The sequence below is a fragment of the Schistocerca nitens genome, chromosome 7 (genome assembly GCF_023898315.1).
Source record: "Schistocerca nitens isolate TAMUIC-IGC-003100 chromosome 7, iqSchNite1.1, whole genome shotgun sequence".
Taxonomy (NCBI): domain Eukaryota; kingdom Metazoa; phylum Arthropoda; class Insecta; order Orthoptera; family Acrididae; genus Schistocerca; species Schistocerca nitens.
Genome location: NC_064620.1, coordinates 625,956,805 through 626,028,893, shown reverse-complemented (window position 1 = coordinate 626,028,893; position 72,089 = coordinate 625,956,805).

The window sequence follows — 72,089 nt, the reverse complement described above, 5'->3', positions numbered from 1 at the left end:
TGTCCGCGGAAGGGCGTGCGCGGTGGCCTGTAGACTGACAAGTGGCCCCCCCCCCCCCTCCCCCTCCCCCTCCGCACAACGACAGCACAGCAAGGCTGCCCATTAGACTGGCGGCCACACGAGCCGAATGTTCCCGCAACGGACGTAGTACGCAAGAGAGGAGGGCCGAAGTGTCCTCTAACCTTGCCGCCAGCTGACGAACACGTTGAGCACAGCCAAGTATCAATCGGTCACATGCGCCTCCAAATATTGTTGAGAATCTTGGAACATATTCTGAGCTCAAGCGTAATGATATGTGTCGAATAGGAAGACCACCTCCATACCAGCCGAAGTGGATTTAGAAAACATCGATCATTTGAAACACAAATCGCAATTTTCTCACATGACATACTGGAAGCTTTCGTTGAAGGCAGGTAGGTAGATACAGTATTTATTGATTTCCGTAGAGAGGACGCAGCGTGTGCCGGCTGTTGTGGCCGAGCTGTTCTAGGCGCTTCAATGTGGAACCGCGCGACCGCTACGGTCGCACGTTCGAATCCTGACTCGGGCATGGATGTGTGTAATGTCCTTAGGTTAGTTAGGTTTAAGTAGTTCTAAATTCTAGGGGACTGATGACCTCAGAAATTAAGTCCCATAGTACTCAGAGCCATTTGAACCATTTTCGAACACCTCAAGTTGTTTCTACACCACATGGTGACTCTCCGTTCAAGATGACAAGCTTCGTCCAAATGGTTCAAATGGCTCTGAGCACTATGGGACTGAACATCTGAGGTCATCAGTCCCCTTGAACTTAGGTTAGTTAGGTTAAGGAGTTCTAAGGACATCGCATACATCCATGCACGGATTCGAACATGCTACCGTAGCGGTCGCGCGGTTCCGAACTGGGCGCCTAGAACCGCTGGGCCACCGCGTCCGGCTAACTTCACGTGTGCTCCATGGAAGTGTGTTGCGATCCTTGGTGTTCCAGATATACATTTATGACTTTACGGACGATATTAATAGTAACCTCGGATTTTTTGCATATCATACAGTCGACTGTAATGAAGATCATACAGTCGGCTGTAATGAAGTACTGTCTGAAAGAAGCAGCACAAATATTCAGTCAGATTATGATAATATTTCAGAGTGGAGCAAAGATCGGTAACTTGTTTGGAAAGTTCAAAAATTTAAAATTCTGCACTTCACAAAACGAAAAAAAAACCATAATATCCTATGATTATAATATCAATGAGTTAATCGGCCAACTGATACAAATGCCTGGGTATAACGCTTCGTAGGGATATCAAATGGAATGATCATATAGGCTCAGTCGTGTGTTTTTTTGGTAGAATACTAGGGAAGTGCGATCTGTCTACAAAGGAGATTGCTTACAAATCATTCGTGCGACCGGTTTTAGAATATTGCTCTACCGTCTCGGTCCCGTACCAAATAGGAGAAACAGGAGATATTGAATGAGTACAGAGAAGGGCAGCACGAATGGTCGCAGGTTCTTTGATCCGTGGGAAATGATGCTGGTGATTGTACGGTCGCTGATGACCGCGCAGTTGAGCGCTCCACAAACCAAAGTCCCAGTTTTTACACAGTTCAATTGTTACACAATCAAATCTAGCCACCGTCACGAATGATGATGATCATGATAATGAAATGATGAGGACAACAGAAACACCCAGTCTCCGGGCAGAGAAATCCCCAATGCGGCCGCGAACCGAACCCGGAACCCCGTGATCCAAAGATCCGTGGGAGAGTGTCACAGAGATACAGAACAAACTCAACTCGCACGCTCTTGAAGATAGATGTAAACTATCCACAGAAAGTCTATTAACAAAGTTCTAAGAACCGGCTTGAATGATGACTAGCAAATACTACAGCCCCCTGCGTATCGGTCACATAGGGATCGTGAAGATAAGATTAGAACAATTACTACAAGCACAGAGGCAATCACACCATCCTCTTCCCGCGCTCCACACGTGAATGGAACGGCGGAATCCCTAATAACTGGCACAACGGGGCGTACACTCTGCGATGCCTTCACGGTGGTTTGCTGAGTACAGATGTAGATGTAGATTGTTTTATGTAAAGGAAGCAAAGCTACAGCCTACTCTGCACTAAGTTTCTCAGTAAAACTTTTACAAGAAAAAATTTACCACTACTGTTACATAATTCGCGTGTTTTCTCCACTACGCAATCTTTCTCATCTGATTTTGAGAAAACAATTAGATATTAAGTTTTTATTCTCTCGTACTTTATACTCTCACACTGCAGCTTGATAATGGTCTGGCTCCCAGTGGTCAAAATAAATGTTACATATTGATTTATTGTCAATACGGGACATAATGGGTAACAAAACTGATTTCGATCTATCAGGTTCTGTCACAAGAAAACAAAAATAAAGAAGATAAACACATATACACATGATGAACACAAACAAAAGACAAAAGACAAAAACAAAACCTTGCAAGAACCTCCAGTGCAAACATCACAGTTTCTTCTCAGTGTCATCTTACATAACACATTCTTTATGACAACATAAAACAGGTGCGAAACAGCGGCTGTGTAAATCTGAAGAGGTTGAAAAACCAGCCAAACGGTTGCAAACAAAGGTTTATTAGACCTTGACCTAGGTTTCCGTATTTCTAAAAATAACTTCTTCAGAAGGAGCCGGCCTTGTTACATTACATGTTGATTAGATTAGATGAAGCCGAGCCGCTCTTGTCATGCATAAAATGGACAAAATAAGAATTGTCCCAAGCCGTGGCTTTAGATAGCAGCCAGATTACTTATATCGTGCTTCAGAATGAATGCTCACTAGTAAATGCCCACATGTAGAGGCTCTTCTCAACATAAGATTGTTGCAGGAGTCACAGGGTGAAACATTTGCGTAAGTTACGTGTACGTGATGCCGAAGTCGGAGACTGAGGCCAACTCGAGTCTGAATGTTGTCAGGAATACCCCTCACCAAACTGTCCAGCTGGCACTGTGCCTCGAATAGAGATGGGCAAACTCGTTCATCCTTGGAAACTAGTTCACTGGTGATCGCTCTTTTTTGGGAACCGTTCATTTTTATTCGTTCACCGTTCATTTGTGCATGGTATATAGTTCATACGAAAAACTGAAAATTAGCAGCATATATGACTGAAGATGGGAGGCGCCAAGAGGGAGCACTTGTCTCCCCTCTGGAGTAGACAGTTTTTATTCATTACAGAATTCTCACACGCTTGTAGAAGCAGTTTTCGTGATTCTGCAAAACCTCTGGTTTAGCCAGCTGTAGCGTTATGTGGCTGATCGCAGCGAAATAATATAAGGTGGCGCACGAAAAACCGGCCCCGAGTACAGACTGCTCGCCAATTACGCACGATTTGGTGACCGCTACGAGCAGAATAGATAAACATGTAATAATTAGGCAGTAAATAAATAACAACTAAGCTAATGCAAAGAACAACCTCGAAACAATAGATGACGATTAGTGGGCGACAATGAGCAGTCTAGTACTCGGGGCCGATTTTTCGTGCGCCACCCTGTAATACTGAAATAGTATTATAGAAGTTATCGAATTCTCTTTACAGAATGTGACACCATACACTCGATTATGGAGCGCGGGCTTGATTCGGTTGTAAGTCGGTCTGCCTTCCGTAACAATGAACAGACTGTTTTACCTCGGATCAAAAAAAGACAAAAAATGGTCACTCGTGTGTGCCGTGGCGACTTCCTTTGCATGTGTAATAACAAAAAAATCTTGCCTTCTTATAAGTATGTCTTCTGCTGTTTATCAAAATAGTGAAGTAAGTTGAAATGCCCTTTTGTTACCTGAAAAGTTATATGTCCTAGACACCACCTAATTTTTATGTGATTTATGTAATTATAGTACAAATTTTAATTACTGGTCGTGGACGCTGAATAGAATACGAAAAGAACCAAAGTCCAGAGTTCAAGAAAGGTTTGAAACAAATCTAGAATGGGCGTGCGCAGCGAACGAAACGAACAACTCGGTACTAAACTATGAGCAGTCGGCATTCGAACTGCGACGAGTGGCCACGCGAAGAAGGACGAGTCCGGCCGAGCGAGACCGAGACCGAGAACGAGACAGAGACAGAGGGGAACGGGACCGAGGCTGGAACGAGACCGGCCGACGTGCCGTTGCGGGAACGAGACCGACCGTTTCCCGTTCCCGGGAACTATAGGTAGGAAGCGGTGACCGAAGTGGAGTATAAAAGATCGTTTCTTAGAATTCGTTCCTTCCGTTCATCTCGGTGAACCGTTCCTTTAGACCCGACAGTTCGCGAACGACCCAACTTTAGCCCCGATGATGCCCCCCAAAGTCCCTGGTGGGACGGGACGATTGGAAACTGTTCGTTTTAGCGCGGCTCACGCTTTCTGACTGCAGTTCAGATCTGCACACTCCGTCCTACTCATTCTACGCTCCGTTAGGAACGTGTTCAACAGAATTGTGACAGTGAGAACGCGCTTTGTTGTCCATCAGGGTGCATCCCACTCCAACCGGTTCACCAAGTAGAGCCATGTATTGCCACAGAGGGAATCCTGCGGCCATCCCAAAGGATGACCAACTGCCTGAATAAGGCAGTTAGGGTGTAAACATTGTCCTCGTTGCCTCCACACACGAACAGTAGTAGTTTCAGGGTCTCATCAGAAAAGAGTGTTCTGTCTCACTGCTGCTTAGAACACAATTAGTGGCTTCGTGCCCATGTGACACAAGTTGTGCTTTCATGCGCATGTGACATGAGGCCCTCTCCCAACCCGATGCAGAGGAAGATCCCTGAGAGGTCTTTCCTCGTCGTCTGTGTTGACACCTGCACTCCTGCAGCGTTTTGCAGTTGCCCCCGTAGACGCGTAGCATTGTGTTGAGGGAGTCTGCTTGCTTTTATATGCCGACATCAGTCCCGTGCCGGCCGAGGTGGCCGAGCGGTTTTAGGCACTCCCGTCTGGAACCACGCGACCGCTACGGTCGCAGGTTCGAGTCCTGCCTCGGGCATGGATGTGTGTGATGTCCTTAGGTTAGTTAGGTTTAAAAAAAATGGTTGAAATGGCTCTGAGCTCTATGGGACTTAACATCTGAGGTCATCAGTTCCCTAGAACTTAGAACTACTTAAACCTAACTAACCTAAGGACATCACACACATCCATGCCCGAGGCAGGATTCGAACCTGCGATCGTAGCGGTCGCGCGGTTCCAGACTGAAGCGCCTTTAACCGCGTGGCCACACTGGCCGGCAGTTAGGTTTAAGTAGTTCTAAGTTCTAGGGGACTATTGACCTCAGAAGTTAAGTTCCATAGTGCTCAGAGCCATTTGAACCATTTGAACCATCAGTCCCGTACACCTGTTGTTTTTCTTCCGTGGCCACTTCTGGTAACATCCTCAACTGATCCTGCCCAAATTCTGGAAACATTACTTTGACTCACAGCGACTTATTCTGTATTCTCGGTACACTCTTGAAACTACGGATCGCGGAATATTGAACTTTGTAACTATTTCTGAAACGGAAAGTCCAATGCATCTAGCTCCAACAACCATTCCATGTTCAAAGTTTGTGAACTCCCGTCGATCGGTCGCCATTATGACGTCGGTAACCTGTTCACGCACTGCCCTTTTACACCTCGTGTAAGCGATACTGCCGCCGTCTGTACACAGGGTGTTCGTAAATTCCCGTTATAAACGTCTAGCACTTGTAGATGGCAGTGAGTACACAATATTTTGGGCGGGAACCCATGTCCGGAACCGTTCTACGACTGTTTCAATTCAGATGTTTAGCTCATCCACTTCTGCTTCATGAATTGATTTAGCTCTGACGCAGTACAATTATTAGGTAATAATTACAAAGGAAACATAACGAAACGTCCATTTATCGCCTAAGCACATTCGTTTGTATTAAAACTTAAACATTACCTGTTTCCATTATTCCGAAAGAGAACAGAACACAGCGTATTGTACGTAGAGAACAGTACTGGTGCGTTACATCGGGGGGCTCGATGTGGCGACTGCACCTACGAAGCATGTCCTGGTACACACTCGCCATCCCAGCTGGTGTCTCTTCACTTCCTTGTGCACCGACCAGATCTCGTGCCAGCTAATTACCTCCACCTCTGCAGGAGTATTGTAAATTAAACGTTGCATACGATCCCACAAGAAGTAGTCCACGTCACCTTGTCTACTCTATTGCTTAGCAGGACAAGCAACTCTGAAACTTTTGTATTTCCGTCAGGAAACGCGGACGCATTACATATCTGAACCGAAACGGTACGTTCCCGGTCATGGGTTCCTATTCAAAATACTACGTACTCACTCGCTTCTACATGTCCTAGACGTCTGTCCCATGGCTTCTGCCACCTGTGTGTTGTGACAGCCGGCCACAACAGGCCACACAGAGCGACAAACTCGCGGCTACGGCCAGACGTTATACACAGTTTTGCGTTTTCTCTCTTTTTCTATGTGGTTTATCGGGTGATCTGTAGTCTCATTGTAAATTAATGTTGCCCTAAGGTTTATTTTGCTTTCATAACTAGAGAAGGATAATTGCAGATCGAGTGGAAGAATTAGATATATATTTAAAACACATGTACACATATATTGCGTAATTTTGTACATGAGAGAAATGCTCGCCAACCTGAAGAGACATTTACTGTCAAAGATCTGAATCTGCTACAAACTTTGATGAAAGAAGAAGAAATGTTTCAACAATAAGAAACACAGATACAGTCGCTAATTAGTTTGTAAGTGAACCTGGGAAACTGTATTCTGTATTGGATTTTGCTGTCTTGCCGAGGCAAACCGTCTTCAACATTTTTATTTTTATGTGCACTTTCGTTATTTTGATTGTTCTACCTTGGCTCTTACTTTCGACGGTTGTACCTTTAAAAAACAACGTTCCGTTTTCATTGCTCTAAACCGGATTTATGGAAAGAATGTGAAATTTCCAACAGTAAGAGACTAGCTTCTTTGATTATAATGCAGACGAATTTAATGTTCTGTTTCTATTCTGCGAGAGCTGCATCAGACCAGTCTCAGAACTGAAGACAACAACAACAATTTCTATTTGTTATATCCTAGCCAGTAATGCCAACCGAGCCCGCTGCCAAAAAGGTTGGCAGCATCAAAGTCCGGACGCCGTCCGCATAAGCAGCGCCAGCGATACAGGAAATCGCCGCAAGTCTGCGCGCGCCACCGCTGGCTTCTGGCTTCTTAAGCGCTGGAGTCGCGAGCGCTAGGACAGTTCTGGATTCGCCGCTCAGTTGTATACTCGCCACCGAATTGTGTACCTGCTAGTCAGTTGTGTGTTCATCGCAGCAGAGTTGTTGTTTGTCGTCAGCCGACGCTGACCTAGCCGCACTGACTCGAACTAGACAGTTTTCTGTAGACCATGTTCACCACTGTGTTCTGTATCGTCGTTAATAAAGATAAGTACCGACTTTCATTTAATCCGAGTGTTTGGGTTTTCATCTTTCTGTTCACTGTTCCAGCGGACCGGTCGGCCCGCTATTAAAAGTGTGGCGGTGACTTCGTAGGCCGTTTCTACAGCAAAGTGTTGTCGCTACGAAGGCCGTCACAAAACTATTCATGTAAGTGTCTTAATTTCCAATAACTTCCAAAGTGATTGTGAGGCTTAATAAATACAACAATACTTTTGCGTCCCATGAATTCCCAGTTCTTCATGAAATGAGCGTGGAACAATAGGCTCTCTCTGTTTCCGCGTTTTAGGCAATTACAGAGTACTGCACGCTGCCACCTTTACTCTATTCTTGTTGGTCATTCACTGCGGTTGCTGAGCACGTTTACATTAAAATAATTAACAAATTTCGTATTCTTCTTTACCCTAACAATGAGTGTATTAGATATGTTTCCAGGTACCCAGCAATCGATCCAGGAATGCTTCAAAAATCCCATCATAGCGAATATTCCTAAATATTTCATCTTCAGAATAAATTTCTTTTATCTCCGTTTATGATCACCACCTGCTTTGGTCCTTACCTTACCGGTACTGTTTAGTGATAGCTATCTTGAGATATGCAGGAAAACACGTGAAAACTAAATACAACTAGTAAACAGTGTACAGCTTAAAAGAATAAAATATGCCACGACAAAAAGTATTACCTTCATACATTACGTTGATGCATCTAAAATATGACTAGGCGTACCGGTTCTAACATAAGTCCTAATAGAGTAAAGCCAAAATGAGCTTAGCACCGTGGCACATGTTTGAAATATGGTGTAAACAAGGCCACACTGACGGTGGGAGACTCATGCTGTTAGTAGCGCTCCTGTTGATAACACAAACTAAGCTACAGCAGCCACAAAACATGTTTGTGTCGTAGTTATCGCTACTGTAGCCCTACACATATTCGTCAGTTATAGAAGCGTGCAAAATGCAATAAAACGAAAAACTGCCATGTGAATAAGTACACTGGGCTTATATGGTGTACAGCTTATAACAGTAATAAAAGGTAATATATTAAAACGCCGAATAAAGTAACATTATAAAATTATTGAAAAGGCAATTGCTAAGTGGCAATATGCGATTCTGATGCACTCCTGTGGTGATATTAAGTAAAAAAATACAGGATTTTCAGGAATAGTCTGAAAAACTTTTAATGATGTTGCAGGATAGACTGCCCTGAGAAACAACTGTTAAGAAAAAAATTCTATACGTTGCGCCGTTTCCTAGTTACAAGCGGCCGTAAATAAGTAATGGAACACATTTGTTTATCAGCCAGTTCCAGTTGAAAAATATGCGCAATTTGTTGTTGGACGTCGTGGAATATTCCCGGTTCAGCCCCTATGGTACCATGAAGATCTGGTAGATGGCGGTCCAACGCCTTCAAAAAGGCCTCTGTAATGGAGGTCCGTCCCAAGCAGAGAGCTTTCGTTGAATTTATTTTCGCGAAAAATCAGAGCATCGTAGATGTCCATAGACGTTTGCAGATTGTGTAAGGAGACGTAGCAGTGAACAAAAGCGCGGTGAGTCGTTGGGACGTGCGGACACTCCCGTCCGAGGTGGTCCACGGACCACACCCACACATATGGCTGCTCAGTTGGTGTCCGCTGGGTTCCTCGCAGCCTAAAGCCGTCGGCACACGGACCGTGCTGTCGAACGTTAACGTCGAGGTGCCAAGTTCAGTGTTCTGCCGAACGATCAGCGACGATGCGACTTATGCATACGGTACGTGGGCCCTAACGTGGTATACGCGATCGCAACGCACTCCAGCGGCAGTTGAGGAATGTTTCTAGTTCGTAAATCACACTGTTTACTCAACGGGCGCGCGTAAAATTCCCACGTTATCTCTCTTAAAACGCACATTCCCTACATCGTCCACGAAAAGGAAAGTACCGTGTCCAGTCAATAAGGACACAGGCTTATAAAAGTTCCATTACAAACAGTGAGGTACAAATCTGGAATACTTCTGCGCATAGGAAAAACAGTATTTCATCATTCCCATATTTTAGTAAAGCCCCAAGGTCAATCTCACTTGATCGCTGTTCCTACCCAGTAGCAGAATCTTTGCAACATATGAATTACGAAGCATAAAAGAGAAAGGAGCAAAATATCTTTATACAAACAGCGCAAGCTGTCCTGTAGATTAAGCCAATCGAACAGTCATCCCTCAAAAAAGGTGAACTTATATTTACATTACGTCACATATTATATTAAACTAATAATAAAGTATGAGAATCTAATAAAAACGCGAACGTTGGTGAAAAAAAACTTGGCTGTGTCAAGTTGCGAACCACTGCCCTAACAAACAATCCAATACTGGACAGTGACGCTACTCATTACGTAAACCAACAACACGAGCCTTGTATCTCATTATGTTACCCTTGCCGGAAACCTTAATCGATAGATATGTTACTAATTGAAATTTAATTATAAAAAATTGAACCAAGAACAATGCGTTTTGGGTGGATCTTCAGTGTGTGGCTGTCTTCAAATACCCTACTCTCATACGCGAGTTACAATAATTCTTTTGCCACGAATATGATGTTTCCCATTATTTTATTGGAACGAATCACACAACTAACAACGGGTTTTGCAGTGATTCTCAATTTGCTGGTGCTCAGAAACGGTATATATACATATAAGCTTGAAATGATTGCCAATATGGTGCCTCACAACTCTCTACTGAAGGGAGACGGCGTGCGTGTGACGTAGGTGGCGTTGTGCCATCTCATTGGTCAACGCTCAGACGCACGCTCAGAGTATCTGACATGCCAGATATTCCTCTGCACGTACGGAAAGACTCCCGAACGTGCTATTCCACGCTATGACGTCAGAAACTGGGCACGCTCAACGTTCAACGTTCGGATGCACGGTCCGTGTGCCGACGGCTTAACACAAGACCATAAAGAGCGACGAAGGGCGATCTGTGCGCAATGGCTTACTCGTTACGAGGCTGATCGTGACAAATTTTTGTCGAACGTCGTCACAGCCGATGAAACATGGGTTCGTCATTTCGATCCGGAAACGGCAATCCACCGAGGGACGCCACACCATCTCTCCTCCGAAGAAAATGTTCAGAGCCGCACCCACAGCCGGTAAGTCATGGCGACGGCCTTCTGGGTTATTCTGTTTGGTGTCCTACCTTACGGTGCGACGATGAACTGTGAAGCATATTGTGCTCCCCTCACGAAATTGGAGAAACGACTTCAGCATATTCGTCCCCACAAAACGCAAGCGAACTTCTCCTTCTGTACGACAACGCAAGGCCTCACACAAGTCGGAGCACCCGAGAGCAGCCACAGAACTCCACTGGACTGTTCCTCGTGACTCGTCATCCAGCTCGGATCCCGCACTGTCCGACTTTTGACTCAATGGAGGATGACCTCCGCGGGGAGCAGTACGTGGATGGTGGGGAGGTTGTTGACGTGGCAAGACTTTGGCTCAGACGTCGACCAGTGCGGGCCCTACATCTACATCTACATCTACACTCCGTAAGCCACCGTACAGTGTGTGGCGGAGGGTACCTCGAGTACCTCTATCGGTTCTCCCTCCCACGAAGGCGGCGTAAGGCCGGTGCATTGAATGGATATTACGTTCAAAAATAGCCAAAGGAGTGGGGAATCATATGGTGTATTGCAATCCTGAATAAAAGCGACCTAGTTTCAGAAGAAAGGGGTTTTATTACTTACTCAAAACTCCTCGTAATTGTCACTAAATTTAGCCAATCGGGCCGTTGCGCGCTCAAATTCAAGCGGCCCGCCAGAGACGTTGAGGCGAAACGTGTTCTTCGTTTGGCTTCTTAAATCCGAACATGCGATTTGCTGTGTCTCAGATACAAACTGCCAAATGGAAAGTCCGAATTAATTACAACTTGTAATATTTACTCTGAAAACAAGGTGAAACATGAGTCGACGTAATCATTCGTGTCCAGGTCCGTAGTCAAAGTTCGTCTCCCGTAAACACTATGAAGTCAGCGTCGCGACTGAGAGGAGTCCTGTTCGGCACTCCAGGAGGCCCACCAGACGACTCGTCAGCGACTCAACCACGTGGGCCGGTGTCCTGACTGGCTCCGTCGACTCCAGAGCCATCAGTGCTGGCACCCCAACTGCCAGCACTGTGAAGCGAGCGGTGCTCGAGAAGGTGGTGGCCGGCGACCGCGCTGTGTGGACGCACGACACAACAGGAGTGATACAAAAGTTGGACACGGGACGGTAGTACGAATCGAAGCCGAGCCAAAGGGTGTGTAGTCCCGTGCGCTGTCACCTACGCTATGAGAACAGCCGACACTGTGTCTGTAGACCTTTTTGAATTTGCGGATCAGCGCAACGATCGAATTTTTTGATTAACAATTATTCTTCAGCGCAACCTACCTTGCAACACTCTCACAAGCTTTTCAGACTATTTCTGAGCATCCTCTACAGTAACGTACACAAGAACAAGCTTAAGGAGGAAACACAATAATATAATAACGGTAAAATGACTAGGGAAAGTGTCCCAGTGGATGAAAGAAAAGGCTGTAGCAAGTAGCCAGCATTCTCTATTGGCGTAGCCGCCGGAACGCACCACAAGCTAGAAGTGGTCAGACGCACTTAACCGCCGGAGACTCTCTCCGACCCCGAGACACGCAAAGATCAGGAACACAAAACACTGTACTATCAGTTAATAATGTCATGTAGTGAGTGTAATGCATTATATAAACAAAGAATAAATAATCATACACGAGAGCAATACGATGAGCGTAAAGCACACTACACTAGATAACAATACGACAAGGTATGCGTGAGAGAACTATTCAGTAATCAAATCAAAACATTTGCAAACGAAGCAAAGTAGGCCCTAGACACAAAATGGCTGTGCTCATACAGCGATCTTGTTGGCTCCTGTCTTTTGTGTTTATAAAGTTAAAGGTCCTCCAACAGATCGAGGAGACAACTTTTTGCGCCCTGTGCAGAGTATGCATACTACTCGTATTAGGAATGCTCCCTATGGCCAGTTTCTCCTAAATGCAACACCAGGGCAGTTCCGTTACGTAAATGATCCTTAAATCTCACATTAATAGAGCCGTCGATTTGGCCGATATAATATCTGTCAAAGTTATTACAGACAATCCTGTGTACCACAGAGCCATCTAATTTTTCCTATTAGCTTCTCGAGTTACGCTTTCCACGAACTTTTAGCGCGCTGTTAACTTGAAAGCCACGTCTGTGAGGGGCAGTCAAACAAAAACCGAACACTCGCCATAACGCCACCATGTAACAGTTCCATTCAAAAGTAAACACCACACGCGTTAAGAGAGTTATCTCGCTGGGAGACTAGACGGCCGGCTGCTGTTTCATAGAACGCTGTCGGCCGCTGACGAATCCACAGCCGCACCCACTGTTGCAGTTCCTCGTTCGACGGTAGTCTGCGACCACACTTTTCTTTCTTCGGGTCGCCAAAGACGTGAAAGTGACACTGTGACAGATCCGCGCTGTACAGACGATGATGATGGTGCAGTGTTTCCCAGCCAAATTGCTGAAGCGTAGCCTTTGTCCGATTGGCAGTGCTGGGACGGTATAATCGTGTGTGTAACGGTATCATTTGTTCGACTACATTCCTGGCCGTTTTGGCTTAATGGCATGTCGCAGTTCCTGCAAAGTGTTTTCACAGCACTGGTCATTGATTGTGGTTCTATGCACGAGGAAGTCGACGAACAGAGGGAAACATCCTGTTGTCGTATTGCACGACAACGTCCGCCTCCACACTGCCCACTGGACGGAGGCTGTGTTTCTGTGATTTGGTCGGGAACAATGCAACATAGCCCGGGTCTCCCGCACTGTGTTTTTCACATCTTTGGCGACCTGAAGAAAGGCATGCGTGGACACCGCCTACTGCGTTCAAGGGAATGGAAATTTGTCGTCTCATGTGCCAGTGGGATAAATGTGTCGTGATTACTTTTGAATGGAACCACACCATGGTTCCGTTGTGCCGAGTGTTGGATTTTCATTTGACTGCCCCATATAATGTTAGAATTTTTGAAACTTTTCTCTATTCACTGGGACATACTGCTGTGAAGTTCTACCGCAATGGTTTTCATTCTTCCTTAATTAATTCTGTTTTCTGGGTAAGTGAGCATTTGCCTACAACTTATTTTTTGTTTCATTAGACAATTGTATCGGTACAAAACATCATTTGTAAATAAAAACACATTGGCTATCACAATTTGGAGTACAAAACGTGACTACCTTATGCATTTCACTGTCAGCCACAGACAAACTAAAGATCTGGTGAAACACTTATGTGAATCGGCTTTTTTATATCGTGGTGTGTGGGAAGAACTGTTGTTAATGTTGTTGTTGTTGTTATTTCATATTTCTAAATTGTTGTTGTTGTGGTCTTCAGTCCTGAGAGTGGTTTGATGCAGCTCCCCATGCTACTCTATCCTGTGCAAGTTGCTTCATCTCTCAGTACGTACTGCAGCCTACATCCTTCTGAATCTGCTTAGTGTATTCATCTCTTGGTCTCCCTCTACGATTTTTACCCTCCACGCTGCTCTCCAATACTAAATTGGTGATCCCTTGATGGCTCAGAACATGTCCTACCAACCGATCCCTTCTTCTGGTCAAGTTGTGCCACAAACTCCTCTTCTCCCTAATTCTATTCAATACCTCCTCATTAATTATTTGATCTACCCATCTAATCTTCAGCATTCTTCTCTAGCACCACATTTCAAAAGCTTCTATTCTCTTCTTGTCCAAACTATTTATCGTCCATGTTTCACTTCCGTGGCTACACTCCATACAAATACTTTCAGAAACCACTTCCTGACACTTAAATCGATACTCGATGTCAACAAATTCCTCTTCTTCAGAAACGCTTTCCTTGCCATCGCCAGTCTACATTTTATATCCTCTCTACTTCGACCATCATCAATTATTTTGCTCCCTAAATAGCGAAACTCCTTTACTACTTTCAGTGTCTCATTTCCTAATCTAATTCCCTCAGCATTACCCGAGTCAACACGAGTACATTCCATTATCCTCGTTTTGCTTTTGTTGATGTTCATCTTATATCCTCCTTTCAAGACACTGTCCATTCCGTTCAAATGCTCTTCCAAGTCCTTTGCTGTCTCTGACAGAATTACAATGTCATCGGCGAACCTTAAAGTTTTTATTTCTTCTACATGGATTTCAATACCTACTCCGGATTTTTCTTTTGTTTCCGTCACTGCTTGCACAATATACAGATTGAATAACATCGGGGAGAGGCTACAACCCTGTCTCACTCCCTTCCCAACCGCTGCTTCCCTTTGATGCCCCTCGACTCTTATAACTGCCATCTGCTTTCTGTACAAATTGTAAATAGCCTTTCGCTCCCTGTATTTTACCCCTGCCACCTTCAGAATTTGAAAGAGAGTATTCCAGTCAACATTGTCAGAAGCTTTATCTAAATCTACAAATGCTAGAAACGTAGGTTTGCCTTTCCTGAATCTTTCTTGTAAGGTAAGTCGTATGGTCAGTATTGCCTCACGTGTTCCAACATTTCTACGGAATACAAACTGATCTTCCCCCAGGTCGACTTCTATCAGTTTTTCCATTCGTCTGTAAAGAATTTGTGTTAGTATTCTGCAGCCGTGACTTATTAAACTGTTAGTTTGGTAATTTACACATCTGTCAACACCTGCTTTCTTTGGGATTGGAATTATTATATTCTTCTTGAAGTCTGAGGGTATTTCGCCTGTCTCATACATCTTGCTCACCAGCTGGTAGATTTTTGTCAGGACTGGCTCTCCCAAGGCCGTCAGTAGTTTTAATGAAATGTTGTGTACTCCATGGGCCTTGTTTCGACTCGGGTCTTTCAGTGCTCTGTCAAACTCTTCACGCAGTATCATATCTCCCATTTCATCTTCATCTACATCCTCTTCCATTTCCATAATATTGCCCTCAAGTACATCGCCCTTGTATAGACCCTCCATATACTCCTTCCACCTTTCTGCTTTTGCTTTTTGCTTAAAATTGGGTTTCCATCTGAGCTCTTGATATTCATACAAGTGGTTCTCTTTTCTCCAAAGGTCTCTTGAATTTTCCTGTAGGCAGTATCTACTGTATCTTACCCCTAGTGCGATAAACCTCTACATCCTTACATTTGTCCTCTAGCCATCCCTGCTTAGCCATTTTCACTTGCTGTCGATCTCATTTTTGAGACGTTTGTATTCCTTTTTGCCTGCTTTATTTACTGCATTTTTATATTTTCTCCTTTCATCAATTAAATTCAATATTTCTTCTGTTACCCAAGGATTTCTACTAGCCCTCGTCTTTTTACCTACCTGGTCCTCTGCTGCCTTCACTACTTTATCCCTCAAAGCTACCCATTCTTCTTCTACTGTATTTCTTTCCCCCATTCCTGTCAATTGTCCCTTATTCTCTCCCTGAAATTCTGTACAACCTCTGGTTTAGTGAGTTTATCCAGGTCCCATCTCCTAAAATTCCCACCTTTTTTCAGTTTCTTCAGTTTTAATCTACAGTTCATAACCAACAGATTGTGATCAGAGTCCACATCTGCCCCTGGAAATGTCTTACAATTTAAAACCTGGTTCCTAAATCTCTGTCTTATCATTATATAATCTATCTGATACGTTCTAGTATCTCCAGGCTTCTTCCATGTATACAACCTTCTTTCATGATTCTTGAACCAAGTGTTAGCTATGATTAAGTTATGCTCTGTGCAAAGTTCTACCAGACGGCTTCCTCTTTCATTTCTTATCCCCAGTCCATATTCACCTGCTACGTTTCCTTCTCTTCCCTTTCCTATTATCAAATTCCAGTCATCCATGACTATTAAATTTAAGTCTCCCTTCACTATCTGAATAATTTCTTTTATTTCATTATACATTTCTTCAATTTCTTCGTCATCTGCAGAGCTAGTTGGCATATAAACTTGTAATACTGTAGTAGTCGTGGGCTTCGTGTCTATCTTGGCCACAATAATGCGTTCACTATGCTGTTTGTAGAAGCTTACCCGCATTCATATTTTCCTATTCATTATTAAACCTACTCCTGCATTGCCCCTATTTGATTTTGTGTTTATAACCCTGTATTCGGCTGACCAAAAGTCTTGTTCCTCCTACCACCGAACTTCACTAATTCCCACTATATCTAACTTTAACCTATCCATTTCCCTTTTTAAATTTTCTAACCTACCTGCCCGATTAAGGGATCTGACATTCCACGCTCCAATCCGTAGAACGCCAGTTTCATTTCTCCTGATAACGACGTCCTCTTGAGTAGTCCCCGCCCGGAGATCCGAATGGTGGACTATTTTACCTCCGGAATATTTTACCCAAGAGGACGCCATCATCATTTAATCATACAGTAAAGCTGCATGCCCTCGGGAAAAATTACGGCCGTAGTTTCCCTTTGCTTTCAGCCTTGTTAATGATAATGTCTGTACACGTAGGTTTTTCCGAAATCGAAAATTTATGTTTATTGTGAAGTTTCCTTGATTCTAAGATCTAGGTATTTAATGGAGTTCCCTTCTTGTACTTCCATGGCAATGGTTATTTTAGTGTGCATGCTGCCTATAGCTTGGGAAATGTATTAACCTCACTGGTGTCAGCCTCTGTCAGTAATAAGATATCGTGCCGGCCTGGTGGCCGAGCGGTTCTAGAAGTTAAGTCCGATAGTGCTCAGAGCCATTTCAACCAATAACATACCGTAAATATCAGGTTTATAATTTATAGTTTTTTCGTTTTAGCTGACGAAACATGATCGTCCACAACAGTAATTGCCAAAGTATCAGTGAGACCGTTACCCACCCCACGACCACCTTTTAGGTAACATGTTTTGTGACTGAAGGTAAAAAAAAAAAAAATGAAATGTCGTGTGGTTAGTGCCTCCCGTCGGGTATACCGTTCGCCTGGTGCCGGTCCTTCGATCTGACGCCACTTCGGCGACCTGCGCGTCGATGGGGATGAAATGATGATGATTAGGACAACACAACACCCAGTCCCTGAGAGGAGAAAATCTCCGACCCAGCCGGGAATCGAACCCGGGCCCTTAGGATTGACATTCCGTCACGCTGACCACTCATCTTTTACCTTCAGTAGTCCGCCCCCGGTAGCTAAGTAGGGTACAATACAATCTACCAGTTAAATTAGTTCTGAATTTGGGCGCGCAGCGGCCCGATTGGCTAAATTCAGTGACAATTACGAGGAGATTTCAGTAAGTAATACAGCATGTTATTCCCCACTCCTTCGGCTATCCTTGAACGCAATCTCCATTCAATGCGCCGGCCTCACGCTGCCTTACTGGGAGGGCCCGCACGCCCACCACTGGTCGACGTCTGAGCCAAAGTCTTGCCACGTCAACAACCTCCCCACCATCCACGTACTGCTCCCCGCGGAGGTCATCCTCCATTGAGCCAAAAGTCGGACAGTGCGGGATCCGAGCTGGATGACGAGTCACGAGGAACAGTCCAGTGGAGTTCTGTGGCTGCTCTCGGGTGCGCCGACTTGTGTGAGGCCTTGCGTTGTCGTACAGAAGGAGAAGTTCGCTTGCGTTTTGTGGGGACGAATATGCTGAAGTCGTTTCCCCAATTTCGTGAGGGGAGCACAATATGCTTCACAGTTCATCGTCGCACCGTGAGGTAGGACACCAAACAGAATAACCCAGAAGGCCGTCGCCATGACTTACCGGCTGTGGGTGCGGCTCTGAACATTTTCTTCGGAGGAGAGACGGTGTGGCGTCACTCGGTGGATTGCCGTTTCCGGATCGAAATGACGAACCCAGGTTTCATCGGCTGTGACAAAAATTTGTCACGATCAGCCTCGTAACGAGTAAGCAATTCCGCACAGATCGCCCTTCGTCGCTCTTTGTGGTCTCGTGTCAGGCTGCGAGGAAGCCGGCGGGCAGCCACCTGTGAGTGGCGTCAGCGTTACCTGCAGAGGCGTCCAACTGAGCAGCCGTATGTGTGGGTGTGGTCCGTGGACCACCTCGGACGGGAGTGTCCGCACGTCCCAGCAGTGCAGGGGGTCAGAGCGCTCTGCCGCCGGCCGGCACGTGGCAGGTGGCAGGTGGGACACGTTTGCGCGACCCTGTTGCGATAATGACAGGCGCCTCTCCCGACGACTCGCCGCGCTTTTGTTCACTGCTACGTCTCCTTACACAATCTGCAAACGTCTATGGACATCTACGATGCTCTGATTTTTCGCGAAAATAAATTCAACGAAAGCTCTCTGCTTGGGACGGACCTCCATTACAGAGGCCTTTTTGAAGGCGTTGGACCGCCATCTACCAGATCTTCATGGTACTATACGGGCTGAACCTAGAATATTGCACGACATCCAACAACAAATTCCTCTTTTCTTCAACCGAAATTGGCCGAAAAAACAAATGTGTTCCATTACTTACTTATCGCCGCTTGTAACTCGGAAAGGGCGCAATGTATAGAATTTTTTTCTTAACAGTTGCTTCTCAGAGCAGTCTGTCCAACCACACCATTAAAAGCTTTTTACGCTGTTCCTGAAAATCCCATAATTTTTACCTAAGATCACCACAGGAAAACATCAGAATCGCATATTGGCACTTACCAATTGCCTTCTCAATAATTTTATAATGTAACTTTGTTCGGGGTTTTAATATATTACCTTTTATTACTGTTATAAGCTCTACGCCATATAAGCCCTGTGTAGTTATTCACGTCGTAGTTTTTAGTTTTATTGCATTTCATACACTTCTATAACTGGCCAATATGTGTAGGGCTACAGTAGCGATAACTACGACACAAACATGTTTTGTGGCTGCTGTAGCTTACTTTGTTATCAACAATGGCGGTGTTAACAGGATGAGTCTGCCGCCGGCAGTAGCGAGCCACAATTACACTACATTGCTGTATTGCTTTCACACTTACCCAAAGGTGAGTGTTGCTAACCGCCACTGCACTACAGCAAATTTATTGGCTTACCCTTGTAACTTGGTTACAGAACAAAGCAAAATTTTTTTATGTCGGGACACAATCATTAAAACCATTTTGTATTACGATCGAAGAGGAAATAAATACAACTAGAGCGAGTAGAACGTTTCACGTGACTTGGGGATTGTACAGACTGCATGCCCCCTGCGCTGCACATTTGCGACTCTTCCCAAAGGCAGCCTTTTACGAGCGGATTGTCTGGAACGCACACGCTCTCCGATACTGCAGGGGTGGGAGGACGCTGCAACTTCGCTGCCTCACAGCACAGCCGACAGCACGCACGTAGAGCTGCAAGACGTGGGAAGCGGCTCTTGCGTGGGACATCGCGGCGAGTCGGTGATTTTCTAAACTACGCAATTAATGGTGTGCACAGGCCTGACAATACCACCTGTAAGCGCGGTCTCTCTTGCAACTTTCGCGAATCAGTTTGCTACTTCCTCTGACAGCTCAAAACTGTCTCTATCGAAACGACCCGGGAACAGTTTGCCTTTTAGTCTCGCCCCTCGCCGGTAAGCGCACTTATTTTGCTGTAATTTGGTACGGTATTAAAGTATACATTAACAATAGGACGATTCTATTATCACGGCTCTTTTTACGGACATTTGAAAAATAAAATAAGAAGAGAAACCGTGAGATTAGTTTAGAGAACGACGGCCATTGCCGCTTCTTCATGGTGGTGACGTGTGGTTCCTCATGAATGAAGTACAACAGACAGCAGAAATTAGGTTTCTAAGAAGAAGTTTCTATACAGGGATGAAGCACACAGAAAAGAGACAGGGAAACGAATGCAAAGACAAGGGTAGAATCACAAACACAAAGTATAAGAGTGTTTTACATCATGTACAATTTCTTCATTTCGTTGCGGTTACATGATGCCACAGGCCGTCACAGAGATTTGTTATGGCAGGGTGTTAGAGCAAACATTCCATCATTAAAAATAACTGAACAAGAACTGTTTTGAAACTGACGCTAGATGAATTCAATTAAAGTACTACTGCGGAATGCTGCGAATTCATTTATACAAATCCTGAGTTGTTGTGACCAGGGTTTTATACACCTACGTCAATGCGATCTTAAAGTGTGTAAGAAATGTAGTATCGACAGCTCTATAAAATTTCGTCCATTGATATGTATCTAACTACTACGCACGTTAACTTCACTCACAAGTTAGTAATTAGTACTTACGAGGTATCACTGCGGGGGGGGGGGGGGGGGGGGGGAGCATACGTGCCGATAACTTGTACCATTCTTCACAAACTAACTCTTTACTGGATTGAGAGATTTTTCAAGTTATTTCGGTTGCAAGGGGCCCCTTCGTCTCGACTTGTTTACAGAAACCAAACAGACTGTCATTTGAATTAATTTTACGCAGCTTTATCGAAGATTCTTTTGTCGACAAACAACGAAACGAATATATATACCTGTATAAACATAATTGTTAGTGCATGACAAATAAAAATTTACATTCTGGACTAGATATTAAACTGGTGTAAAGCTGTTTGATGATAAAAGAAGGCTTTGAATATGCAAGGTCTTATATCGGAACAAGGTATTCAAAAGACAGTAATACTGAAAAAAAAGAGTAATTCTGAAAAAAGAAGACAGGTTGAAGCCTTGTAAGCAAAGTAAGAAAACAGAAAGGAAAAGTGGGGAAAGTTGTCAAGAAAGGAAGAGGAACACCAACAGGGGGAATACATCACGCAGTCCAAAGTCAGCTGCATTAGGAGAATGACGTGAACTATCGTCGACAGAGGCAAGCAAGTCGCCAAAGTAAACACTGCTACAGGGTACTGAAGAAGGTGGGGCAGCGCTTACTCCGCGACTGCCTGACCCCATCGCCACAATCGCCTGGCCACTGCCACCGCCTCCGCCACCGCCGCCGCCTGCGTGTCCATAGTGACGTCACACGCTGCACACGCACGGACGGAGAGGCGGCAGTGTGTGGAGGAACCGATGTGACGAATAAAAGCTGAACACACTCTGCAGCGGTGTGGCTTTAAGCGCAAGTCAGCTTCGAGACGATTACTCGCTTCTGAACTGTGCAGCCCTGCTCGTATTTGGTGTGAAAGGAAAGGAACACCAATACACAGAAATCTGCATTTATATTGAAAAATGTGGCACTCTTTTGAAGTTAACGTTCAAATGGCTCTGAGCACTATGGGACTTAACATCTGAGGTCACCAGTCACCTAGAACTTAGAACTTCTTAAACCTAACTAACCTAAGGACATCACACACATCCATGCCCGAGGCAGGATTCGAACCTGCGACCGTAGTTTGAAGTTAAGATGTCACATCTTCACCACAAGTACATTGCTCAGAGGAGCGAGCGTAGTCAACTGTCATTTTCTGATGCTGTTTAAACATTTCTTCACGAACTAATCAGCTTACGAAGTATCTGTCAAAATCATCAGACATAAATGTTCGAAACAACTGATATTCTTCGGCTACAGTTTGGAGCACTAAATGGCGCGGTTGCTTCAAAGTGCACAAATTGAGGAATCATGCATTTACTTTCACTGTTTATCCCCCCTGTTGTGAACTCATCACCAGTGGCAGCCTGTGTTTCACATTTGTCATATTCATTTACGAATTTTAATTAAACTTATGAAAGTAATTTAATAAAATTTTGTATAACAGTACTCCAGAGTCATTCTGAAATGTTTCTATTTTATTTGCATCCCGCAGGCTGCGCGTACTGTGTGCTCTACAGCGTACCTCAAGCTCCGTGACGCTCTCACTACTGTATTCCCAGTGACCACGTGACTGAGTGAACCCATCATTCAGTTCCGGGCAGCTAACCACTCATAGCAGCCATTACAAATTCTGCTTCAAACTCGCAACGATCCAGCGACACTTCTTCTGTCAATTTGCGCCATAAGAATCTACCCTCTTTTGTTTCAATTTACCCAAACACACACACACACACACACAAACACACACACATAGAGAGAGAGAGAGAGAGAGAGAGAGAGAGAGATATGACAACTTCGTTCATTCAAATCTAGAAATGGTGTAAAAGCAATTAAGGAGATGTTTAAAAGTGTTTTTACTACCGGTACAGTTTACGTATGTCTGGCATTTTACTTCATAGCGTGGTGATGAGGCAAAATTCTCTTTCACAGTCGTTGATAGATAGAGGAAGAAATTCCCACTTTTCTGCCGTCTCCAGCTATGCTTCGTTCCGAAGAATAGCCTGCTGTTCTTGAGGAGAAAGCTTCTGTTACACTTTCTGGTTTCTCAAGCAAGCTACTGGAGGTTGCTCGTTGGCATACGCCACATATTTTTATAAGCCGTTTGCTGGCAACGACACTTCATTTCACGGGTGTGCGTAATGTCTGTGTTGAAGACGCAAACAGTAAGAAACCACTTACACAAACGCCTTTCAAATGCTTTCACTAAGCGGTACTCCACAGCTCAAACGTACTTTATGAATTCTACATCTACATCTACATCCATACTCCGCAAGCCACCTGTCGGTGTGTGGCGGAGGGTACCTTGAGTACCTCTAGAGCCAACACAGAGGCATATCTACAATCCTTCTTTCCACGAACAACACGAGAGAACCGATAATCTCTCTGATTTTATCCTCATGGTCTCTTCGCGGGATAGACGTAGCACCGAGCAGTATACTGCTTGACTCCTGGGTGAAGGTATGTTCTCGAAACTTCAACAAAAGCCCGTACCGAACTACAGAGCATCTCTCCCGCAGAGTCTTCCACTGGAGTTTATCTATCATCTCCGTAACGCTTTCGCGATTACTAAATGATCCTGTAACGAAGCGCGCTGCTCTCCGTTGGATCTTCTCTATCTCTTCTATCAACCCTATCTGATACGGATCCCACACTGCTGAGCAGTATTCAAGCAGTGGGCGAACAAGCGTACTGTAACCTACTTCCTTTGTTTTCGAATTGCATTTCCTTAGGATTCTTCCAATGAATCTCAGTCTGGCATCTGCTTTACCGACGATCAACTTTATATGATCATTCCATTTTAAATCACTCCTAATGCGTACTCCCAGATAATTTATGGAATTAACTGCTTCCAGTTGCTGACTTGCTATTTTGTAGCTAAATGATAGGGGATCTATCTTTCTATGTATTCGCAGCACATTACACTTGTCTACATTGAGATTCAATTGCCATTCCCCGCACCATGCGTCAATTCGCTGCAGATCCTCCTGCATTTCAGTATAATTTTCCATTGTTACAACCTCTCGATATACCACAGCATCATCCGCAAAAAGCCTCCGTGAACTTCCGATGTCATCCACAAGGTCATTTATGTATATTGTGAATAGCAACGGTCCTACGACACTCCCCTGCGGCACACCTGAAATCACTCTTACTTCGAAAGACTTCTCTCCATTGAGAATGACATGCTGCGTTCTGTTATCTAGGAACTCTTTCAATCCAATCACACAATTGGTCTGATAGTCCATATGCTCTTACTTTGTTCATTAAACGACTGCAGGGAACCGTATCGAACGCCTTGCGGAAGTCAAGAAACACGGCATCTACCTGTGAACCCGTGTCTATGGCCGTCTGAGTCTCGTGGACGAATAGCGCGAGCTGGGTTTCACACGACCGTCTTTTTCGAAACCCACGCTGATTGCTACAGAGTAGATTTCTAGTCTCCAGAAAAGTCATTATCCTCGAACATAATACGTGTTCCAAAATTCTACAACTGATCGACGTTAGAGATATAGGTCTATAGTTCTGCACATCTGTTCGACGTCCCTTCTTGAAAACGGGGATGACCTGTGCCCTTTTCCAATCCTTTGGAACGCAACGCTCTTCTAGAGACCTACGGTACACCGCTGCACGAAGGGGGGCAAGTTCCTTCGCGTACTCTGTGTAAAATCGAACTGGTATCCCATCAGGTCCAGCGGGCTTTCCTCTTTTGAGCGATTTTAATTGTTTCTCTATCCTTCTGTCGTCTATTTCGATATCTACCATTTTGTCATCTGTGCGACACTCTAGAGAAGGAACTACGGTGCAGTCTTCCTCTGTGAAACAGCTTTGGAAAAAGACATTTAGTATATCGGCCTTTAGTCTGTCATCCTCTGTTTCAGTACCATTTTGGTCACAGAGTGTCTAGACATTTTGTTTTGATCCACCTACCGCTTTGACATAAGACCAAAATTTCTTAGGATTTTCTGCCAAGTCAGTACATAGAACTTTACTTTCGAATTCATTGAACGCCTCTCGCATAGCCCTCCTCACACTACATTTCGCTTCGCGTAATTTTTGTTTGTCTGCAAGGCTTTGGCTATGTTTATGTTTGCTGTGAAGTTCCCTTTGCTTCCGCAGCAGTTTTCTAACTCGGTTGTTGTACCACGGTGGCTCTTTTCCATCTCTGAAGATCTTGCTTGGCACATACTCATCTAACACATATTGTACGATGGTTTTGAACTTTGTCCACTGATCTTCAACACTATCTGTACTTGAGACAAAACTTTTGTGTTGAGCCGTCAGGTACTCTGAAATCTGCTTTTTGTTACTTTTGCTAAACAGAAAGTCTTCCTACCTTTTTTAATACTTCTATTTACGGCTGAAATCATCGATGCAGTAACCGCTTTATGATCGCTGATTCCCTGTTCTGCATTAACTGTTTCAAATAGTTCGCGTCTGTTTGTCACCAGGAGGTCTAATATGTTATCGCCACGAGTCGTTTCTCTGTTTAACTGCTCAAGGTAGTTTTCAGATAAAGCACTGAAAAAAATTTCACTAGATTCTTTGTCCCTGCCACCCGTTATGAACGTATGATTCTCCCAGTCTATATCCGGCAAATTAAAATCTCCACCCAGAACTATAACATGGTGGTGAAATGTACTCGAAATATTTTCCAAGTTATCCTTCAGGTGCTCAGCCACAACAGCTGCTGAGCCAGGGGGCCTATTGAGATATCCAATTACCACGTCTGAGCCTGCTTTAACCACGACCTTCACCCAAATTATTTCACATTTCGGATCTCCGTCAATTTCCTTCGATACTATTTCACTTCTTATCGCTATAAACACGCCTCCCCCTTCACTGTCCAGCCTGTCTCTGCGGTATACATTCCAATCTGAGTTTAGAATTTCATTACTGTTTACGTCTGGTTTCAGCCAGCTTTCTGTCATTAGTACTATGTGGGCATTGTGACCGTTTATTAATGAGAGCAGTTCTGGGACCTTTCTATAGACGCTCCTGCAGTTTACTATTACCACATTAATATTGTTATTCCCTGTTGCATTTTGCCTACTACTACCTTGTCGCGTCTCAGGAGGCGTCTTGTCGGGCCTAGGGAGGGAATTCTCTAACCTAAAAAACCCACATGTTTACTCCACACGTACTCCGCTACCCTTGTAGCCGCTTCCTGCGCGTAGTGCACGCCTGACCTATTCATGGGGACCCTACATTTCTCCACCCGATAGCGTAGGTCGAGAAATTTGCACCCCAGATCTCCGCAGAATCGTCTGAGCCTCTGGTTTAAGCCTTCCACTCGGCTCCAAACCAGAGGACCGCGATCGGTTCTGGGTACGATACTACAAATAGTTGGCTCAGATTCCACCCCGCGAGCGAGGCTTTCCGCCTTCACCTACTCCGCCAACCGCCTGTAGGAACTGAGGATGACCTCTGAACCCAGACGGCAGGAATCAGTGGTGCCAACATGAGCAACAATTTGCAGTCGGGTGCAGCCAGTGTTCTCTATCGCCGCCGGCAGGGCCTCCTCCACATCTGGGATGAGACCCTCCAGCAAGCAAACAGAGTGAACACTGGTCTTCTTCCCCGACCTTTCTGCTAATTCCCTAAGGGGCTCCATCACCCGCCTAGCGTTGGAGCTCCCAATCACTAATAAACCCCTCCCCCCGTGTGCCTGCTCGGACCTTGCTGAAGGAGCGGCCACATGTCCACTCACAGGCAGAGCGGGCAATGCCACACGGCCAGCCTCCACATTGACCCTCCGCCTCGTGCGCCGCGAACGCCGCTGAACCTGCCACTCCCCTTGGGGAGAGGGTGGCCCAACCGCGCCCGGTACCCGCGAAGATGTCTCGACAGCAGGGACAGTGGGTGAGGCATGTAACACCTGGGGTGTACCATGCGACGCACCAGACTCCCCACTGCCGCAACACTCAGAGGCAGCAGCCTGAAGACGGCTGACCGCGGCCATCAACACGTTGAGCTGTTTGCGAACAGTGGCCAGCTCCTCCTGCGTCCGTACACAGCAGCATGCTGGAAAACAAAGCGACGTCTGCCAGATGAATCTCCTTACTGTGGTATTAGTTTCCGCCTACTAGCTCATCATCAGACCGCAAAACGTCGCCATAATATACATCCCAACACTGTCTGGGGCGCCTGCAGACAAGTCTTCGCCGATCATCGGGGCTCAAATCGAAGTGGAAACCACCACTGAAGACATTTCTACTCCAGTGAATAAGATTCCAGGCCACACTCGTGCCTCGAGAAGCAGCTGACAGTGGTGATATCTTTTCGTAGTAGAATACTTCTGGTTCTCATCCCCGGCACCCTTACAGCAGGGCAGCACATCGATGACATCCTACACCCCATTTTGTCGCCCTTTATGACAAGCCATCCTTGGCTTACATTTCAGCAAGATAATGCCCGCCCGCACATGGCGAGAGTTCCTACTGGTCGCTGGATCTCTCCCTAACTAAGAACTTTTGAAGCACAATGAGCAGCGCCTTCGCATGAGATCGGGTGTCTAATGATGTAACATGCCAGTTGGACGTAGTTTTAATGGATGTCCTCCTGGAAGTCATTATGCAACTCTATCAGAGGCAAGCCGAATAAATACTTCCATACAGGCAAGCGTGGACAAACGCGTTATTAACTTGGTCAATTTGTGAACCTCTTTCTCTTGAATAAATCATCCAGTTTTTCTGAAATTATAATTATTTATTTGTCTGTACATGTACATTATATTACCGATTTACGACCCAAGAGGATAATTTCTTCCTGGTGCGTCTTTTTTTTCTTTCTTAGAATGTACAGGGCGACAATTACTGAAATATATGAAAAAAAACGTAGATTAGTTGCAAAGTACGGCGTGCCATCCTTTATTCAACAACGGCACAACAGATATTCGGATTTAGGTTATGACACGCTCGATATGCCTGCCATCATTGGCGATGATGTGGCTCTAAAAAAAGGAGTCGCATGTTTCCAGATGCAGAGAATACGGCAGCTAATCGAAGGCCATGCCAGTGGCGTCTGGGTACCCAAGAACCAGAATGCGGTCCCCCAAGGTGCTCCTGCTGCGATGAGGCCGAGCTCTGTCTTGCATGAACCACATCTTGCCGAACTCAGGGTCACTTTGGATAATAGGTATGAAATTATTTCCCAAATCTTCACATACAGTCCGCTAGTCACCATGCCATCAAGGAATATCGAACGGATATGTCCGTGACTGGACATTACACACCACAGTCACCCGTTGAGGGTGAAGAGACTTCTCGATCACGAAATGCGGATTCTCAGTTCCCCAAATGCACCAATTTTGTTTTTTGACGAACTCATCTAAACAATAACAACAAGGCACATGCACATGCGCATACTAATTCCCATCATGCCGCGCGACATCCTAACGCAAACCATTCAGAAGTTATGACGACTTTATTTCATATAGTTCAGTAAATGTCACCCTGTATATATGCAGTAACTTAAACTGATGACACTGAAATATCTCGATAACTACACAACGGATCAAAAAAGTTATACTTCCAATGTGTTTGTTTCGTTGTGTGGGTATAGTGAGAATCTCCGTTTTTTATTGCAGTTTACGATTCCATGGCAAAATTTACACTCGCTTTGTCTGAAGCACTTTCTTCGTTTCGCCACAGGTGGCACTGTAATAGGAGGAATAGAAATTGGTACATAATCGTAATTTACGACAAACTACTCAATGGCCCTTTAATATAGAATGGCACATGGGACCCCAACTTCGTGCGGTGACGTAGGACAGGCCAGTATTTCATAACTTCTGGTTGGAACCCCATTCGTAGCCTTTTACTCCTCCGACATATCGAGCAAGGGACTACTCGACGCACCACCATGGCTGCGTAGTGGACTACGACGTATCATAGCGGCAGCATACTGTGACAGGCGCTCGCGCATCGCGAAGATAGCGCCTCTAAACAGTATTGTACTTGCGCAGTGTTTATTGCCTTCACACCTACCTTTCCTATGGGGAACACACGTGCAAGTGGACGATGAATGTTGCAAGCACAGAAGAAAAAATTGAAATGATCCTGATTTACGGAGAATGGAGGAGGAATGTTGAGACTGCTGTTGCGTTGGATGTCGAGCCTTTTCCAGAGAAAGCTCGCACTCTTCGCTGTTTTACAAGGTTGTGAGCACCTTTATTTCTTATGGCAGCGTACAGATATGCAAAAGGAAACGAAGCAAACGTGATATAGGACAAGCTAACGAAATTGCTGTACTAGCGGCAGTGCACCACAGCCCGAGGATAAGCGCCCAGCAGTTACATCACGATTCGAGTGTGTCCGTAGGTAGTATTGCCACAGTACTGTGTCGGCCTAAGTATCAAATGGCTCTGAGTACTATTCGACTTAACTTCTGAGGTCATCAGTCCCCTAGACTTAGAACAACTTAAACCTAACTAACCTAAGGACATCACACACATCTATGCCCCAGGCAGGATTCGAACCTGCGACGGTAGCGGTCGCGCGGTTACAGACTGAAGCGCCTAGAACCGATCACCCACATCGGCCGGCGCATAAGTATCATCCGTACCGCATGTTCCTGCACCAAGAACTTGGTGGTGCCTATCTCCATTACCGGGTAGTGTTTTGTGAATGGCAAAGAACGTGGGGGTCGTTTGGAATTTGTTGATGTGCCCAAGTACCGTTTTACGATGAGTCTTCATTCACAAACCACGGCAGTGTTAACCGGCATAAATCTATGACTGGAGTGTAGACAACTCCCATCGGTTACGGCAAGTTGACCGTCAGTGTCGGGTAACGTACGGTGTGGCACCATGGGGAACCCACTCACTGGTCCGTAGTTTATCGACGGCACTCTGAATGGACGCAGACGTCGAACGTTTTTGGAACAGGGAACTCCGGTACTACTGCAGGATGCTGCCCTGGACGACCGACAGCGTATGTGGTTTCAGCACGACGGTTGCGCAGCACAGTACGCAACTGAAGCTCGACAGGCATTAAACCGTGTGTACACTGGTCGGTGGATCGGCAGAGGTGGCCCTACTAACAGCCGTTCTACGTCGCCGGATCTCTTTCTGCGGGGATATTTAAAAGATAAGGTGTACCAGCAAGTGCGAACAGGTCCCGAAGACATGCTCGATTGCATCAGAAACGCCTGTGCTGACACTCTCACAGATACGCTTCTATCCTGTTTACGGTCATTTGAAAAGCGGATCGCTAAATGTATTGAAATTGGTCGTACTACGGTTGAACACTTAACTCTAACTGGAAAAGTAGAGTAGCGCTCGCCTCGAGTCACGGCCACACTGGTGCGTGGAGGTACCCCTGTTCGACATGTCGGAGGAACACAACGTTGCGAATGGGGTTTCCAATCAGAAGTTACGAAATACTGGCCTGTGCTACCCTCGCGGCGTGGAGGGGGAGGCCCATGCGCCGTTGGATATTCAGGGTCCTCTGAGTAGCATGTCGCAAACTGCCGTTGTGTTCCCATTTCTGTTCTTTCGACTACAGTGCCATCTGTGGCGAAACGAAGAAAATGCTTCAGGCAAAACGTATGTAGTTTTTGCCGCAGAATTGTAATCTGCAATGAAAAAAGGTGGAGCCCTCCGCCACCGCCACCCATGTGGGTTGGGGGGTCGAGTGTGGTGTCATTGGGGGACGGAATGGAGGGGGAGGGGGGGATGGAGACATCCAGAGACAGACAAATCGGAATTACAACTTTTTTTGATCTGATATGTAGTTTTCGTGATAGTTCAATGTCTGCAATTAAAATGAACGCCCTGGATCGTAAGAAACGCGTGTCCAATGCAACAACACAGTAACCAAACCTGAACTACTGTGTGCAACTGAGACACTAACACTCTATACGAAAAGATACTGAAGGAGTAATGGAAATTCATTAGTGAAATTCTCGGCCCAAATCTGACGGATGTGGGATGCAGATTACGCTCTAGGAAAACCACAAAGTAGGTGTCAAACCTAGCAACAGTCGTCACAAAAAGAAGGTTAAAGTGCCACAGGTACATCGGCAGCCTGCCACCAACAAGACTCACCCCAGAATTCTGACATACATACAACGGGTCAAATCAACTGTAGCATGGACCACACAAGTGGAACTTGACTTATAACAAGCTCAAATCGATCCGATTCATAGTGAAAACAGAAACATACAGGGTGTCCGGAAATTACCGTTACAATCTTGTAGGACATGTAGAGGGGAGTCAGTAGATAATATTTTGAACAGCAATCCACGTCCAGAAACATACCGTTCCCGTTCTACAACGTTTCATTTCAAATGTTTAACCCATCCAATTCTGCTTGAGGATTTGAATGGTTCAAACGGCTCTGAGCACTATGGGACTTAACATCTGAGGTCATCAGTCCCCTAGAACTTAGAACTACTTAAACCTAACTAACCTAAGGACATCACACATATCCATGCCCGAGGCAGGATTCGAACCTGCGACCGTAGTGGTCGTGCGGTTCCAGACTGAAGCGCCTATAACGGCTCGGCCACTGCGGCCGGCTTGCGGAATTGAATTAGGCGTGACACAGTACAATTATTAGGTAACAATGCGAAAGAAAACATAACGAAACAGCCATTTATCACTTTAGTCCGTTTGTTTGTATTAATACTTAAACATTATTCCAAAGTAATAAAGAACCCAGTGTACTGTAGGTGCAGAACAGTACTGAGGCATTACAACAGGGGCTCGATGTAGCGACCAGCAACGTTGTTACAGACATTGTGTACCAGAACATACTTCCTAGGCTCACTCTCCATCCCACGTGGTCTCTCTGTCTCTGCAGGAGTCTCGTAAGTTTAACTCTGGACACGACCCCACAGGAAGTGGTCCTCAGGAGTTAAAACGCGACGATCGCGGCGGCCAAGCGGTTGGACCACCCCGGCCTATCCGTCGTCCACCATATCGTCTGTTGGGATGACTCCGAAGCGCACGTGAGAAGTGAGGTGGTGCACCAGCATGCTGAAACAACATTTCCTGACGGTCATTCAGAGTCACGTCAGCCTGTCTACCCTACTGCATACCAGGACAGGCGCCGGCCTTTGTGACCGAGTGGTTCTAGGCGCATCACTACGGAACCGCGCTGACCGGACGGTGTGGCCGAGTGGTTCTAGGCGCTTCAGTCTGGAACCGCGCTACTGCTACGGTCGCAGGTTCGAATCCTGCCTCGGGCATGGATGTGTGTGATGTCCTTAGGTTGGTTAGGTTTAAGTAGTTCTAAGTTCTAGGGGACTGATGACCTCAGAAGTTAAGTCCCATAGTGCTCAGAGCCATTTGAACCAGGACAGGCACGTCTGATGCTTTCCTCTTTCCCTCAGCAGATGTGGACGAGTTACACCTCTGAATGGAACAGTTGTAGAATGGAAACGGTAAGTTTCTGGACCTGGGTTCCTACTCAAAATATTATGTACTCACTGCCCTCTAGAAGTCTTAGCAGTTTGTAACGGCAATTTCCCGACACCCTCGATAAATTGACCTTACATTCAAATCGAGCATCTTGTCTGAGACTAAAATCCCAAAGATACCAGGACTCAAGATAGAAAGAGACTCCATGGAGCAAAAATTAGACAATCATGGAAGGTCAGAAAGAAGGCGGAAATGTGGGCGAATGCTTTGCTTGATCCTAAAGGGTATCAACGCAAATAATAATAATAATAATAATAAACCCCCTGGAGGCCCGGGAAAACAATAGGCCTCTGGTATGTTCTGCCCGTCGTAAAAGGCGACGAAAAGCACAAACCACTAATAGGGCTAACCCCCTCCCCCCCCCCCCCCCCCCGCTTTTAGTGTGATTAGTTGGTTCAGGACAGAACTAATGAAGCCTCGGACAAGCGCCGTCATGGTCGGGGACGACGCTTGATCCCTATGCCCGCCCACAATGGTAACGACACTGCTAGCCACACGGAAGATGATTTAAATCCAAACAGAGGTGTTTTGCAGGATATGCTTCCTGCAACCACTCTAGAAGGAAAACAAAGACAGAGGATGAGATGGTCAGATGAAGTTAACAGACACCTCATGCTCTGTTATTACCAAGCAACAAACCTAGGAACCAACACAACTGGATACAGATCACAAGTATACACAACATTTATACAAGTATACACATTTATTACCAGATACCCAGAATTAAAATTATTAACAGAACAACGACTAGCTGATCAGATCCGTGTAATAATAAAAAATAATAGGATACCCCAGTCAGAATTAGAAAACATCAAACAGTACAATAAATACTGGAACAAAATAATGTGCAATCAGAAGAAGAAGAAAATACAGTAATGGACTCAAACATCCCAGAGCAAACAAACAAAAAACAACAAGCATCAATTAAACAATTAGAGGAAAACGAAATCTTAAGACAGCCACCAGAACAAGCACAAATAGAACACGAAGTGACACACATGTTAGATATAGAAGAAAAATTTCAGATGACATATATAGAATACAAAGACACAAATACAGACATTAGACCATTCTTGCATAGACCACCAAATAACCCACAAGTCGAAACAACAATAACAACTATCAACACAATCATACACAACAAAATAAATGACAATACAACTATGGAAGAGTTACAACTACTGGTTTATATAGGAGCACTCACTACACTAAATATACACACTAGGCAGAGATCAGAACCAACGAACACACAGAATAAACCCACAAAACCAGCATGGCAACACAGGCTACAGATCAGAATAGAAAAACTGAGAAAAGACATCGGACAGCTAACACAATTTATAAGAAATGAAATATCAGACAAAAAATCTCACAACAAGAACCGATACAGCAATTAAATGAAAAGAAGCAGAAATTACAAGCATTGGCCAAACGACTTAGAAGATAGAAAAAAAGTGAAAATGGAAGGAAACAAAACCAAACATTCAACACAAACCAAAAGAGATTTTACCAGACAATAGATAACACACACATTAAAATAGACAATCCACCAAACATAACAGACATGAAACACTTCTGGAGCAACATATGGTCAAACCCAGTACAACATAACAGACATGCACGGTGGATACAAGCAGAAACAGACACATACAAGATGATACCACAAATGCCTGGAGTGATAATTTTTCAACATGAAGTCACCCGAGCAATTAATTCTACGCACAATTGGAAAGCCCCTGGAAAAGATAAAATAGCAAAAAAAAAAAAAAAAAAAAAATGGTTCAAATGGCTCTGAGCACTATGGGACTTAACATCTATGGTCATCAGTCCCCTATAACTTAGAACTGCTTAAACCTAACTAACCTAAGGACAGCACACAACACCCAGCCATCACGAGGCAGAGAAAATCCCTGACCCCGCCGGGAATCGAACCCGGGAACTCGGGCGTGGGAAGCGAGAACGCTACCGCACGACCACGAGATGCAGGCATAAAATAGCAAATTTTTGGCTAAAGAAGTTCACCTCAACACAGTCACATCTAACTAAATTATTTAACAGTTACATTGCAGACCCATACACAGTCCCTGATACACTTACACAAGGAATAACTTACTTGAACCTAAAGATCTAGCACACACAGCAAACCCAGCAAAATATCGCCCCATAACATGCCCACCAACAATATACAAAATGTTAAACTAATGACACATACAACACAGAACAAAATTATAAATGAAGAGCACGAGAATGTAAAGAGCAACTGATAATAGATGCAGAGGTGACATATCAAGCTAAAACTAATCAAAGGTCGCTACACTACGCATACATTGATTACCAATAAGATTTTGATAGTGTACCCCACTCATGGTTACTACAAATATTGGAAATATACAAACTAGATCCTAAATTGAGACAGTTCCTAAACATAGTAATGAAAAATTGGAAAACCACACTTAATATCCAAACAAATTCAAATAATATCACATCACAGCCAATACAGATTAAGCGGGGAATATGCCAAGGAGACTCATTAAGTCCTTTCTGGTTCTGCGTTGCTCTCAACCCACTATCCAACATGCGAAATAATACAAATTATGGATATAATATTACTGGAACGTACCCACACAAATTCACACGTTTGCTATACATGGATGATCTAAAACTACTGGCAGCAACAAATCAACAACTCAACCAATTACTAAAGATAACAGAATTATTCAGCAATGATATAAATATGGCTTTCGGAACACAAATGTAAGAAAAATAGCAGAGTCAAGGTAAAACACACTAAACAAGAAGATTACTTAGTGGATAACCACAGCGACTGCATAGAAGCGATGGAAAAACAGATGCCTATAAATATCTAGGATACAGGCAAAAAATGGGAATAGATAATACAAATATTAAAGAAGAACTAAAAGAAAAATATAGACAAAGACTAACAAAAATACTGAAAACAGAATTGACAGCAAGAAACAAGACAAAAGCTATAAATACTTATGCTATACCAATATTGACCTACTCATTTGGAGTAGTGAAATGGAGTAACACAGACCTAGAAGCACTCAATATACTTACACGATCACAATGCCACAAATATAGAATACATCATATACATTCAGAAAAAGAAAGATTCACATTAAGCAGAAAGGAAGGAGGAAGGGGATTAATCGACATAAAAAACCTATATTATGGACAGGTAGACAATTTAAGAAAATTCTTTATAGAACGAGCAGAAACTAGCAAAATACACAAAACAATCACTCATATAAATACATCGGCTACACCACTGCAATTTCATAACCACTTCTACAACCCTTTAGATCACATAACATCAACAGATACGAAGAAAGTAAATTGGAAAAAGAAAACACTACATGGCAAGCACCCGTATCATCTAACACAGCCACACATCGATCAAGACGCATCCAACACATGGCTAAGAAAAGGCAATATATACAGTGAGATGGAAGGATTTATGATTGCAATACAGGATCAAACAATAAACACCAGATATTACAGCAAGCATATTATTAAAGATCCCAATACCGCAACAGATAAATGCAGACTTTGCAAACAACAAATAGAAACAGTATCACAAGCGGATGTACAATACTAGCAAATACAGAATACCCCAGAAGACATGACAATGTAGCAAACATAATACATCAACAACTTGCCATACAACATAAACTAATAAAACAACAAGTACCCACATACAAGTATGCAGCACACAATGTACTGGAGAATGATGAATACAAATTATACTGGAACAGAACCATTATAACAGATAAAACAACACCACATAACAAACCTGACATCATACTCACCAATAAAAAGAAGAAATTAACACAACTAATCGAAATATCCATACCTAGTACAACAAATATACAGATGAAAACAGGAGAAAAAATTGAAAAATACATCCAACTGGCTGAGGAAGTCAAGGACATGTGTCATCAGGATAAAGTTGACATTATACGAATTATAGTATCAACTACAGGAGTCATACCACACAATATCCACCAGTACATCAACGCAATACAGCTACATCCAAACGTATATATACAACTACAGAAATCTGTAATTATTGATACATGTTCAATTACCTGAACGTTCCTAAATGCAATGTAACATATACCGTACAGTTAAAAGGAAGTCACGCTTGATCAAGGTCCGCGTCACTTTCCATTTTTAACCAGACATAACGCCTGATACAGGAAAGAGAAATAATAATAATAATATATACAGGGTGGTCAGAAACAGTCTGGAGCGCTTGGACGGGTGTTGCAGAGTAAGTGGTGCTGAGAAACAACTCTCAAGGAAAAAATTCGATGCATTGTGTCGTTTCCGAGTTAATTAGTATTGAAATTAGTCTGTAATATAAGTAGCCTGTTACGCTATGTGATCCGTATTCTGTCTGAAAATATCTACGCTTTCTTAACTGTGCTGGGAGATCGGCCACATGTGGTGACCACTGGAGCCAAGTTACAGTGTTTTTTTCATGTGTGCGACAGCTCAGCTCAGACAAATCAGCATCGTGCCTGGGAGGGCTGGTCGCTTTGGAACACGGGGCTCTCCTTCCCTAAACTTCCCAAGAGTCGCGGCGAGGTTCCAAGAACTCACAGGATGCCTGCGACCGTTCTGGTCTGTCGGCAGGACGGGGCGTGCCCTCTGGAGTCGGGAAGTTTCGCCGAGTCCCGTAAGTTTTGGCAAGCGTGGCGAGTCTGCTGTCCCTGCAGGGCGCTGAAGTATGCGGCTCCGCCATTTTGTGTTCCCACCTCGTGAGACCTTTTCGCACTGTGAGAGCTCCAGCAGTCGCCCGCCATTATTTCTGGTTTACCAGTCAGCGACGAAATAGCAACCTGTGTGCGAAACTTCAGACACCTGACGAATGCACAGTGTGCACTGTTCAAGTATTCTCGCAGTTTTTCCCATGCGATTTATGCTGGAAAGAGAAATCCTTGATTGTCAGCCTGGTAATTGTGATCAATCTTCCCTCGAGGCCACGCTGTTCTGGAGGGAAGAGGTGCGGCTCGGAGGGGGTGGAGAGCGGCGTGGGCCACCGAGGTCTGACTTTTTAGAATCGCCGGTGCGCCGGTCGGCAGCCCTGGGCGTGTTTACTGTCGGCGTGAGTGTCGCAGTTTCGCAGCAGAGCTGTCCTTTTGGCTCTTAAGAGTTCGCAACTTGCATGTCCTTTAACTGCCAACTTGTGTCGCATTAGTGTGGTATTTCAAACAACAGCAATGAATTTTCACGTTTGGCAAATCGATCTTCCTTGTGTAGAATTTTTGTTAATAATTAGTTTAACAGTGTTGCAGACAAAAATTTCTGACGCTTTAAGCATTTCGTGGATAGTTAAGATTCCACAGTTTTTAGTTTCAAGCTAGCTTTTTTTAATTATACCCTTCTTACAACAAATTCTACTTTCTTATGAGTACCACTGACCTCAGATAATATTGTATATCCTACATCAACGGAATGAACTAGATCAATTAAAACCAATCCACGTATGTGTGGTCTCATTTGTTTCTTTTAATCTGCGCTCTCATTGTGCTGGCGATCCACTGCAGTACAGGTATCCTCACAGCAATCAGTTAGAGAACTTTCCGGTGGAAAGATTTGACTGTCATATTCCGTATGAATGATTAACATGCAGGATCTCATTAATATATGTGAAGGCGTGAAACCGCCAGGAAAGTTTGAAAATCAAATACTGTAAGAGGTTTATCAGCACAGCAATTCAATAATTTTTCTAAGGGGACGTTTCAAACACCTGAGCAAAACTGAATTCACTAAAGTGACACAATATTTTTAGCGCAACGCAATCTAACTTTCAAAAATTCCTGAAAAAGAATGGCCCTGACTAACATTAATCTATACCTTTCACAAGTCACTTACCTGAGAAAAAACTTCGTTACTCGAACTACTGAAATACAGCGAGCGCCACTACTGCCAGCTAAATAAAAGATTCAAACTACTGAAGGCACTAACTACTGATAGGCATAGTTAGCAAATGAAAGATTTTGATAGAGAAAAAACAATGTATTTACCTTAATAGTGTTCAAAAGTCATTATATATATAGCAGTTCATGACATCCATTCTTACAAATGTACTGTTTCTGATGGACACACGTCCAGATCATCCGCTCTCAAAAATCCGCCATCTCACTTCCCCACATCCACCACTGCTGGCGGCTCACCTCCAACTGCGCAACGCTACGCCCTGTTAACAGCCAACTGCCCAACAGTACAATAGCAAATTCCAACAATGCCACCCAGCCACAGACTCCACACAGCACAGCCAGTGATTTTCATACAGAGCGCTACATGGCGTTAGTTACCAATATCAAAACCTAAACAGTTTTCCGTTTTTTTTTGCTAAGTGCGTGAGAGCGACAAGCATATTGCGCTACCGCCACCGACCACCCGAACGTGTGCCTGTGTATCTGGAGCTTATGGGTGCTCAACGGCGAGTTTATCAGCGTCCTTACACCCATTTTAAAAAATGAATGCACCTAAAACCCCAAAAATTGTATCACACTCATGGACTCCAAGCGACCACAAAATCACGATCTCACATGCACTAAAACAACGGAGAAAAACTAAAAGTAGCTGTACATGAGATTGAAACACAATTAAAACGACAAAGGAGCCAAAAAAGAAGCAGGTAAATGTAACTGGCTGACTTCTTGCAAAAAACCTACGTGAGCCAGTCACCCTATTAACACATTAGACGGTTCTGGCGCTACAGTCTGGAACCGCGCGACCGCTACGGTCGCAGGTTCGAATCCTTCCTCGGGCATGGATGTGTGTGTTGTCCTTAGGTTAGTTAGGTTTAAGTAGTTCTAAGTTCTAGGGGACCTATGACCTCAGCAGTTGAGTCCCATAGTGCTCAGAGCCATTTGAACCATTTGAACACATTAGAACCAGCTCCCTAAAATGTTGAGAAAAATGTTGCACAATTCACAAAACTTTAAAACTCTAACCACATTCGTTTGAACGTTACTGAAAATGGATGACAGATGCGTCGGAAAATCCGTCGCGGCCCGCCGGTCGGAAAATAAAACACAGTCCAATGAAACGTGGTGCACAGTCATCTGCACGCCACATGCGCGCCAGAGCAAGAAGACGTGCACCAGAGGACTGTGGCTTATGCAAAGACGAGGAATGAGGACCTCATCCCACCTTCGTGGCTGGAAGGTGGTACGCCACGGCCGCATAGTGGGCTTTACTAGACGCAGCTTATTGTCTGTCGCTTCAAGCTGCCCGTCTTCCCAGTAACACAGGGCTGTGCACCTCAACACCGAGGCTATGTCACGGAGGGGGATGGCCCACTGAAATAAGTGAGGATCACGACACGCCTCCTCGGCTGCTAGATCGTCCCATTCGTTTGCCGCAGCACCCAAGTGCCCTGGTACCCAGCAGTCGTTGTAGTTGGAGGAGAGCATGCTCGATGGTCTGGACTACTTTATCTTCTGGGTACAAACATTGCAGAGAGTGAACGGCACTCAGAGAATCGGAACAGGCAATAAATTTAGCCCAGGAAGAAGTCTCATCTGCCCCAGTGCCTACATCATAGCATACAATTCAGCGTCGAAGACAGTAATTTTCTTGAGACACTCCGACCTCGAGGACACGATCCGGTAGAACAACAGAGCAACCGACGGAGTACCCCTGTTAGGACCCATTCGTAAGGACAGCCACGCGGTTGTGGTGCTCATATACAACGTCAGAAAATATCGCATTAAAAACACTACGACGAGTAAGAACTGTCCCCATAGCGTCTCACTGTAGAGTAAAACCATTATAGAAAGAGTAGCTCAAGGAGAGATCGTAGCATTTCATATGGACTCTCAGCCAAGCTTGTTTACCTCCGGACTGTCAGGACGGCAAAGTGAAGCACATATTAACATGCAAATTGTGTTTTTTATTGGCAGCAATGGCAGCTTCTCAAGAACTAAATATTTTGTGTGTCGATTTTATTATTCAATTCAGGGGTTTTTTCTTGTTGTGTGAAAATATACCAGTTTTCTCTGTGTGAAAATCTTTCATCTTCTTAGGGGTTTTAGTTTGTGATTAATAATTTTTTTCGTGTCGATTTACTCAGCTGTAAACCAGTTCTGCGTAAAATAAAGAATTGAAAAGGGCAGACGCAGTTCATCGTGCAACACCACAACAACACTCAACGAAGCAAATGAGCGACCATGATTAGATCTCGTAACAGTACAGATAATGTCAACAGCAACTAATCCACTTAGAGAACACGACCATCTCCGATCATTCTTGTGAATCTGTCTCAATAGTAGATGGTTTCGCGTTTGGTATGCATCACGCTCTGCCCCAGGATATGCTGAGCCATATCTCAATGAGGAACAGCTCAATACGAGAGAAAATACAAACATTTACAAACGAACAATGGGGGCAGAAACTCGCAGGCTTAGATGTCACACGTGCTGGCGTGTGGAAGTTAACCAGACACTTCACCAGGAAAAACATTACATTCCTACTCTACGGGACCACACAGCCCTGCATACTCAGCAAGTAGAGGGCAGAGCTTGTGGTCACAACGCGTGCAGCGTCCTTCACGTCGAATCTGGCTCCTTCAGACACAATATTCACACTTTAAACGGACCAGGAGGTCACACGACTCGAAGCCCAGCCCAAGCACAGCGAAATCAGACGTATTAGCACAAATGAAACTCTTGGGCTATCAAACATGCCAGTGATAGGAAAGCCCCTGGTCCCGCTGGCATTCAAATCGGCTCCTTCAGTTCACCGGTAGCCGTAGAATACCTCGAACATGTAACGAATGCCATCTTACAACACCAAGACTTCGCTTGCTTTTGGAAGGCAGGCAAGGTCCTGATGTTCAGGTAGCTAGGGAAAGACCATTCCCTCCCATAAAATTACCTACCCATCAGTCTGCTCTGCTCGCTCAGCAAAGTTGTCAAGAAGGTAGTACTAAAACGCATCACTAGGGACTGCATCGCCAATGACACCCTAAGGCCGGAGCAGTTCGGCTTCAGGAATCGACATTCAACAAGACAACAACTCGTCCGCGTAGCTGAACACCGACCACACGGCTGCAACACAGACAAAGCCACAGGGCCAGTGTTCCTGGACATCGAAAAGACCGACGGCCTCATACGCAGACTAAGCGATGCTGGTTTCCCTGACGGACTCCTAAGTCTCGTACACTCATATCTCACGAACAGATGTTTTAATACTGACGTGTAGGGAAAACAATCGACACAACACGGTAAAAAATGGTTCAAATGGCTCTGAGCACTATGGGACTTACATTCTGAGCTCATCAGTCTCCTAGAACTTAGAACTACTTAAACCTAACTAACCTAAGGACATCACACACATCCATGCCCGAGGCAGGATTGGAACCTGCGACCGTAGCTATCGCGCGGTTCCACACTGTATCGCCTAGAACCGCTCGGCCACCACGGCCGGCCACAACACGGTATCCAAGCTGGAGTACCCCAGGGAACCTCTACATTAAAGATCTTCCAGCAACACAAAACAGGGTCATTGGAAACCGTCGAACACAAATTCTCGATTACAGACAGAACTCAGAACTGTCGTGCCTTGGTTGGAACGATGGCGTACTAAAGTAAACGTCGACAAGTGTGAAGCAGTTCTGTTCATACGCAGACCGAAGCTACCACTGAAGCAACACTGTACATAGGTAACACTACATGCATGCGCAATGCGTTAACGACCGAAAGCCAGATACCTCGGTACCTAGCTCTTGGCAACGTGTTTTATGTGGTAAGCATACTGAACAGGAAGGTGTCGAGCTCCATATACACTGCACTGATCGGACCTCTGATGACGTACGCAGCTCCAGTTTGGAGATATGCAGCTCCTACACGCCTGCGCCACCTGCAGATCATAGAGAACAAAGTGCTACGCATCATTAGCAACGCTCCACGCTACACTCGCACAGTGGATCTTCACAATGAATACCGCCATGAAACCCTCAAAGAAGTATTCAAAAAAACTCGCCACACGACTATACAGGAACTCGAGACACTCGAACAATCCTTTTATTCTTACTCTGGTCTATTACGCTTCCACCTCAGGTTGTTATCACAGTTCGCCAAAGACACTGCTACCTATGGCGAGCTAACATACACTCACAAGGGACGGCATCGGTAGGCCCCTGCATATCAGCAACGTTGACTGGATATGCCAGCTGCTATAACAGCCGACCAGCACGCTACAGCAGGAAAGCCGACAAGCTCGCACGCTAACGCATAAGCAAACGGCTAACACTACCCTACACTGTGTACCCGATGTATGACCTATCGGACACGAGCCGATGACGAACCCAACTGTCGCAGGTGTGTGAACGCTGGTCCAGAAGCCACCGCCGGAACTCAGCTGCGGCCGCCGACAATAACGTTTCACAACGTCAAAGGTATCTGCCTGCGTCATACCCACCACTAGCAAAACCTACCCTCGCATGACCAACCGCAGGCAGCAAGACATCTGCTACTGCTCTTACTACCCGACCCAACTGTCGCATAGGGTTTTTACCGCCTTGGCACTTCTTTTCCTTTGCCCTTCAAACTACTACCCTTCGTTCAACTTGCGACCAAATCTGTCTCCAGATGAGCGCGTATTAATGGTTAGTCATAACCAGACGTACGCAAGCATCGCAGTACCCACATCCTGCGACACCTCAATTAGTGAAAAGTAGCCAGTGTGCAGAGGTGGGAGTAGGCCTTTCGTCTTGGCCATCATGTCGATGTGGGTGTGGAGGGGCTCCACCCTATTTAATAAAGGGAAGAACAGGAAAGCTACGCATGATGAAAGTCCGACTGAATGGGAAAAGTTTACTGCGGGATCTCCAGAGGGGGGGAGTGGCAGCAGCAACTGCTCCATTGCCCACGACCCAGGATAGACAACAGGTTTGTGAGCAGAGTAATGAGCAATAAAAGAGCGTAAGCGGAACAGGTGTGACGCCTTGCAGCGCAATGTTTGGAGCAAGGGGGACATTCCACGATGGATTACAATGTTGTTAGCTATCTCTGAAGAAAAGGACAGGGAAGCAGAGGAAGTTAGGCAGAAAGCAGAAGAGCCGCGAGAGAAAGCCGAAGCCGTTACAGAGAGGGCAGAAACCAGTAGAGAAGGAGCACGGTCAGCTAAGGAAGGAGAAAGACGGGAGGCGAAACGGTTCATAAAAAATGGCTGATTTAGGAAAAAAGTCGAACGTACATCAAGTCTTTCGGTGACGGGGCCGGAGATCTATTAAAAAGAGTAGAGAGCAGTGTAAATAGATTATAACCAGTGGAAGATGAAATAGGAAAAGTAGAGGAAGGGGCACCTTTTTGTTAAGAAAATAAAAAAGATTCATGGCGCAAATAAAGCCTTAACACGCACAGTAATAGAGGAAAAACAAGTTCCTGAAATGACTGAACCAGTCCGGTTTACTGTGACTGAAGAACTGGTTTTCGTAAAACGTGAAGTAGAAAGTTTAAAAAGAGAAGCGGAATAGGCTCGTGTAGTGTAACCACTATTATCTGTAGCGCAGAACAGAGTTCACACCGAAGATGCAAGCGGTACATATGAAAGTCCCCAACTGCGTGGCACAGCATCGTCTGTTATGCAGTGGGTTGTTATTAGGGGAGAAAATACCACACGTCCGCCCATGTCAGGGCGTGAAAAATCATTTGACGACAAACATTTCTTTCCATTAACAAAATTTTTAACGTTCAAGGCAGGCGGAAATCTACACATTAAAACGTGGATATCGCAATTTAGGAAGAGCGTCCTCTCCAGTGGCCCATCCAACGCAAAACTAAATCCATGAGCAGTCATCTTAGCGGCGAAGTAACTACCGAAGTATTACCGACATTTCAAAAATGTGGCATCTGGACCCGAAATAATGAAAGGTTACCGCTCGCGGGCAAGCAAAATAGAGTGCGACTCAGTATAATTAGAGCTCCTCCACTTTCCGCAACAAGATTCCAGTCATACGCGAGTTATTTCGAAGAGTTATTGAAACGGAACCGACATCTGGGTAACCCGTACAGTAATGGAGAGCTGATGCAATTGTTTGTTTATTCTACGCCATCGGATCCCAGGTGGTCGCTTATTGGGGGAGAGCCGGCAGGTGTGACCGAGCGGTTCTAGGCGCTTCAGTCTGGAAGCGCCCGACCGCTCCGGTCGCAAGTTCGAATCCTGCCTCGGGCATGGATGTGTGTGATGTCCTTAGGTTAGTTAGGTTTAAGTAGTTCTAAGTTCCAGGGGACTGACGACCTCAGATGTGAAGTCCCATAGTGCTCAGAGCCATTTGAACCATTGGGAGAGAAAAGAACAAACAAAAACTATTCGACATAGATGATTTTGAACGGGAAGGAAGAAATGCGAACGATGAACGCGATAAGTAGGGCTCATGACGGAGCAGATATTAACGCCGGGAGTAACGGTGGCCACAGTTCTAAACAGAACTGACGCAACCACAAGCCTCGTCATTATGACGAAAGAACTGAGCAAACGAACGATACGTCAGACTTAGTTAGATAGAGATGTAATCACCTTTTTTAGGTGCGCACAATTTTTTTTCTTTTTTCACATGTATCAAGTGTTTGTCTTTCATGCCTGTCAAAATCAGTTTCGTATTTAGCGAGTCCTGGCGCACATGTTGAATTTTGTGAGTATATCTAAGTATGTATGTGCCTATGAGTACAGATAGTCCATAATTTCCACTTTTACTTGAGTGTGGAGGCTTGTCCTCGGAGCGCGCTTTGTGTTTGACTGACTGTCGTCTACCAATGGAGACGAGGTTTCTGTTTTTATAAGGGGTCTCTCTCACACTACGGACAACAGTGCTATCTGCGTTTTTAACATATTGCTATCGACAATTTTCCTCCCCCCATGAACCATGGACCTTGCCGTTGGTGGGGAGGCTTGCGTGCCTCAGCGAAACAGATGGCCGTACCGTAGGTGCAACCACAACGGAGGGGTATCTGTTGAGAGGCCAGACAAACGTGTGGTTCCTGAAGAGGGGCAGCAGCCTTTTCAGTAGTTGCAGGGGCAACAGTCTGGATGATTGAACTGGCCTTGTAACATTAACCAAAACGGCCTTGCTGTGCTGGTACTGCGAACGGCTGAAAGCAAGGGGAAACTACAGCCGTAATTTTTCCCGAGGACATGCAGCTTTACCGTATGATTAAATGATGATGGCGTCGTTTTGGGTAAAATATTCCGGAGGTAAAATAGTCCCCCATTCGGATCTCCGGGCGGGGACTACTCAAGAGGACGTCGTTATCAGGAGAAAGAAAACTGGCATTCTACGGATCGGAGCGTGGAATGACAGATCCCTTAATCGGGCAGGTAGGTTAGAAAATTTAAAAAGGGAAATGGATAGGTTAAAGTTAGATATAGTGGGAATTAGTGAAGTTCGGTGGCAGGAGGAACAAGACTTTTGGTCAGGTGATTACAGGGTTATAAATACAAAATCAAATAGGGGTAATGCAGGAGTAGGTTTAATAATGAATAAAAAAATAGGAGTGCGGGTTAGCTACTACAAACAGCATAGTGAACGCATTATTGTGGCCAAGATAGACACAAAGCCCATGCCTACTACAGTAGTACAAGTTTATATGCCAACTAGCTCTGCAGATGATGAAGAAATTGATGAAATGTATGACGAGATAAAAGAAATTATTCAGGTAGTGAAGGGAGACTTAAATTTAATAGTCGTGGGTGACTGGAATTCGTCAGTAGGAAAACGTAGAGAAGGAAACATAGTAGGTGAATATGGATTGGGGGGAAGAAATGAAAGAGGAAGCCACCTTGTAGAATTTTGCACAGAGCATAACTTAATCATAGCTAACACTTGGTTCAAGAATCATAAAAGAAGGTTGTATACCTGGAAGAATCCTGGAGATACTAAAAGGTATCAGATAGATTATATAATGGTAAGACAGAGATTTAGGAACCAGGTTTTAAATTGTAAGACATTTCCAGGGGCAGATGTGGATTCTGACCACAATCTGTTGGTTATGAACTGCAGATTGAAACTGAAGAAACTGCAAAAAGGTGGGAATTTAAGGAGATGGGACCTGGATAAACTGAAAGAACCAGAGGTTGTAGAGAGTTTCAGGGAGAGCATAAGGGAACAATTGACAGGAATGGGGGAAAGAAATACAGTAGAAGAAGAATGGGTAGCTCTGAGGGATGAACTAGTGAAGGCAGCAGAGGATCAAGTAGGTAAAAAGACGAGGGCTAATAGAAATCCTTGGGTAACAGAAGAAATATTGAATTTAATTGATGAAAGGAGAAAATATAAAAATTCAGTAAATGAAGCAGGCAAAAAGGAATACAAACGTCTCAAAAATGAGATCGACAGGAAGTGCAAAATGGCTAAGCAGGGATGGCTAGAGGACAAATGTAAGGATGTAGAGGCTTGTCTCACTAGGGGTAAGATAGATACTGCCTACAGGAAAATTAAAGAGACTTTTGGAGAGAAGAGAACCACTTGTATGAATATCAAGAGCTCAGATGGAAACCCAGTTCTAAGCAAAGAAGGGAAGGCAGAAAGGTGGAAGGAGTATATAGAGGGTTTATACAAGGGCGATGTACTTGAAGACAATATTATGGAAATGGAAGAGGATGTAGATGAAGATGAAATGGGAGATAAGATACTGCGTGAAGAATTTGACAGAGCACTGAAAGACCTGAGTCGAAACAAGGCCCCGGGAGTAGACAACATTCCATTAGAACTACTGATGGCCTTGGGAGAGCCAGTCATGACAAAGCTCTACCATCTGGTGAGCAAGATGTATGAGACAGGCGAAATACCCACAGACTTCAAGAAGAATATAATAATTCCAATCCCAAAGAAAGGAGGTGTTGACAGATGTGAAAATTACCGAACTATCAGTTTAAGAAGTCACAGCTGCAAAATACTAACGCGAATTCTTTACAGACGAATGGAAAAACTGGTAGAAGTGGACCTCGGGGAAGATCAGTTTGGATTCCGTAGAAATGTTGGAACACGTGAGGCAATACTAACCTTACGAATTATCTTAGAAGAAAGATTAAGAAAAGGCAAACCTACGTTTCTAGCATTTGTAGACTTAGAGAAAGCTTTTGACAACGTTAACTGGAATACTCTCTTTCAAATTCTGAAGTTGACAGGGGTAAAATACAGGGAGCGAAAGGCTATTTACAATTTGTACAGAAACCAGATGGCAGTTATAAGAGTCGAGGGGCATGAAAGGGAAGAAGTGGTTGGGAAGGGAGTGAGACAGGGTTGTAGCCTCTCCCCGATGTTATTCAATCTGTATATTGAGCAAGCAGTAAAGGAAACAAAAGAAAAATTCGGAGTAGGTATTAAAATGCATGGAGAGAAGAAGTAAAAACTTTGAGGTACGCCGATGACAGTGTAATTCTGTCAGAGACAGCAAAGGACTTGGAAGAGCAGTTCAACGGAATGGACAGTGTCTTGAAAGGAGGATATAAGATGAACATCAACAAAAGCAAAACGAGGATAATGGAATGTAGTCAAATTAAATCGAGTGATGCTGAGGGGATTAGATTAGGAAATGAGACACTTAAAGTAGTAAAGGAGTTTTGCTATTTAAGGAGTAAAATAACTGATGATGGTCGAAGTAGAGAGGATATAAAATGTAGACTGGCAATGGCAAGGAAATCGTTTCTGAAGAAGAGAAATTTGTTAACATCGAGTATAGATTTAAGTGTCAGGAAGGCGTTTCTGAAAGTATTTGTATGGAGTGTAGCCATGTATGGAAGTGAAACATGGACGATAACCAGTTTGGACAAGAAGAGAATAGAAGCTTTCGAAATGTGGTGCTACAGAAGAATGCTGAAGATAAGGTGGGTAGATCACGTAACTAATGAGGAGGTATTGAATAGGATTGGGGAGAAGAGAAGTTTGTGGCACAACTTGACTAGAAGAAGGGATCGGTTGGTAGGACATGTTTTTAGGTATCAAGGGATCGCAAAGTTAGCATTGGAGGGCAGCGTGGAGGGTAAAAATCGTAGAGGGAGACCAAGAGATGAGTACACTAAGCAGATTCAGAAGGATGTAGGTTGCAGTAGGTACTGGGAGATGAAGAAGCTTGCACAGGATAGAGTAGCATGGAGAGCTGCATCAAACCAGTCTCAGGACTGAAGACTACAACAACAACAACAACATCGACTATTTTAGATTAACCTTGTTGTTGTTGTTGTTGTTGTGGTCTTCAGTCCTGAGACTGGTTTGATGCAGCTCTCCATGCTACTCTATCCTGTGCAAGCTTCTTCATCTCCCAGTACCTACTGCAACCTACATCCTTCTGAATCTGCTTAGTGTATGCATCTCTTGGTCTCCCCCTACGATTTTTACCCTCCACGCTGCCCTCCAATACTAAATTGGTGATCCCTTGATGCCTCAGAACATGTCCTACCAACCGGTCCCTTCTTCTTGTCAACTTGTGCCACAAACTCCTCTTCTCCCCAATTCTATTCAATACCTCCTCATTAGTTATGTGATCTACCCATCTAATCTTCAGCATTCTTCTGTAGCACCACATTTCGAAAGCTTCTATTCTCTTCTTGTCCAAACTATTTATCGTCCATGTTTCACTTCCATACATGGCTACACTCCATACAAATACTTTCAGAAAAGTCTTCCTGACACTTAAATCTATACTCGATGTTAAAAAATTTCTCTTCTTCAGAAACGCTTTCCTTGCCATTGCCAGTCTACATTTTATATCCTCTCTACTTGGACCATCCTCAGTTATTTTGCTCCCTAAATAGCAAAACTCCTTTACTACTTTAAGTGTCTCATTTCCTAATCTAATACCCTCAACATCACCCGACTTAATTCGACTACATTCCATTATCCTCGTTTTGCTTTTGTTGATGTTCATCTTATATCCTCCCTTCAAGACACCATCCACTCCGTTCAACTGCTCTTCCAAGTCCTTTGCTGTCTCTGACAGAATTACAATGTCATCGGCGAACCTCAAAGTTTTTATTTCTTCTCCATGGATTTTAATACCTACTCCGAATTTTTCTTTTGTTTCCTTTACTGCTTGCTACGGCGCGGTTAAGTCCAGGAATGGGCGGCAGTTCTAGCTGAGGAATGTTTATCTTGTTCTATTTCAGGAACGTCAACGGTAAGACTGAGCTAAAAATGCCGTGCATCGTCTCCTTACACGATTATTCTATTTTGTATCTTACATTTGGTGCTTCACTCATGTACCATTTTGTCAAACCCGTTTCTGAATTAGCGTTGTATTTCCTTTGCGATATACAGAATGTTTCTGTAGTAAGAGACCGTTTGGTCTCTACCGGTCTTTCTGCTTTCAGAAAGGTATGAGCGGCACTCGATTCTTGACGGGAGAGTGTTTTAGTATTCAGGCGATTGTGCCGATGATTGAAAGGCCCCACCGAGAGAGACTTTGAGCTCTACGGCGAAATTGTCACTCGAATTTTTTGCCTAGAGTTCTCGTTGTTTTGTTTTGTCGGCAGTCAGTTCAAGCCATTGATGCACAGAGTACAGCAATTGGTGTGCCAAGCTTCGAACAACTGAGCAATAAACAGTCGAAGCTATTCAAGAATTTTAGCATTTTGTCCCCCGCGGTTTGTGCTGTAAAGAGAAATCGTGGGTTGGCAGGCTGGTAACCGTGACGGATTCTCCCTCGAGGACGGTGTCTCCTGGGGGGAGCGGAGAGGTGCGGCTGTAGCCAGGGCTCGCGAGGTCCGACTCGACTTCGTATCGCCGAGGCGCCGGTCTGCAGCCCTGGACGGGGCCACTCTGCTTACGAGAGCGAGTGTCGCAGTCCTCTTTCCTGTGAGCGACTCACAACTTGCACGTTCTCTAAATCGTAACTTGCGCTGCGTTTGTATTAATTCAGAGTTGGACTTAGTACTCAGCACTTCCCTTTGACTGCGTTTGTGAGCTGCTGAGACCTACTGGGTTGCCACTTGCACTTCCGATAGCGGTCTTCCTAGTTATTGGTTTCAATCGCTCGGAAATGATTGGGGCATTACCCATGCTAATTGGAATGTTCTTTCAAATACTCACAATCAATTGTCTGGTTTGACAGGTCGATCTTCTTTGTGAAGAGTCTCTGATAAAAATTAGTTTAACGGTATTGCACACAAAAGTTTGTGACTGTTAGAGCGTTTTGTGGGCAGCTAAGATTCCACAACTTTTAGTTTTAAGTTCGCTTTTTGTTATTATACCATTGTAATTCTGTCAGAGACAGCAAAGGACTTGGAAGAGCAATTGAAAGGAATGGACATTGTCTTGAAAGGAGGATATAAGATGAACATCAACAAAAGCAAAACGAGGATAATGGAATGTAGTCAAATTAAATCGGGTGATGCTGAGGGGATTAGATTAGGAAATGAGACACTTGAAGTAGTAAAGGAGTTTTGCTATTTAGGGAGTAAAATAACTGATGATGGTCGAAGTAGAGAGGATATAAAATGTAGACTGGCAATGGCAAGGAAATCGTTTCTGAAGAAGAGGAATTTGTTAACATCGAGTATAGATTTAAGTGTCAGGAAGTCGTTTCTGAAAGTATTTGTATGGAGTGTAGCCATGTATGGAAGTGAAACGTAGACGATAAATAGTTTGGACAAGAAGAGAATAGAAGCTTTCGAAATGTGGTGTTACAGAAGAATACTGAAGATTAGATGGGTAGATCACATAACTAATGAGGAGGTTTGAATAGGATTGGGGAGAAGAGGAGTTTGTGGCACAACTTGACTAGAAGAAGGGATCGGTTGGTAGGACATGTTCTGAGGCATCTAGGGATCACAAATTTAGTATTGGATGGCAGCATGGAGGGTAAAAATTGTAGAGGGAGACCAAGAGATGAATACACTAAGCAGATTCAGAAGGATGTAGGTTGCAGTAGGTACTGGGAGATGAAGAAACTTGCACAGGATAGAGTAGCATGGAGAGCTGCATCAAACCAGTCTCAGTACTGAAGACCACAACAACAACAAGCATTCTTACAACAAATTCTATTTTTTATGAGTATGATTGACCTCAAATTACGTTTTATGTTCTATATCAACGAAATAAATTAGATTATTTAAAAGTGATCCATTTAAGTTTGAGAGACGCCAAACCAATTTGGCTTATCCTCTCTCATGTATTTTCTTTAATTGCCCTCTCGGGGGCTGGTGATAGGGAGGTGGACGGGGACCAAGCGTTTTAATTACTTTTCGTTCGAATGGAATCAGGTGACGGGTCTTACAGTACTTGCTACTTTACATTTTCCGAGATCTGTTGTTGGGAGGACGCGAGACGGGGCGAGTTGTGGGCGGCCGCGTCCTCTGGCTTCCAAGAATATCGGGGCCCGGGTGACAACAGCGGTGGCTGGGAGAGCTGCTTCCAGGGGCGCCGTCGTCTTTCTCCCGCCCAGAGGGAAGGCAGCGAGGGTTTCACGGAATCTGCCGGCACGACGCCGGCCCCCCTTGGCCCGGACAACCTGGCGTCGTATCGTTACATTGAATTAGAATATCGGGTCAGAGACGGGGCGCGTCCACCGAGCCGGCACGTAACGTAGGCACAGTATTCTGCTGCGTCGGTTACTCTATCCCCACTGTGGTCTTCCTGCGTGCACTTCACAAGAGCGAGCTGATTGGCAGGCAGTTGGTGACGCTTGCCAGTTTTTGGCAGCAAGCCTCTCAGTTCGACTGCGATTTTTCGTGCCGTTCTGGAGGGCTTGTACATTTGTGGCTGGCGCTAATATCCGTGACTGGACACTACTGACAGCCATGCGGCTTGGTGGCGTCGGCGCATCTTAATTTTTTCTGAATTTTTGGTTAGAGAACTAAACTTCTCTGGAACCATATTCCGGAGCGCCAGACAGAGAAGACGTAAAGTAGAGACCGGGGATTAGTGGAGTAAAGAGTATTCACTGCTTCGTTAGGCCGGACAGAGATTCTGTAAGCGCTGTTCCGGATCGCCGGTCAGCTTAACGCGGCGTCGATACCGCGAGTTATCGAAACTTCGGCCACGACCGCAGCTCGTCAGGGTGGTCGGCAGTCCTAATGGCGGCCTGCAGTGCAGCCCATCGCCGGTAGCCCAACCTAAGTGGATCGAGCACTGCGTCTCGTAAAGTACTTGGCAGCTCCTACAAAGTGGGGACTCGGCCAGTTATTTTGACGCCTCCTGCACCGAGCCTGCCCGCACTGTCTCCACAGCAGGTTTCATTTACACGCGAGGCTCTACAAATGAGTCCTGTTGCACAACTACTGTACCACAAATTAGCGACTTAGCAACATGTTCAGACGATCGGCCCACTCGCAGTAGATGAAAGCTAACTCCACTTAAGCTCTGCCAACTAATTATTCATGGAAACTTGTGACGTATTTCAACAGCCACGTATTGCTGTAATATTTGAAAGACTAGATTCATTTGTGCTTTAAGTCATTGTAATACTAAGCACTCTATCATTTCCGTGATTACACAGACACATTGGAATGCACTTCACTTAATAACGTTTTTGAGGAGGTTATTCAATGGTTCAAATGGCTCTGAGCACTATGGGACTTAACATGTGAGGTCATCAGTCCCCTAGAACTTAGAACTACTTAAACTTAACTAACCTAAGGACATCACACACATCCATGCCCGAGGCAGGATTCGAACCTGCGACCGTAGTAGTCACGCGGTTCCCGACTGAAGCGCCTAGAACCGCTCGGCCACTACGGCCGGCTGGTTATTCAATGTACACAGTGAATTATGTAAAGAGGTCTATCAATGAAGTGTCATTAAAGACAGTGTCAAATAGAGTCTTTTTCATTCCGACGTCCGTGTGCAGAATAGTGTGTGTGGTGCGCACTGATGAGATGCATGGCAGCTGAGGTGGAACAGTCGTTGGCAGGCAACCTCTGGGGAACGTGCCGCAACTCAGTTGTACGAGGCTTACGTAGGCACACAGGGCTCTATCTAACTGCTCGTGGTCCGAGATGGACTCTTCCAAGTTTTCTCTCCCACCAACACCCAATCAAATATGAGGGCTCATGTAGCCAGTCCTCCAGACTCAGGGCTATTAAAGAATACTAGTATTTTTAGTAACACAACCCGAGCATCTGGCGAAAGTGTGTGTTTGCAGGTTAAAAGGAAAGAGGGAAGTTTCGAAAAAGGATTAAGAAGGGATTCCAGGCGCTTTAAAATCAATTAACTGGTTATGAAATGGGACGCTGTTTGTGGAAGCATCAAGCTCCCAACAAGTGACAAATCTGCAGGAGGCCAAAACTCCTGGGAAATATGCCACTGAGGCTTAACTCCACACCGCATTAAACTACAGTAGACGTGTTGTGACATGTAGAGACATGGCGCACATCCCCAAACAAGACCTGAAAATTGAATGGGCCCAAGAAGGCTTTATAGATGTGCAGAATATTATGAAATGGGTGGAAGGGGATATAAAATCCGATTCGTTCATCTCCACTTTTAATAGCACGGTTTTCTTCACTTAACTGTGTGGCCCTATGTCTTCAACCCAACGTGCTGTTATAAATGCCGGCGCTTTGGTCACACCACTCTTGGATGTAAGTGAGAATCCACTTATGGGAAATGTGGTAAGGCTGCCCACGAGGGAATATGATGTTCATCTCTTCCAAAGTCTGTTAACTGCTCTCGGGCGCACCCTTTGTGGAGTAGATATTGTTATGTCTTCCTTGAAGAAAAGATATAGGAGATTAAAACCACATGACGAATCCCCTTTGGTGAGGTCAAGAAGATTCATAAGACCATGCGGCCCCCTATGTCCGCTGCCTCCTTTGGGTCAATAGCCAGTTCAGAAAACCGATGCTGCAACACACACAGGGGTAGCTAGTGTTGGTTAGTGGTAGTTAGTACCTGCGTTTGTCAGTATACTTGTGTTTTGGGAGGAAGGGTACGCTGTGAAGTAACTGCAGAAGCACAAGTCCGTGGTAACTAGCTATGAGGAGCTCCCTGCTCCCTCAAAGGTCCAGTCTGTTCAGTCTGGTCCACGATCCAGCGCTGTCACTATCATTGCCAAGCGTCCACTCCCGACAGAGTTGGGAAGTAAAGAGTCTGACAATGTCGATGTCATCCTATCTGGCATCTCTCCTGATTCTTCGATAGAGCTGAAGGACCATCATGTCAGACAGGGGCAATCGTCTCGCCTCAAAATTTCCTCCCAGCCATTACAGGCTCCCCTACCTGGTGGGAAGACAGGGTGAAAGTACAATCCCCGTAGTAGATGGCTTCCACATTACAGTGGAGCATTAATGGGTTCAGGACACACGTAGAGGAACTGACGCAGCTAGCACAGGAATGCCTCTTGTGCCTGTCCTTACAAGAAACACATTTTAAAGCCACTGATGCCCCTGTGCTTTGGGGCTATATCCTTCACTGAAAGGGTGGCCTGACTGGGGACAGAGCCAAGGGGGGATTGCTGTGTTTGTCAACATCATGGATCACACCTCTGCTCTCCCCCTGGCTACTTACCTGCTAGCAGTTGCTGGTGAAATTCATATGAGTCGGATGATCACTGTTTGCTGTATCTGCTACTGGCAGACATGAAAGCCCATGTCTTGTGGGCACTCATGGTCGGGTTTTGGAGAACGTGAGTTTCACGAGCTTTGCATCCTCAACATGGCTACTCACACAGATTTCTGTTCTACTGGACTAATCTCTGACATTAACGTCTCTTTCTGCTGTCCAGCCCTTGCAGATTCTCTTCAGTGGGAGCTCACTGACAGCCTCCATTATAGTGACCATTTCCCACTCGGCATTCTCCTACTGGCTGGAGCACTCCCTGAAGAAAAACCACCGAAATGGACGGTCAGCAAGGCTAACTGGACGATGTATAGCCAACTGGCTGTGTTTGAACACCACAACAGCGTCCAGGAGTGGGTGGCCCACATAGCACAAGAGATCCGTCATGCTACTGACCTATCGATCCGATAGACCTTAGATCATCTTAGGAGGCAAATTGTACCTTGGTAGACAGTTGAGTGCCATTCAGCAATCCGGGCCAGTTGCCGGCTGTTCAACGGTTTAAATGCTGCCTGACAGCAGACAACCTCATAGCCTTTAAAACTGCAAGAGCCAATGCTCCACGTATAATTGAGAAGAAGAGGTCATGGCAGGCGTCTGTAGACAAAAGTATAGGAATCCATCTGGAAGATTTATGGTAAACACAGAAAAACCAATAGCAGCAATGCTGCAACAATGGTGTCTCCAAAAATGTCTCCGAGACATCGCTCAGACGCTGACAGAGCATTTTGCGAAAACTACTGCCAATTCCAGCCAAGATCTAGTGTTTCGCCGCTACTGTGGAATAGCAGAGAGGAGCAAGTTGGACTTCAGATCCCACATATATGAGTCCTACAACTACCCTTTCAGACAGTGCTGAATCCAGCTCCCACGTGGAGACACTCGTCATACTGCACTAGGTCACGATCAAATCCGGTATTGCATGATTCGAAATTGGCCAGCAGCCCCAGAGGAAGTCCTCCTCGAATGTTTTAATTTAAAATGGCAGTCAGATCAATTTACCAACTCGTGGAGAGAGGCAATTTTTGCACCTCTCCTCAAACAAAGAAAGGATCGTACAAGTCCCAGTAATTATGAGAGTATTGCCTTAACGAGCTGTCTAGGAAAGACCGTGTAGTGAATGGTCAACTGTCGTCCAGTCTGGTAGTTAGAGACCAGTCAACTCCTTAGCCGCTCTCAGGGCGTATTCCGGAGATTTTGGTCGACTGTTGACAATCTGACTCCGCTAGAGCCGACTATTCAGAAGGCTTTCGTACATAAATATGACTGTATCGGCATATTTTTCGGTATCAGTAAGACGTATGACACTCTTTGGAGACTCTGTGTTCTCGCACAACTGCATCAGTTTTCGTGGCCATCCTCCCCATCTTCATAAAGAATGTCCTGTCTCAGCAGTTGTTTAGGACCCGAGTCGGTGTCACGCTGTCAGATCCTTGTAAGGAGGAGAATGTTGTCCCTCAGGGCAGTGTTTGAAGTGTTGTCCTCTTTGCCATAGGCATGAACAGTACCGCATCTGTGATAAGGAGACCTGTACAGTGCTCCTTGTTTATGGGCGATTTCGCTGATTTCTGTACCTCCTCCAGTGTTGAAACAGCTTACAGTGCGTAGGATAGAGGAGTTGGCTGCAAAGACGGGTATTCGGTTTTCTGCGGATAAATGTGTGTGTGTTCATTTTAATCGTTCTCGTCATATTTTTAATTTACCCGACTTGCATATGAGGGACACCATTCTATATTTTAGAGGCTCAGTGAGGTTTCTGTGCCTTAGTTTTCACTCCAAATTTTCGTGATTGGCACACCTGAGACACGTGAAAGCCAGTACCCTGAAGGCGCTGATCATCATAAAGTGCATTAGCCACAGGTCTTTGGGAGCAGACAGGACACGTCTGCTCTAGTTTCATAGGGCTTTGATGCGTTTGCGGATGGACTGTGGCTGCACGGCAGGGCTTTCCTACCTGAAGATCTTGACCGGTGCTTATATATCCGATCCTCTACCCAGCCTCTGTGCTGAGACTGGGTAACTGCTACTCAGTATTCGGCGGCGGCTGCTCATGATGCGTCAGGCATGTCAGTTCGTCACAGCTCTGGTTTCGCCCGCGTGCCGTACTGTTTTCGTCCGTCTCTGGAATGCCTTTTTTCCAACCGTCCATGAGCCACAATACCGTTCTGGATCCACGTGTGTTGGAGTTAGTGTGGAGCACTTACAACCCAAAATCCAGCGTTTTAACAGTCTTCTACCCTCGTTACTGCAGAGACCCGGCGTCATTTTAAATTTGCGCAGTGCAGGAGAGATTCCACTCCTCCTGCATTTTCTGACATTTTATACGAGCACCACAACTATACAGCTACCTTTACAGCTGGGTCCAAACAGGGTGGCTCCATTGGTTGCTCTGCCGTTTTCCGGGATCGTGTCCTTAAGGTCCGACCGAATCAAGAATTTAGCGTCTTCGACGCAGAATTATATGCGATTTTGCGGGCACTGGAGCAGGTGAGACATTCTTCCAGTTCTAAATTTCTTGTCTGCTCCGATTCTCTGAGTGCCCTTCACTCTCTAAGGCGCTTGTACCCAGCAGATAAAGTAGTCCAGAATACCCAGGAAGCCCTCTTCCAACTTCAACGGCTGGGGCAGGAGGCGTCTTTCTGGTGGGTGCCAGGGCACGTGGGTATTGCCGGGGACGAACGGGCGGATCGAACAGCCAACGAGGCGTGTCGTGAGCCTCAGTGATTTCAGTGTGCCCTCCCTCTGCACGCTGTCGCCTCGCAGAGTCATGCGTCGATGGGAAGGTGAGTGGCCGGAAGTGACAGACAATAAGCCCCGTGTTGTAGAAGCCGATACGCGACCGTGGCGTACCTCCTTCCAGCCACGTCGACGTGTCGGCTCGGGGTCCTGCTTACTCGTCTTCACACAGGCCGCAGCCCTTCTTACTGTGGCGAGGGGACCCTCCAGTGTGTGGTGCTTGTGGCGTACGTATCACTGTGCGCCACATTTTATCGGACTGCGTTTTATTTCCCGACCAGCGGGCCGCGACGCATTTGCCGGCGCATCTGCCCTCTATTTTAAGTAACATTCAAACGAATGTACGCCGGTCTTCGCCGTGCATCTTCAAATTCGATAATAGGGAAAAAGAATCTACATTATCGATTTACAAAATCGTTGCCAGCTCCATTTGCAATTAACGTAACATACAAATCCGAATATATCCAATTCATACCTGTAAGTCTACACTTTACTACACTACCGGTCATTAAAATTGCTACACCAAGAGGAAATGCAGATGATAAACAGGTATTCATTGGACAAATACACTCCTGGAAATTGAAATAAGAACACCGTGAATTCATTGTCCCACGAAGGGGAAACTTTATTGACACATACCTGGCGTCAGATACATCACATGATCACACTGACAGAACCACAGGCACATAGACACAGGCAACAGAGCATGCACAATGTCGGCACTAGTACAGTGTATATCCACCTTTCGCAGCAATGCAGGCTGCTATTCTCCCATGGAGACGATCGTAGAGATGCTGGATGTAGTCCTGTGGAACGGCTTGCCATGCCATTTCCACCTGGCGCCTCAGTTGGACCAGCATTCGTGCTGGACGTGCAGATCGCGTGAGACGACGCTTCATCCAGTCCCAAACATGCTCAATGGGGGACAGATCCGGAGATCTTGCTGGCCAGGGTAGTTGACTTACACCTTCTAGAGCACGTTGGGTGGCGCGGGATACATGCGGACGTGCATTGTCCTGTTGGAACAGCAAGTTCCCTTGCCGGTCTAGGAATGGTAGAACGATGGGTTCGATGACGGTTTGGATGTACCGTGCACTATTCAGTGTCCCCTCGACGATCACCAGTGGTGTACGGCCAGTGTAGGAGATCGCTCCCCACACCATGATGCCGGGTGTTGGCCCTGTGTGCCTCGGTCGTATGCAGTCCTGATTGTGGCGCTCACCTGCACGGCGCCAAACACGCATACGACCATCATTGGCACCAAGGCAGAAGCGACTCTCATCGCTGAAGACGACACGTCTCCATTCGTCCCTCCATTCACGCCTGTCGCGACACCACTGGAGGCGGGCTGCACGATGTTGGGGCGTGAGCGGAAGACGGCCTAACGGTGTGCGGGACCGTAGCCCAGCTTCATGGAGACGGTTGCGAATGGTCCTCGCCGATACCCCAGGAGCAACAGTGTCCCTGATTTGCTGGGAAGTGGCGGTGCGGTCCCCTACGGCACTGCGTAGGATCCTACGGTCTTGGCGTGCATCCGTGCGTCGCTGCGGTCCGGTCCCAGGTCGACGGGCACGTGCACCTTCCGCCGACCACTGGCGACAACATCGATGTACTGTGGAGACCTCACGCCCCACGTGTTGAGCAATTCGGCGGTACGTCCACCCGGCCTCCCGCATGCCCACTATACGCCCTCGCTCAAAGTCCGTCAACTGCACATACGGTTCACGTCCACGCTGTCGCGGCATGCTACCAGTGTTAAAGACTGCGATGGAGCTCCGTATGCCACGGCAAACTGGCTGACACTGACGGCGGCGGTGCACAAATGCTGCGCAGCTAGCGCCATTCGACGGCCAACACCGCGGTTCCTGGTGTGTCCGCTGTGCCGTGCGTGTGATCATTGCTTGTACAGCCCTCTCGCAGTGTCCGGAGCAAGTATGGTGGGTCTGACACACCGGTGTCAATGTGTTCTTTTTTCCATTTCCAGGAGTGTATATTATACTAGAACTCACATGTGATTATATTTTCACGCAATTTGGGTGCATAGATCCTGAGAATCAGTACCCAGAACAACCCCCTCTGGCCGTAATAACGGCCTCGATACGCCTGGGCATTGAGTCAAACAGAGCTTGGATGGCGTGTACAGGTACAGCTGCCCATGCAGCTTCAACACCATACCACAGTTCATCAAGAGTAGTGACTGGCGTATTGTGACGAGCCAGTTGCTCGGCCACCATTGACCAGACGTTTTTAGTTGGTGAGAGATCTGGAGAATATGCTGGCCAGGGCAGCAGTCGAACATTTTCTGTATCCATAAAGGCCCGTACAGGACCTGCAACATGCGGTCGTGCATTATCCTGCCGAAATGTAGGGTTTCGCAGGGATCGAATGAAGGGTAGAGCCACGGGTCGTAACACATCTGAAATGTAACGTCCACTGTTCAAAGCGTAGTCAATGCGAACAAGAGGTGACCGAGACGTGTAACCAATGGCACCCCATAGCATCACGCCGGGTGATACGCCAGTATGGCGATGATGAATACACGCTTCCAATGTGCGTTCACCGCGATGACGCCAAACACGGATGCGTCCATCATGATGTTGTAAACAGAACCTGGATTTTTCCGAAAAAATTACGTTTTGCCATTCGTGCACCCAGGTTCGTCGTCGAGTACACCATCGCAGGCGCTTCTGTCTGTCATGCATCGTCAAGGCTAACCGCGGCCACGGTCTCCGAGCTGATAGTCCATGCTGCTGCAAACGTCGTCGAACTGTTCGTGCAGATGGTCGTTGTCTTGCAAACGTCCCCATCTGTTGACTCAAGGATCGAAACGTGGCTGCGCGATCCGTTACAGCCATGCGGATAAGATGCCTGTCGTTTCGACTGCTAGTCAAACGAGGCCGTTGGGATCCAGCACGGCGTTCCGTATTATCCTCCTGAACCCACCGATTCCATATCCTGCTAACAGTCATTGGATCTCGACGAACGCGAGCAGTAATGTCGCGATACGATAAACCGTAATCGCGATGGGCTACAATCCTACCTTTATCAAAGTCTGAAACGTGATGGTACGCATTTCTCCTCCTTACACGAGGCATCAGAACAACGTTTCACTGGGCAACGTCGGTCAACTGCTGTTCGTATATGAGAAATCGGTTGGAAACTTTCCTCATGTGAGCACGTTGTAGTTGTCGCCACCGGTGCCAAACTTGTGTGAATGCTCTGAAAAGCTAATCATTTGCATATCACAGCATGTTCTTCCTATCGGTTAAATTTCGCGTCTGTAGCACATCTTGGTGGTGTAGCAATTTTAATGGTCGGTAGTGTATGTTTGCAGTTACATCTTTTTTTTGTATTCTTTAATTCATGTAAGTAATACTTAGTAACGTTACGTACCACATAAGTTTTACTTAGGAATCCATATGTCATTATAAAAGTGTAAGTATGTACGTGTGTGCGTAGATCTCCTCCTGAACCACTATATTTATTTCAACGAAATTTGATACGTATATCACTTACTGTCTCGAAGTAACCGCTGTGGTGCTAAAAACTACGTACCTATCAAAGAGAAATGAGGCGGGGGGGGGGGGGGGTTGAAAAAACAAACGCAGCTCACGACGGCAGACTGCGGTGAGATGACGCAAGTCGCGGGGCCCTCCCGTAACATGGTGTCGGCCCTCCTTTTGCCGGCATAGTGCAGCAACTGGACGCGGCGTGGACTCAACAGGTCGTTGTAAGTCTCCTGTAGAAATAATGAGCCACACTGTCTCAACAGCCGTCAGTAATTGCGAAAGAGTTGCCGTTGCAGGATTTTGTGCACGAAATTAACTCCCGATTATGTCCCATAAGTCTTAGATGTAACTTATTTCGGACTGTCTGCGTGGCCAAATATTTCGCTCGATTTGTCCAGAATGTTCTTCAAACCAGTCGGGAATAATTGTGGCTCAGTGACATGGCGCAATGTCATCCAGAAAAACTCCATCGTTGTTTGTTCCAAATGGTCCCCAAGTAGCCGATATAACTATTTCCAATGAATGATGGTTCAGCTGGACCACAGGACCGAGCCCATTCCATGTAAACACAGGCCACAGCATTATGGAGCCACCACTAGATTGCACAGAGCCTTGTCGACAACTTGCGCCCACGACTACGAGTGGTCCGCGCCACATTCGAACCCGAGTGTCAGCTCTCGCCGACTGAGATCGGCCTCTGCTGGCCAGGTCTCCTGTTTTCCAGTCGCCTAGGGTGGCCACGAGCCCAGGAGAGGACCTGTACGCCGTGTCGTGCTGTTAGCACAGCCACTCGCGTCGGTCGTCCGCTGCCGCAGCCCATTAACGCCAGAGTTCGCCGCACTGTCCTAACGGATACTTTCTTCCTGACGTCCTACTTTGATTCTGCGGTTGTTTGACACAGTGTTGCACGTCTGCTAGCACTCACAAGTCTACGCAGACGCCGTTGCTCTCGGCCGTCCTTCGGCCACTGCGATGTCCGTGGTGACAGGCAACTCCTCGCATTTGGTACTCTCGGCACACTCTTGACACTGTCGATCCCGGAATATTGAATTCCCTAACGATTTCCGACACGGGATGTCCCACGCGTCCTGCACCAACCACCATTCCGCGTTCAGTGTCTGATAATTGCCGTCGTGCGGCGGTGATCACTACGGACACCTTTTCACACGAATCGACCTGAGAAAAATGACAGCCCCGCCAGTGCACCGCCCTTTTATTCTTTGTGTTCGCGAGACTGCCGCCACTGAGTATGTGCATATACAAGTCCCACGACTTTCTTCCACCTCAGTGTATATTCAGTCAGTAGTTGATAATCGGAGCACTTAGTGACTTGCGACAAACTTTACACATAATTTCAAATGATAACGAAATTTTTCTCGCTGACACCTCTCACAAAAGATGAAACTAAAACGTTTATCGTTTACTACATTTTCGCTGTTCGCACACTGAAGCCGTCGCATCGAGCATGATCTTCTACTTGAATATTTCTTTACTAATAACTTTATTTGTAAAACATTTTGCAGGCAGTATTCAGATATGGCACTGAATGTACCCGCACACTGTATCTATGTGCGACACATGTGCAGTAGATATGTCGTCATAAAAAATGAGATGCGTGAAAAACTCCTCCATCGTGTGTGACGTTTTAATTAATTACTTCTCTACTACTAACTCTATTCACGACACATTTGGCAGAGAATATCCACATACACCACTCGATGTACCAGTAAAATTACATCATTGTACGTCACACATAGCAGGAGATACACCTTGTGACGTCATAAATATTCAGCCCCATGAAAACCAAACTACAGGGCGAAATTCGCTAGGGATACAGCTGAAATATGTGTACAAATATGTGTGAAATATGTGTGACGTGTGAGTAAGCGATCAAAACCACGAGTAGAAAGCTCCTTCTAAACCGGTGGATCGATTTAAACCAAACTTAATTAATACAGATATTGCTGAGTACGTGCGAAAAAATGCTGTGGGGATAAGACCAGCAAACTCCTGTTGGTATGAGAGTGATCCTGTGAAGGTAAAGGGGGATGTAGGAGATGGACAGGGGTGAGAGGAGATGGAGGTGAAGGAGAACATGGACTTATGGGACGAGGAGGAAGAGGGGAAGGAGATGTACAGTGGCGATAGGAGCAAATGGACAGAGCTATGAAGGAAAGGGGAGGCGGAGTGCATGAAGATCGGAATACATACATATCTAGATAATGCCACGCACTCAGCCAGTAGATAATAATTCATGAAACCTCTTTTCCAAAACATTACACTTGGTTAATTTTGAAAAAGATTGTCTGAATCGGACTTGTACTACAAAAGAAAATAATAATACTAAAAATGGAGAGAAAATGATTACACAAGGGAAACAGTCATACAATTTTGCACTGTATGGAATTTTGTCCTTTCTCTTCGCTAATTGTAAAGGTTGTCCTACACTTCGTTCCAGTGGCTTCTTAGGGGTAGGATTAAACCAGTTTTTCCTAGCACTTTTGTCCCTGAAATGTACTACAACATTCTTTGTCTCTGCGAAATGTAGTACTTTTCTTCGTAGGTCAGCCACATTCTGCCAAAACAAGAAGCCAACGAAGCAGCTCTTCTTACACGAAACGGAGGACTAGTGTCTGCTGGTTTTTGATGAGGGCTTCGACGTTCTGTACTCAAACTCACGAGCGTCTTTTGCCGTATCTTACTGTGTTTAGGAACCTATCCCCGGCTCATCTTTTCTTAGCGTTCCGTCCCTCAGACGGTAGAAACGGAACCCTTATAATGTCGCTCTGTTGTTCGCCTGTCTCTCTGTACGAATGTCAGGAAGCCATTCCTCGGGAGCGGCCAACGGCCGGATCTATCGAGTTGAGATCTGCGTACGTACGAAGGTCTACGGTCCCTTGGCGACGGAAAGAATTTGAGCTAAGTCAATGCGGTGAAAATATACGGTCATCTGTGTCACACATTTTTATACCCACAAACTCGCACACCAAAAGTAACAGGGTACTTCACGTCGACATAGAATCATGAAATTAGCAAGAAGCAAGACTTGTCAGTATATATAAAGGGAAACATCCAAGGATTGTTAATTTGTACTTACATCAACCGAAAACAATTTGTTATTCGTCTGCCCATTGTCTGTCCGTCTGCTAAGACCCATTTTTTCAGCAATTAGAGCAGCAAATGAGAAATTACACATAAGATGTAAACTTGAAGTTAAAAATTAAAAAGCTCTCGAAAGTCCCGGTATTCCCGGGAGGGATATCTTGCCAGTATCGGTATGAATAAGAGGCAGAAATCTCCGAGACTCTCGACTGCCGTGGTGGCCGGGCCGCGTGTACGCGCAGTCAGCTGTCAGCTGCGTGCGTGCGGAGCCGTCAGGGCGCGGGTCGAGGGTCGAGGGTCGAGGGTCGAGGGTCGTACCGACACGTCGCCAGGTCGACTTTTTTTTTTCCAGAACCGTCAGCTACTTTTTCCCCATCACAAGTAACCTGCTCTAGTTTCTTTGATCGGTCTTCCTCACATTATTCTTTAGCAGTCTCTAACAGTTTGCAAAGAATGTAGCAAAAGTGTTAAAGAAACGAAAATTGCTCTTACAACAGGGAGAGTGGGGACTCGCTTTACGCATCTTACAGGGCCTCGGTTTGTGCGACAACATCTCACGTTTTCGAAGACCAAAAAATTTTGAACCAAAGGGCAAAATAAAACAATATATATATATATATATATATATATATATATATATATATATATATATATATATAAGACCGATCACTGTTGAGAATCAATAAAAATAGTACACGCAAGAAAACTTCTTAGTTCGGGAAACCAAATTAGTGGTTGCACCTGAAGCAGCAAATGCAGAAAGCAGCTACTGACGTACTAACCGACAAGCGACTGAATGGAGTAACTCTGACTAATTTGTCATATTTATCGATTAATTTAACTTGCCAAGGACAAGGGCATTAGGCTACATCCTGCGTCTAACCACGGATTTTATACATTTTACATTACATAAGCATATATAGAATAAAACATTTACAAAGTATTATAGTACAGAAAAAACGCACTGTGCAGATTCACTCGTGATAAGTGCAACAATAAATACAAATTACAGGGTAGTAGATTTTGAACGCCAGCAGCAATGGTCACCAAAGAAAGGTTGAAAGAGTGAGTGAACACAGGGGGGAGCAACTTCACCTACTGACATATCAAGAGGGAAAGGAGCGTAACTGGAAGAAAGTGCGAGCATTTGCTCTGCTGTCTGGCAGATACAGAACAGGTTCTACTTCCGGGCAACCGTTGTCGGGCTGGGTGAGAGGAGGGCTTCAGCTCCTTATCAAATGCAACACGGCACTGGACTGTGTGCACCTCGTTCCCGAGCAGCAGTACTTTTGTTGTGCAGACGGGCACAGCTAGTCTGGTGTGACGGAACTGCAAGTCTCCGTGGCACGGGAGCCGGCATCGGGAGCCGGCGGTGCGCAGCCGCTGAGCCACGCCCCCGGCGGCGCTGGGCCGGGGCCGCCCTCTGCCGCCACGGTGCTGGACGGCCCGCGGCAGCCACCCGGCCCACTCACGCTGGCAGCCTCCTCACTACGAAACGCTACTCAGACGGCACCCGTTCGCCGCTACGACACCTTCCATCGACCTTTAGTCAGAGAGCCTCATCCTTGTTGACACACAGAGCTGGACTCCATTTGTGGCTGCATTATTTGTAATGAGACTTCACTCGCTTGGAGAAATACAGCTTAAGTAAATCTTCTATTTCCTCTATTACCTTGTTTGCTAATTATTCCTGCTCCCGTCCAGCTTTCCTACGACGACAGTTGGAGCACCAGTCTGTTGCCGACCCCTCCTTGCCGTTGTGCACCCACTCGAACACACCAGCCAGGATGCCTCATACGTGGAACCTCCTGTGTCAGTTATCACCAGATCATCACTTGAGCTCTGGTACATCTACATCTACATCTACATCCATACTCCGCCAGCCACCTGACGGTGTGTGGCGGAGGGTACCCTGAGTACCTCTATCGGTTCTCCTTTCCACGAACAATACGAGACTGGAATAGAAGGAAGGACTGTCGGTATACCTCTGTGTTGGCTCTAATCTCTCTGATTTTATCCTCATGGTCTCTTCGCGAGATATACGTGGGACGGAGCTTGACTCTTCGCTGAAGGTATGTTCTCGAAACTTTAACAAAAGCCCGTACCGATCTACTGAGCGTCTCTCCTGAAGAGTCTTCCGCTGGAGTTTGTCTATCATCTCCGTAACTCTTTCGCGATTACTAAATGATCCTGTAACGAAGCGCGCTGCTCTCTGTTGGACCTTCTCTATCTCTTCTATCAGCCCTATCTGGTACGGATCCCACACTCCTGAGCAGTATTCAAGCAGTGGGCGAACAAGCGTACTGTAACCTACTTCCTTTGTTTTCGGATTGCATTTCCTTAGGATTCTTCCAATGAATCTCAGTCTGGCATCTGCTTTACCGACGATCAACTTTATATGATCATTCCATTTTAAATCACTCCTAATGCCTACTCCCAGATAATTTATGGAATTATCTGCTTCCAGTTGCTGACCTGCTATTTTGTAGCTAAATGATAAGGGATCTATCTTTCTATGTATTCGCAGCACATTACACTTGTCTACATTGAGATTCAATTGCCATTCCCTGCACCATGCGTCAATTCGCTGCAGATCCTGCTGCATCTCAGTACAATTTTCCATTGTTACAACCTCTCGATACACCACAGCATCATCTGCAAAAAGCCTCCGTGAACTTCCGATGTCATCCACAAGGTCATTTATGTATATTGTGAATAGCAACGGTCCTACGACACTCCCCTGCGGCACACCTGAAATCACTCTTACTTCGGAAGACTTCTCTCCATTGAGAATGATATGCTGCGTTCTGTTACCTAGGAACTCTTCAATCCAATCACACAAGTGGTCCGACAGTCCATATGCTCTTACTTTGTTCATTAAACGACTGTGGGGAACTGTATCGAACGCCTTGCGGAAGTCAAGAAACACGGCATCTACCTGTGAACCCGTGTCTATGGCCCTCTGAGTCTCGTGGAGGAATAGCGCGAGCTGGGTTTCACACGACCGTCTTTTTCGAAACCCACGCTGATTCCTACAGAGTAGAGGCCAGGTACTTGCATACAGAGGAACCCACGAAAGCAGCCGCAACGCCTGCTAGTTGCGTAACTTGTGTGTCCGCAACCACCCCAATGAGGCTCATAGTCCCGCCAGAGTTACGGCGAAAAGTAGCGTAGTCACAAAGATCTGTGCAGTGGTACGAGGCAGTGTCACGAACAACGTACTAAAAATCCCCACCAGTGAGGTGTGTGTGTAAGGGTGTGGGGGATCTGATGAACAATTAAGGTAACTTTTTCGTGTTGTTCTTGAATAACTCGAAAACCGCGCAGTCTAGGGACAATATTTCGGTATAAAATCGAGCAACATTTACTTTACTACAAAAAGGTGCTATTCTTTTTTTATCTCTGACTAATAGTTTCTACGCTGCAAGGAATGGAAAAATCGCAGATTGTAAAAAAAAAAAAAAAAAAAAAAAAAAAAAAAAAAAAAAGAAAACTGAGCTTTAAGGGTGTAAAACTCATATTTACTGTTAAATGAAGTGGGTTAATAACAAATATTAAATGTTTCTAAAACAAGTGCAGTAGACCCGTGTTAAGCGACACGTTGTATTGTGGGGTGTAACGGGGTGGAGGCTGTGGGTAGAAGCGTAGGGAATGTAGGTCACCAGATTCTGGCCGCGCTCTTCTCTCCATCGTAGGTCGCAAAATGAAGAGCCACCTGGTGATTTCCTACTCTGTCTACCCCACTGCCTCACAAAGGACAACTGCGCGGTATTTCATGAAGTATACCGACACTCCCACAACTCACCTTGTGACTCCCTGGCAACGCAGTGTACACACACTCCCTGGAGGGTGTGTTAACACCGCACTGAACACAGGTATGAGTCGCTAACAATACAGACGCAGGAAAAGCATGTCGTCAGATTCTACGCAAGTCTCTGCGCGCTGTTCTACAACGGTAGAGAGGAAATTGATTCCCTGTCATCCTGTATGGGGTCTGTAACGTTCTTCCTCGAAAGGAACGTTGCTCGCTTTTCACTCTCAGGCGGACTGGCAATAGTACATCTTCCCAGCATTTCCTGTTCAGTTCTCTTATGTAAGCTATTTTTAACTTTTCAAATTAATGCTTATTTTCATTTGTTATGCGGGCTTGTATAAAATACGTTCCTATAAGCGTATACTTTACATACGTCACTGAGAATATGACAATTACATTGTTGGATAGAAAGCTATGGGATTAGTAAAAGTTGCAAGTTGCTGCTGTCTATTGTTGGCAGCATGTTGTAAAGCTGTGTAACCGTGTTCTAGTCAGTTGGTGGTGAATTAATGAATATTATCCAGGTCCTATCTCCTTAAAGTCCCACGTTTTTGCAGTTTCTTCAGTTTTAATCTACAGTTCATAACCAATAGATTGTCGTCAGAGTCCACATCTGCCCCTGGAAATGTCGTACAATTTAAAACCTGGTTCCTAAATCTCTGTCTTACCATTATATAATCTATCTGATACCTTCTAGTATCTCCAGGATTCTTCCATGTATACACCCTTCTTTTGTGATTCTTGAACCAAGTGTTAGCTATGATTAAGTTATGCTCTGTGCAAAATTCTACCAGAACGGCTTCCTCTTTCATTTCTTACCCCCAATCCATATTCACCTACTATTTTTCCTTCTCTACGTTTTCCTACTCTCGACTTCCAGTCACCCATGACTATTAAATTTTCGTCTCCCATCACTACCTGAATAGTTTCTTTTATGTGATCATACATTTCATCAATTTCTTCATCATCTGCAGAGCTAGTTGGCATATAAACTTGTGCTAGTGTAGTAGGCGTGGGCTTCGTGTCTATCTTGGCCACAATAATGCGTTCACTATGCTGTTTGTAGTAGGTTACGCGCACTCCTATATTTTTATTCATTATTAAACCTACTCCTGCATTATCCGTATTTGATTTTGTATTTATAATCCTGTATTCGGCTGACCAAAAGTCTTGTTCCTCCTACCACCGAGCTTCACTAATTCCCACTATATCTAACTTTAACCTATCCATTTCCCTTTTTAAATTTTCTAACCTACCTGCCCGATTAAGGGATCTGACACTCCACGCTCCAATCCGTAGAACGCCAGTTTCATTTCTCCTGATAACGACGTCCTCTTGAGTAGTCCCCGTCCGGAGATCCGAATGGGGGACCATTTTACCTCCGGAATATTTTACCCAAGAGGACGCCATCATCATTTAACCATGCAGTAAAGCTGCATACCTTCGGGAAAAATTACGGCTGTAGTTTCCCCTTGCTTTCAGCCGTTCGCAGTACCAGCACAGCAAGGCCGTTTTGGTTAGTGTTACAAGGCCAGATCAGTCTATCATCCAGACTGTTGCCCCTGCAACTACTGAAAAGGCTGCTGCCCCTCTTCAGGAACCACACGTTTGTCTGGCCTCTCAACAGATACACCTCCGTTGTGGTTGCACCTACGGAACGGCCATCTGTATCGCTGAGGCACGCAAGCCTCCCCACCAACGGCAAGGTGCATGGTTCATGGGGGGAAGTTCTTGCGGCATCTCGTATTATTATTTACTCACACCTGTATTCCATGCAGTGTTTTGTGAAAAATATACCAATACGAGGTGTCTGTTCTTTCGGACATGCCCGGTGGTGTTTAACTTATTCGCCCCCTAGGGATCCATCTTCTTCGGTACGGCTGCACAAGTACGCCCGACCCCCTGAGGGAATCCCACAGTGAAAGTAGCGAGCAGGGGGGAAACGGGCGGGGCCCGAGGACACGTGGCGTGTACGTCGGCCGTGAGGCGTGGCGTGAAATGACGCACCTGCCCAGTAGGCAGCAGCTCCCGGGTTCGAATTCTGGTCCGGCACACATTTTCACTCGTCGCCGCTGATTCCGCGAAAAGTAAAGATGCGACTGACATCGGCAGCCCTTTCCTTCCCGTTCCTTTCATTTCCCACCACTCCACCTTCAGTTTACATGTAGTGTCGGTACAACTTTGTGAAACACCTTGCAGTTGCTTCTCGTGACGTAGTGGGGCGGATGGAGCGGCTAATCACCTGCTCGCTCTTCACTTTGAAGAGGGAAGTGTGTGACCACAACAACGAAACTTTGTCTCGAAATCCGGCAGAAAATCCAAAGAGACTGAAGCATAATAGTGACAAGACACAGACGATGCCTTCTCGGCGCGATAGCAATGGAGATACTGTCGAAGACAGTGCTGCCAAAGCAGACTTACTAAACACAGCCTTCCGAAATGCCATCACAAAAGAAAACGAAGTAAATATTCCAGAATTCGAATCAAGAACAGCTGCCAACATGAGTAACGTGGAAGTAAATACCCTCGGAGTAGTGAAGCAACTTAAATCACTGAATAAAAGCGTCTTCTGGTCCACACTATATACCAATTAGGTTCCTTTCGGAGTATGCTGATGTATTAGCTCCATACTTTCCAATGTTTGGATACGGATCTTTCGTCGAGCGAACGGTTGTGTGTGATTGTTAAGTTGCACAGGTCACACCAATATTCAAGAAAGGTAATAGGAATAATCCACTAAATTACACGCCCATATCGTTAACGTCGATATGCACCAGGATTTTGGAACATATATTGTGTTCAAACATTATGAATTACCTCGAATAAAACTGTCTATTGACACATAGTCAACTTTGGTGTAGAAAACATCGTTCCTATGAAACACAAATAGCTCTTTATTCACATGAAGTGTTGAGTGCTATTGACAAGGGATATTAGATCAGTTCAGTATTTCCGGATTTCCGGAAGGCTTTTGACACTGTACCACACAAGCGGCTTGTAGTGAAACTGTGTGCCTATGGAATATCGTCTCATTTATGTGACTGCATTCGCGATTTCCTGTCTCAGACGTCAGAGTTCGCAGTAACTGACGGAAAGTCATCGAGTGAAAAAGAAATGATTTCTGGCGTTCGTCAAGGTTGTGTTATACACCCTTTGCTGTTCCTTATCTATATAAACGATTTGGGAGACAATCTGAGCAGCCGTCTTAGGTTGTTTTCAGAGGACGCTGCCGTTTATCGACTAGTAAAGTCCTCAGAAGATCAAAACAAATTGTAAAACGATTTAGGAAAGATATATGTATAATGCGAAAATTGGAAAGTGACCCTAAATAACGAAAAGTGTGAGGTAATCCACATGAGAACTAAAAGGAATCCGTTAAACGTCGCTTACACGATAAATCAGTCAAATCTAAAGGCCGTAAATTCATATAAATACCTAGCAATTACAATTACGAACAACTTAAATGGGAAGGAACACATAGTCTTTGGTTAGCCTTCCCCACAACGTTTTCTGAGTTTTGCTGGCAGGACACTCAGAAGATGTAACAGATCTACTAAGGAGACTGCCTACATTCCACTTGTCCGTCCCCTTTTTGGGATCCTTACCAGATAGGATTGGCGGAGAACGTCGAAAAAATTCATTTTTGTATTATTGCGAAACAGGAGAGAGAGTGTCACTGAAATGATACAGGATTTGGCAACGATATCATTAAAACAAAGGCTTTTTTCGTTGCGGAGGGATCTTCTCACGAGATTCCAATCACGAACTTTCTCCTCCGAATGCGAAAATATTTTGTTGGCGGCGACCAATATAGGGAGAAACGATCACTATGGCAAAATAAGGGAAATCAGAGCTCGTACGGAAAGATATAGGTGTTCGTTATTTCCGCGCGCAGGATATTCATTAACATGAATATTTAATGCAGTTTTGTGGACACGTTTTCTTTCCATCAGTTCAGACTTCGCTGGTCGTCCTGACTGAATCCATACGTTGCCGCGTGGAAGATCACTTTATTTGGGGCTAGCGATCGATGAAGGTTGTACATTAATTTTTCGAGTTTTTCGCCTTTTTTCGACAATGAATAATATAATAATTGATGGAATCGGTAGCTTAGACATGTCAGATCGATACTTTGTGATAATTTTGGTACGTTCGGTATTCCAAGATATCAGTTATTCGTTGCCACTAGCCTTAATATTTTGAACAATATTGTCAAAGTTTTCGTTAGTGATGGTTATACTGCTTTCTTTTCGATGTATTGGAAGTTTTAATGTTACTGGTACTTCATCTGGTATAATACAGTCAGTTTGGATGCTTTCATTACTTGCTCTTGATTAACCCGTAATATTTTCAATGAATGATGATGAAAATTGGTCTGTCAGAGCGTATA